A 72,089-nucleotide genomic window follows, 5' to 3' on the forward strand; every position below is an offset into this window, starting at 1 on the left:
TCTGTATCTCTCTCCATTTCTTTCTAACTTTGCCTGCCTTACCCTGACTTTTCTTCTCTCTTCAGAGATCCCATCACCTACATCTGTCCCCAAATTTCCTAGCCTTTCCTTTTTCTCATTCCCTCTTTTGTCATGCAGTAGATTAGTTTTGTGATTCAATCTTTGTTAATGTTGTCTATATGACCAAGCCATCCCAACATACTTCTTTTGTAGGCTATGCCTTTTGTGTTCAATCAGCTACACATTCATTCCTGATACTTAAGTATATTTTTATACTTAAGTTATCCTTTTTAATTACATTCACCTTTTTCTTTTTCCTGACATTCCAAACTCACTTCCATATAAAAACAGGAGAAATGTGTTCATTAGTCCCAAGAAATAACTATGCTATCCTTATATGCCATTTGTAATTTCTTGAAATTATCTTCTACCACAGCATATAAATTCACCTACTTCCTCTTTTTTCCCACCATTTATAAACAACTTGCAATTGTTTAGTAAATTTTAGTAAATCTTTTCAGTATCATGTTGTTTTCTGTAAATATTTGTGTTCTTAACCAACAAATGAATATCAGCTATATATAAATATATAGCTATATATAAAAATACTCATTTGTTGGTTAAGAACACAAATATTTACAGAAAACATTAACATACTGAAAAGATTTACAAAATATATATATTCTAATTCTTAGTCAACAAATCTCTAACATCACAAGCATTTTTAAATATATATCCATTTATATATTAAACAGCATGATGCATATATTTATACTTAGACATACTCTACTTCCATATTAAATTAATCTTGTTATATTAGCAATCAGCTTTCAACACTAATATTTTATCATTAAAGCCTATTTACTTTTCCATATACTTAATTTAAAAATAACCTTTCTTATATTCATTTTCTAGTAACCTGCTAAAGAGCAAAATTCTATTCTGAACCTTCCATGCGGCACTGCACAGCCCAGATTTTGCACATTATTGCTTTTGATCAGTGTTGTGTGTGTTGAACTAATTAATTCCTGTTTAATTTAGTTGACTTTTCATTAGTAGAGATGAATAGTAATGGAGTTTTCCAGTAATTAGATACATATGTGGCCTTCATACACACATTAAACAAGTAACACAAATCACTACATAAAGAGACCAAACATTCTAACATTCCTTTACTAGCAACTTTAGCAGGCTTTGTGGATTTTTCAAATCAACTATTTGGGAATTTTCCAATCTGATTGGAGCTGTGATGGAAAGTTTTATTTTGTTGTTATCCTTTGAATTTATCTGAGTCCATAGAACAGGGACCAGTATGTGTGATCTGTAGAAGTTTCTGAGTAAAACATAAGACCTTTAAGAAGCACGCTCCACATATCTAACTGCTGTTGGAGAAATATTGATTGGAAAGTGAGCTTTGGAAAAAATTGTCCTTGACAATTTTGGACTCATTAGTGAATTGCTGCTGCTGCTGCTGCAGGGGTAATGATTGGTTCTAAGTATCAGATTGCCTGTCTCTCCTTGATGCAACCCCCACAGCCATAATCCTATTTTTGTTTTATTTCAGCTTTGAGTGGTGGTTTTAGTGAGATAAAAAAAAGACACAGGGATTCCTTTACCCATACTTTTTAAGTCAGCCACCTCCCAAATAATATTTCTCCCCATCCAAAATAGACTCCTCCCCCACATAATTCATATTTGCTTATTTGGTAGATTTTATTATTCAAATTGATTTTGGTAGCCGTTCACTTCTGTAGAGTCCATTGTGTTCTTAACCACTCTCTCTTCTCCATAGCTGAAACATCTGAAATTGTTTGGAGGTTTTATTTGCTACAAAATGGACAAAAATCAAATCATTTCAGCATTTGTTTTTGTCAAAGCACAACTGATCTGAAATAGCACAATAGAACTCCCAAGAGGTAAAGTTTTCATTGAATGGAGAAACAAATCTCATTTTTTCATTTTATGTACACTTCTAGTTCATTGCAGTCATTTCAATTTAACTTGTTATATCCCAATTATTTCCATGCAGCTCTCTTAAATAGTCTCCTCATTTCAATTTTATCCCAAACCATATCATCTTAATTCCATTCATTTTGATCAATGGTCCTTTTAACCTACTTCCAAAACAGGTTTTTAATATCCATCAAAATTGTTCTGTGTTTTCCTCTTTTAATCTCAGTTGTTCTGTGTGCCCCTTAATTACCTTTTTGCAAGTGTGTATTAATATTGCTATTAAGTAATATTGTGAGAAATTGTGCGTAGGGTTAGGGTTAGTCCAAATATGCTTTTCAAAAAGCAACTGGGCTTTCATTTATCCAAGAAGTTTCTTCAGTTCTGACTGAATGGTGGGGAGTAGAAGGATTTATATTCTTTTCAGTCATCTGCAGTCATCTGGTCACAAACTCATGGCAAAACATAACATAACAAACCCATCAGGACAAGATTCATCATTTGAAAGACAAAGATCATTTTTTGAAGACAGCAAAGTCCACATTCTGGACAGAAAGGATCATTGGTTTGAAAGTGAGTTCAAAGAGGTCCCCTGTGTTAAAATTGAACTGCCCCTTCTCAACAGAGGGAGAGGGATACAACACCACTTATCTCCTGTCTACAATAGAGTCCTTTCAACAGTCCCACACCAGAGGTGGTATTCAGCAGGTTCTGACTAGTTCTGGAGAACTGGTAGTGTAAATTTTGAGTAGTTCAGAGAACCGGCAAATACTACCTCCGACTGGCCCAGCCCGCATCTATTCTCTGCCTCCTGAGTCCCAGCTGATCGGCTGGGTCTTCTTTTGTTGCCCTGCACAAGAGAACAGAGCTGGAAAGCAGGTTCGTGGGGTGGGGAGGAAATGGAGATTTTGCAGTAACCTTCCCCTGGAGTGGGGCAGGAATGGAGATTTTACAGTATCCTTCCCCTGCCACATCCACCAAGCCACACCACACCCACCAAGCCATGCCCTCAGAACAGGTAGTAATTTTTTTTGAATCCCACTACTGAAATAAAATGCAACTTTCCTCCTTCTTTGGGTTAGGGAGAGGGGGGGAAAACTTCCACTCAGGTGGTTCGTGCCCTGTGGAAGCTCCTCCGTTCGCCACTTGCATGAGTGACTGCCAAGCTATTACATCTGACTCACCTCGTGGAGGGCTATTTTTGCCCGGGTTTCTGTGACTCTGTAGGTATAAAATGCACTTTGCCCATGAACAAAGGGGCTGTTTTTATTTATTCTGAGAGTTTTCTTTCCTGTCAGAGAAACGTGTCCGCGTTTGTCTCTGTGAAAACTAAACCTCCAGCTGCTCCGCACAAATTTTTGTTTGCCAAAACCTCCTCATTGATAAAATGTTCTCCCTCCTTTCCATTAAGCCCTGCAGAAGCCCACTCCAATAATGCTGTTACTAATAACTCAGTTCTATGGAGTGGAACTACCACCCTCCTCATGGCAACCTAATTGCAATGCCGTTATCTCTGCTCTCTTTAAGTACCCATTCCTAATGTGTAGATACCCTGGGGTAAGAAAATAAGCGTGCACAGCAGATATCAAAAAATGCTCCTGGGTCCTTCTCCCTTCCCATTTCTCTTCCAACATATGCACGCCACCCTCCTGGACCTGCCACGGCCGCCGGTTGTGAGGGGAGGAGAAGGGTCACCCAAAGGGACTGGCAGAACAAGGATCACCTGCTGCACTGGAAGCGTCCGTTCAGGCGACCTTTCTCCTCCTCCTGTGTGCATGCCACCCTCCTACACCCGCCATGGCCACCAGTTGCGAGTGGAGGAGGAGAAGGGTCGCCCGAAGGGACTGGCTGAACAAGGATCACCAGCCGCACTGGAAGTGTTCCTTCAGGCAACCTTTCTCCTCCTCCTCCTCGCATGTGCACACCACCCTCCCGGAACCCCCATGGCCACCGGTCACGTGGGAGGGAGGGAGGGAGGGAGGGAGGGAGGAGAACGTGAATGAGATATATGGATGGGTAGATAAATACATGGAAGGAAGGAGGTAGGGAGAGAGAAAGAAAAGGAGAGTAAGGAAGGACACAAACCCTGGCTTCAGAAGACTCTTTGAAGCAGCACAGCAATCTAGGGCTGGCCTGCAAGGAATCTCAGAGGTCATCTAGTCCAACCCCCTCCTCCAGCAGGAGATCCTTACAGGATCATAGAATAGCAGGGTTAGAAGTAAGTGTTGTCTGTCTGTCTGTCTGTGTCAAAACTCCAAAACAGGTCAAGTAGCTCTGGGGAGATCAGTCATAAATTAGAACACTTGCTAAGCAACCAGCCATTAAGCGAGGACAACTTGTATTTGGTTTGCCAGTCACATGGTCACCTGGCCACGCCCACCCAGTCACATGACCACAAACCATGCCCATCTGATCATGTGACCACAAAGCCATGTCCATCTGGTCATGTGACCAAGCCACACCCACACAGTCACATGACCACCAAGCTACACCCACAAATTAAGCCACACCCACAGAACCGGTAGTAAAAAAATTGAATACCACCAGTAAATAAAACCATATGTCTGAAATGATATAGGGTTTCCTGCTTAAGCAGGGGATCATACTAGAAACGTCCCTCCTGATATCTGATTACTGATCTGTCTACTTGATGAACATTAGTTCAGAAAATGATGGTCCAAAATTGTTCTTGATGTTTCTACAATTCTTTATTTGCCACCAAAGCCATACTAAGGATGCTTAACTAAAAAACAAGTAATGTGTGTTTCTTTGATCTTACCCAGCTCTGTAGAACTTGTATTACATATGACAAAAAATATTTCTCTTATCCTCATTTTTCTAATTATTATTTTGTGCATTTTTTTTCATATACAGTATATTTCAGAATTCCACCAGACATTCTTTTTCATAATCTCTACAATTTATCTCTGCATAATTCTGTGATTACTGATTCTAATTTTATGATTACTTGACAACTGGATTCTTTTCACTGTGTTCTGAAAATAGTAAGGTGGTATGTTGCAAAGCAAAGTTCCAGCTTTCAGCATCATGTTTGTTTCCAAGAACACCAAACTCTGGACCCCAAACAGATCCTGCAAATAGAGACCACCTTTAAAAGGTTACATAGTATGCCTGAATGATATACATTATTCATGTTTTTAGGAAAAAGGCTATGAGTGGAAACTGATGGAAAGTACTTTATCTTTTGTCCAGACTTTCACTTCTCCATTCTAATTCCTTTTCTAGATCACTATTCTGTCCACATAATTTTAAATTCTTTAAGAAACATGCAATTATTTATGGAAGCAGATAAATGGATGAGGAAGAGTACTCCTTTGTTATTATTATTTTTTACTTTCCCTAGGCCCTTTTTATAAATGAAAAGTAAGGTTGTGCAAAGATATAAAGTGATGTTTCACACAAAGGACTCCTTTGAAGTTACACACCTTGCTTGAAACAAAAAAGAAAATTGACCTTCCACCTTGCCTTCCTTTCATATTGCTTCTGGAGACTTTTTCAGCATGTCTAGTAGCTAGAAGAGGCTTCTGCTTGCTGGAGGTACACTTGATACTTTTGCAAAGAGTAATTGTATTGTTGCTGTACCTTGACAAGGCACAAAGCCTTATTTCAGAAAAACAGCTGCTCTGACACACCTAATAATCTTAGCAGTAGATACTGGTAATATGTTATCACATAATAGTTTGCTGGCTGGGCAATATGAGACATTGACAATGTTCTATTTGAGAACTTTAGCTTATAGAATACCCCAATTTCTATAAATACTCTCTAGAAAGAGCATCTTGACATTAAAATCAAAGTTCGTGTTGTCTAGCTCAATTTTCTTGGATTCATAACAGCTTCCTTCCCTGATGTGGGCATTAAACTATGAATTTATTCTGGAAAAAAAGTATAGGATTTATTTTGATGAGTTGCCAGGCTGTCATTCAAGCTGTGAGTTTCAAGTTTGCTTAGTAGATGATAGCCTTTTCTCTCTATTCCAGAAATATGTCTGTTTTGTAAGAGTGTCTGTGAACTCTATAACTGTCACTTGGGAAAAACTGGAGACATTTTATTGTCATTATTATTAAGCTGCCTGGATTTCTACTCATGACATAATGAACTATGATATCTATTTCCTTTATACGGTGTTGTCTTGAGTAGCTGATATAGAAGGATACACATTACATTATGCAGTCAGAGGTCCAGGGACTGTGCAGCACAGAAATTCTGGCAATCAACAATAAAATATAAATAAGTCACACATACAGAAAGTAACTTTAAAGCACTAATATGCAATTCAACCGACTTTTTAAATGTTGAATGAATGAGCACAAATGCTCAGGTGTTCAATAAGCATTTTTGGGAATCTTCCCACAATGTGCTCCAAGGAAACATTGGTCCAATTTTGTGGAGCACTCTCCATAGTTTCATCATATAAGCCTGGTGGCCATGAATAAATAGGACACCAACTATTTACTGAAATACGATAAATGATGACTACCGTCTTGAGAACTGTGTAGTTGACTAAAATAAAAATGTCATTTATTGTTTCACTACATAGTAGTATGTTATGTATAAATAGGTGTGCAGGTACTGGTATTTCCTTTTTTTTTTTTTTACAAAAATAAAATTTCTCTAGAACAGTTTTTAAGTAATATAAAGTCTATTCCATATTTATACAACAAAAGATATATTATTTTGGCAATTATGCCCTTAGGAAAGGGATTGCAATATGAAAAGAAAATAGCAACAGGTTATTGCTACTGTTTTTCTTTTCTCTCCCCAGCGAGGGGTGTTTATATATGTTTTTGCATTAGGACAAATATATATTTGTTATCTTTAAAGTGTCACACTATACTTTCCAGATTTCCTGCATTAAACTAGAGCATCTTCCCAACTGGGGAGTTTCTGGAGAAAAGCAATGGGAGAAAGCTGGTGTCATTAATTCAGCATTTGAAAATGCCAAAGACATCTTTGACTGGCTTTAGTTTAATCCTTTAGTTTAATCCAATTTGTGTCATATATAAACTTGGTCTCATATCAGTCCCTATTCTATGGGACAGCAAAAGGAAAGCAAATGACTTGCTGCGGGCTCCTCTGGTTCCAAGAACAACAAAACTTTATCTTTCATACAAAGCATATTGTTAGGGATATACACCCTAGCAGAACGTGCAACGGTAGTCAGGCAGGCAGGCAGATATGTGAGACAAACGGTGTTGTAGTTTACACTCAGTAAAACAGATACACAGTGCTAGTTAAATAGTTTATACCAGTAAGATTGTTAGCATAGTCAAACAGTCCATATATCATACACTAAGTTCAGTCCGTTCGGGGATTATTCATTAGCAAAGTCCAGTGTCAAAAAAGAGGTCAGTAAACTTACAAATAATCAGTCCAGTAATATATCTCTTTTTGCAGTAGAGATATGAAGAAAATCAAACCTCTTTTCTTCGTTCAGCAATAGCAGGGAAAACACGCAGTTATCACCATCAATCCATCATCATCTGTAAGCAATCCAATAAACCAGCAAACAGTGAGCTCTCTTGCTCCCTCTTATGGTGATTTTACAACCGCACCCAAAATACATGGTCTGCATTTAAAGTGACACACACAATCATAGTCTATATATATTATTTTACCCAAACTAAGTTAGGTAACCATGTTATCCCTAACACATATAATGTCAACGTATTTTTTCACACCACCGCTCAAACTCACAATATAAGAAGAAACAATCACATTTAATTTCTAATTATTTTCACCAAAGAAATTCTGGAATTTTAAATGAGATTTATGTAATTTATAGGCACATTCTGGTGTAGAATTCAAATGGGTGCATATTTTATGTAACTCTTTGCAAACACTACTAATGCAACCATGCACAGTCTAACATAGTACAAATCCAGTCAGAACCCCACAATTACTCAAGCCCCTCATTGCTCAGTCCATTTTTAAGGGAATATTGCTTTTAGTTATAAAACTATTGATTAGGTTAAAAAATCACTAGCCAACAAAAATGTTTTGGAAACAGCATTGCAATAATTGCAATACTCTGGTCTGGTCAGAGAAGGAAGGGTAATTTATGTATTTGTAGGGGTTTTTCTTTTTACTCTCTTTTGAATTAGTACCATATTGCACTCTGATGAACACTGGCTTAGGTGATATGTGAATTCATTCAAAGAACTGATGTCTTTATCATTTCAGAATCAAATAGCAACATCATGTGAGTTTCCATTAACCTTTTTCCAGAGCACATTTTTGAATACTGAAAGTCATCTATATCAGCTTTCATATGTTTTTCTGTGTCATTCTGAGGTATATAATTCTAGGTTTTATATGTATATCCTTTTCAACTTTAAAATATATACTGTATATATACTGTTCATTCAGCATTTGAAAAAATCTAAATGTTCTGTTTACCACTAGAGTGTGCTGCAGTTCTAAAAATTGAAACCGATGAAAATTTTTATATACAATATATGTATATGTGCCTGTATTTGTGTGTGCCTGCATGGGCTCCCTCACAAGAAATTCTAAATTATTAATACTTTATTTTCATTTATAGATGTTTTAAAAGAGATATCCTGAAAACAGTTTTAGTAGGAGATGTCAAATAGCATTAGGACCTCATTTCAGTTATATTTCACTTATTTCTGATATGTCATTTAAGTGTTTCATAATAATTGATTAAAGGGCTTTATAAACAAGAGGTCCCCAAGGGAATGGCCCAGTTAAATTTGATGACAATTATCTGAATTGATGAATTTGACTGGAGAATTCCATCATCATCAGAATTGATTCATAGATGCCTGCATAAGTGCAGCTTTCACTAGAGCATAATCCATTTTGCAAAGCAAACAACCCCTTCTTATAAAGAAAATCCAAACTATTATATTAATACATCAGGATTTAGCATTGTCAGCATGTGAAAAACAGAATTGTTATCTGCTTAAAGTCTTGTTGTGTTGCACTATTGCTATGTCTAGATAGGAGCTTTCTTTTGATATTGTATAATCTATGGACTAACAGATATAACTGAACTATATCAGAACATTGGCTTAATGAACTGTGGTGGGTCACAGATCTGGCTTAATATTATGTGGAGGACTAGATTCTTGCTTATATTTATGCAATACTTAACAGTATAAAATAGGCATCCAACAAAATGTGTTGTTATTAGTTAGATTTATATCTTTTTTTGCTTTATATATTTCTTTTTCATTTTTCCTTCTAGCTTGTGAAACTGCCACCTACATTTGAACAATTCCTATTCTTTTTCTATTTAAATCCAACATATTCTCTCTTTATCACTACAAATCTTGATAAGGGACATTTACAGGTGTTTCAAAAAATTCAAGATGGTGTCCATGGTCATTTTGAATAGATCACACTTCTCTCTGGATGCAGCTCTGCCTTCTTAACTTTCAATATATTTGTATTTTAAATCTTAGCCTATCTCCATTTCCTTCTTTGCTCTGTCAGGTGAACACAGTTTTGTACACCTGCATAAGAAACTATTTTTTAAAAAAATGATACATCCAATATAACTGCATTGGGTACAGTGCAGTCAATGACATCATCAAATAGACTTTGCAAATAACCCTTTAATAACAGTTGTCCAACTTTATGCTTCAATCACTGTTGCAGAACAAGAGAAAGTTTGTATGTTTTAGACTAAGTTCAGTCTGAAATCAACAGAACACACAACCTTTCACATTTTCAAACTTGAAAGCCTGATAGCGTATCTCTCTACTCCATTTAATATCAAACAGAATTAAGATGGAGTAATTTTTAATGTACAGTGATACCCTGGTACTTGTCATTAATTGGTCCTGGGAGGCACAAGTACTAAAAATGATGAGATGCAAATAAATCATGTCACTAATGCGTAGCCATTTGTTTTGGCCAGAAAGGATAGAGAGTCACAAGGCAACTGACACCGACAAATTCTAGCTTGTGTGTCGAGTACCAAAGAAATGATAAGTATTAGGGGAGGGGGGAATTCACATAAAAATGCATCAAGTACTAAATTCAATGAATTTCAAAGCAGTCGAATACCGGTATACCCCTGTATTTTCCATGTGTTCCATTTTTCAGGGCTATTTTGTTGTTTCAGTTTCTTAAATGGCTCCTTCATGCCAAAATCATCTCTACCTACCTTTACAGCTCTATTGATTATGCTACTTTGGTAGTTGAAAATGTTAATGATTTGCAAGCTTTAGTAATAAAAGCCAAGGCGCACAGTAAAAAAATGGGACCAAGATTAGATGTAAAGATACTTTCAAACTAATGACAAGTACATCAAACAGTGAAGATATTGAAGTGGTGAATAGCTTGCTTTTACTCTTGACAGTAAAAGTACCAGTGGTCAAGAAATACATCACAGACTAAGTGCTTGATATTGCAGAAATAAAGGCTTTAAAAAGATACTCAGCTACAAAGGTGTCAGATGCTTTCTACAAACATTACAAGCATGCAAGTAATAGTTTTCTTTATTATACTTTTTAAGCAAAAGTTGATAGTGCCATTTTTAAATTTTGGTGTTAAAGAAGACTCGGAAATATAATGAATAGCCAAGAAAATAAACAGAAGGATCACAACACAAATCAATCCAGAGGTTTTACACTAGACACAAGTACCCAGGTTCCAAGTGTCATATTTTGGACACTTTTATATGAAGATCTAGATTTCCTGAGATATTTATATGCTGGGAGTGATAAAAGAAAAAAGAAGAGGAGGATCAGTTTACAGTGGTGATGGAGCACCATTGGAAGATCTGAGGGGCCAGAATGGGGCCAGATCATCTGTCAACATCCAGCTTGAGTATCCAAATAAAAATCCAGTATCATGTCTTTTCTGAAAAGCTTACTGTTTATTGAACACATAGCATGGTAATTATGAGATAAAACGAACTCTGAATTTCTCAGGCAGCAGTTCACAGTATTAAACAATAAAGTTCCCAGCCCAACACCCAGGCATCCCCTGTAGACCATGTAAAAAAGCTCTCTTTGCTATGGAAACCATCTGCCGCCTTCTTCACACCTGTTGATACTTCCTTGAAAAGTTTCCAGACTCTCACAAGTTTCAGTGGAACTGTAGAAGTTTGTTTCCCCAAGTAACCCATTCATAATCAACACCTTCCTCCTTTACTCTAATGACGTTGAAACAAAGAGGCACTTAGCTGCCAATGTTTCCCTCATGACAACATCCTAGAGAAAATCTATCTGTGAGGTCACTAAGAGTCAATATCAACTTAATGGCATATAATCAATTGATTAATCATCAATCAATTGCCTTGATCCTTTTTTTGGCAGTTATTCTCTGGTGCTCATTCTTCTCACACTCTTTCATTTCATCATTTATCAAAGTATCCTTTTTCATATTTCTCATTATCATACCTCCAACTTCTTCTGTGGCAAATTGTTAACATAATTCCTTTCACTTCCAAGAAGCTCCCTAATCCTTTTTCTTTACATCTACTTTTCATTAATTCTGTTACAAGATGAATCTATATTATAATATTTTTCATAGGGGATGTAGTTTCTAATCTCATAGTGATTCTACTGAGGTTTAGTTTTTTTCCTCTTTTTATTCCTATCCATATTTTCCTCAAAATTAACTCTTGACACCACCAAATAATTTTCTGTCCTGGATTAATCACTCAATTTTTAATTGAAAGTCAACAATTCTTTTAGATTCATTCTTTTGTCATTATGTATGAAGTGGTTTAGGCTCAGACCATATATTCAATAAAACCAGCCCCATTTCTAAATAGATATTATTCATTTTTATATCTCTGAATAGTTCAATCATCTTATTTACTTTCATCAATAAATATGATGATGATGTGCAACTATTATCGATTTGAATGTTTACTTTCATATTAGTTTTTAATTTGACACTCATTCATATTTTCTTACATGTTTAGACTTTCACTCACAATCATTTCCATATATACGCTAGGATCTTTAATGTAGAAAGTACTTTGCAAGTCAACATATTATGTAGTAGGATTACATATTCTACTTTAAAATATTTATTATTAGGAAAACATGTATTCTCAGGTATCTATCTATCTATCTATCTACCTATCTATATCCCCTTTTTCCTAAAAATCTTTATTGAAAGAAAATGCAATTATGTGGAAATAAGGCTTTAAAAATTCCATTGGCTATATTCATGCTAAATGCTAAGCCAATTTTTTTTGCAGATATCTTAATGTGTAAACACAGCCAGCCATTCCAAAACTTAATTTTTGTAGGATTCAACATATATGAAGTTCTCTGGGAAGATTATTTATGTTCCAGAGCTAGTCATGTGGTTCAATTAGTTCTTTCATTGAAGGTGATTTGATTAGTTTCTTGTAAACTCAGGAGGCCATTGGATGCTGCAGTTTAAAACTAATATCAGAATGTTCTCTTATATAGAACTAATTGCAATAGTCTTACTTTTCTTTACCTACAAACAATGTTTTTATTGTTGGGTTCTTGTACGTATATTAACCAGCTATCAATCCAATCCTTAGATTTAAAGCTTAGAGTATTGAGGAATACTGAGTAAATATCTTCATCAAGGGATTCTGGAAGTTCAAGAATATATTTGTTTTGTAAATTTGCTAGTTGATAATATTGTACACACAGAGAGAAACATACTGATTTGTTTTGAAAGCTTTTGGCCTGAATCCTGTTCAAAATTGTCCCACAAAGAATATGTAAAAACAGATAAAGGGAAAAATAGCTTTGTAAACTGCAGTTATGTGCTAGCAATTTAATTAAACATAATCAGTAATTGTGAAATACACAGCATTTTAACAACATAGAGGCAGAGGAAAATCAGAATCTGTAAGATGGAGGAAATAGAATTTAATCCCAGTAACATATAGAAGCAATACCTGATTGAAGATATCCTTTTCATTAAACATATTCATGCAAGTTTATTTTTCATAGTGCTTGCTAGAGAAAAATACTATTTTAAAAAGAACTCATTTCAAAACCATATACAGATATAAGTCCTGATTTATATAAGGATATTTAAGGAACACTGTAGCTTATTTGTTTATATATTGGAGAAGGCTTCTTTAAAAGTCACTAAAAGAGGGCCTCTGGAAAAACAAATTTATGTTATAAAGTAGCTTTTTGAGTCTCTTGAGTCTTTCTGACACATTGTTCTCAGACCTTTATGCCTGGGATGCTGCCAAATAGCTCTTTTCCCACAAAACTGTAATAAACTTTGAACAAAAACTGGATTTCAGTCCTGCTTTTCCCAGAAGAAATACTGACCTATTTCACCCTGAGGTGGTAAACCATGTTTGGGCCGTACAATTTCAGACTTTAGGTAGTAGTACTTATGACTGAATGTTCTTTCATATAAGGTTTTATTTTTTTTATTTTTATTTATTTGTCAAGCAAGATAACAGGTATAAGTATAAGCATGGTTATGAATACATGAAATGGATACGAATAAAAAAGAAACATGCCAGTATTGGAGGGAGAATTAAAAAATACAGAATATTTTATGTTTCTTCTTTTCTGCATCATCTATTTTTTTCTTTTTGTTCTTAGTTTGTATTAGTTTTGTACTACTGCATTGTAACATAATAAAATCACTATTAAAAAATAATAGCATAGACTGACCATTATAAAGAGAATTCAATGCTAAACAGAAGCAGTTGTACAGGACATAAGGATTTAAGCTTTTTGTTCAACTATTTTCAAAGGAAGAAACTTCTGTGCAGAGATGCTTTTATGGATTACAGCAGGAAAATGATTCACTGCAGAAAATAAAGTGTGGGCTGATCACTTCTTTTCTTTATCTAGTTAATGGCATGTTGTGCCAAGACAAACTGCAGGCCTGCTACTTCTGGTACCTGTATGGCAGGCTATAAAAAAGGAGGGAGGAAGATTTTGAAAGCGGTGTGTAATAGATCCATTCCTGAGACAGTTTTGTCAGCAAGAACTTGTTCTGTCCCTGCATGAAAGACATCAAGTATTTCTCAAGACTTGAACAAGAACGTTTTACAAGAAAACATAGTCTACAGAGCTTCCTCCCTCATACAGCTTGTTAAAAAAAATAAACACCACAGGAGACCAAATGATCAGAATAGTATCTTGTCTACTTTGACATATATGGTTAAAACTTCACATCATTATGCTGATGGTGCCATCTTCTTTTCATTTCTGCTGTGGACAGAGTTATCCCGCATGGCGAACAAGAAATCAAATCATTTTGATTTTTTGGTCTGTGCAGACATGAACAAATAAAGGAAAGACAGAATATTATGAAGTTTAGAATAAAATGTACCAATGGTTGGATCTGAAGAAAAGGAGTCAGAACAGAAAATATTGACACATTGTAGAATTGATATTGGATGATATTTATATAAATACAATGGAGTATAGTGGATAAAACAGTTGTATAGAGATAGCAAATCATGAGGTTTTATGTTGTAAATACAAATGAATATACAGGAGATGTGAATAGTATAAATTTAACAATGTATGATAAATAGAAAGTTATTTGTTCTATGTTACGTATGGCAAAGAAAATGCCAGAAAAGTCGCACTATGTCCAATATTTTAATATTTACTTCATAAAATTTGTATTTTAAAAAAAGAAATCAAATCATTTTAATCTTCTTTTGAGTACCTCCTCCTCAAAAAATCCTTAATTAGCACAGGTACAGGAAATGGTGGGGGTGATAATGAAGGTGATGATGATTAAAAGTCAAATTCTGCAATATATCCTTACAGAAAGAGTCTACCTTTGGGTTTACAGTGGTTTGGATATACATCAGTTAGCTATGTGCTTTTAATTCAGAAATATGTTTCCAAACCGAAGCAGTATGATTCATAACTTATACTAGTCAAGTTTAGTCCTGGCTCAGTCAGTCCATATGAGCAATCCTGAGTAATGTAATTTGAAATTTAGGAGACTGGTGGATGCAGAGACAAATCTCTTGGGAAAGCTTGTATAAATTTTACCTGTTCCATAGAAGATGGCCTTAGGCCTCCATGACAGAATTGAGGAGTAAACAGTAATAATGCCTGCATCGTCCCAGCATGCTAGAAGCCTTGCACCCAATGATGGGCCATAAGTATGTAAGCATGAGATTTGTCACCATCATGACATCATTGCTCCAATAACTATTACTTAACATGTTTTGCTGTTGTTTCCTATGATGACAGTCAAATTAATTGGATAGCATAGAACAGACATCTCCAAATAGTAAGGTTCCCAGCTAATATAATCAGTGAACCGGGGAGCTGTAACTTTAGCACATTTGGAGTTGGGGGGAGAAACAGACTGTCAGACTATCTGAATGAGAAATTCCCAGGAAAAATTTTCTTGGTTGCAAATTTGTTCTTGGAATTCAGAAAGGTGACATTAAATCAACATAATATTGGTAAGAAAGCATCTATTTAATTCAACAGATAAAGTCTAATTGACAATTTATTTAAAGAGTAATTGTGGATTTAATCAGAGGTTTGATCTGAAATTATGTTATAGCTAAGGACCTTGTGCAGTTTATAAAGACTGACAAAACTGAAAATTACATATGAATCAGCAATTAATTTCAACAGCATAAAAATAATTTGCTGAGAAAAAGCTGAGATCAATGCTTTGTTGAGCATTGTCAACCAACCTATATTTTTAGATCACGATTCTTCCACTGATGTTCTTGCACACTTACATTATATTAACTTTGCATACTTTCTGTTATTTTTCTCATACATCATTTGTATTATTTTTACTTAAAAGCAAGCCAAATGAAACCAGGTACACAATAATAGATCAGGAAGATTAACCTATGCTCAAGTTTGAGAAAAGAATGTATTTGGGACTATGTTGAACCTTGACAATCAGGATGTTCACCAGAAATAAGATCCCAAGATCCTTCACATCCAGCCCATCTTCTAGTCTTTTTTCCCTCAACTCTTCTTTTTGAGTAATCTATTTAGAAACAAGAGAATCTTTGATTTGTTGTTACTGTAAAACAGCTGAGAGTAAGATGTCAGTCCGTCAGATTGACCTTTATATTATAATATTATCATCATAGGTTGGAAAATAGTAAAAGAAAAAAACCTATTTTTAAATGACACTTGATAACTATAATAAGGAAAAATGTTTACTTAGGAGTAACTTAGGAGAATAGTGTTTCTCCCCTTTCCTTTGCATCCAGTTCCATTTGATGTTGGTGGGGAGGAAGTCAGATGCTAGGTCCCTACAATGTGGGATGCCTTGTGGCTTCAATCTTTTGCCTCTTTTTAACATCTATATCAGGCCGGTTAAACTGGCGGCCTATGGGCCAGATGCATCACATGCAGGCCACGCCCATCCTGGCTCCGCAAAGGCAAACAACATCATGATATGTCATGTAATGTGTTTGAGTTTGACACCCGTGATTTATATGAAAACATTTGGGGGTGTCATCCATTGATATGTGTAGTGGTATTGATAATATACTATACATTTCTATCCTTAGCCAGGCAAGTGATGCTGTGGCCAGCTTCAATCCTGGTAAGATAGGAGTAGTTCTGCATTTTTGCCCTTCCCAGGCCCAGAAGATATTTCATCTTTGACTTTGGAGGGGATGGCACTCTGTGTACCAAGCTGGTACACAATTTGGGGTTCTCCTAGGCTCGTGGCTGTTGCATGATGAGTGGCAGTTGTGGCTAGGGGGCCTTTGCACAGATTTGTCTGGTACACCAGTTATCACCTTCCTGGAATGGGAGATCTTACACATGCCTTGGTTACTTCCTGTCTGGACTACTTCAATGTGCTATAGATGGGGCTACTCTTGAAGTTCATCCAGAATTTGCAACTGGTGCAGAATATGGTGGCATACCAGTGATGGATGCTTCTAAATTGGCTCATGTTACATCTCTGTTGCATGAGCTGCATTGACTTCCACTTTCCTCCAGGGTGTAGCTTAAAGTTTTGGTTGTTAACTTTAAAAGTCTATATGGGACCAAGTTATGTATGGGACTTCTCACTATGCTCACCTATTAATCCTACTAGATAAGATAGTGTGGGCACACTCCTGGTCCCATCTCTTAAACAATGACATCCTATGGGATCTAGGAAGTGTGCCTTCTACATGTCAGCTCCTCCCCTACGGAACACCCATCCCCCCCTTAGTCCCCTAGGAGGGAACTAGCTGGCCTTAACAGGTCCCTAACTTAGTCTTCTGTAAAGCACTTAAGATCTGGCTTTTCTGCCAAGTACTGAGATAGGGTGAGACTGATGAGTTTTTGTGTTGGACCGCTTGTTAAATTTTTTTATGGTGCTCAGTTTTTACTATTTGTGGTTTAATAGATATATGTATATATTAATTGTGCAGTTACATTCTTTTAAAACTGTTGGTTTGGAACTGGTCACATATCTCCTGTATAATAGATGGCTATATAAATGTTTTAAATTCACAAGTACTTATAAAATTGTTCCAAAGCACAGATTCCTAAAATATTTGGAAGGGGAACAAAAATACTTTGTGTTTTCAGTTGAGATATCATCTGCTCAAGAAGATCAGGGCTATAAATGCCTCTCATATTATTGCATGTATACATATATGTAATAAGCATGTATATACTTACACACATACACATACACCCATGAAGAAAGATCAGAAATGTGTAAGTTATAAAAATGTTTGTATTCCTAATGTTTTCTGGTTAGAAAGTATGAAAAATAATCACAGCATGCTCTTCTGCTTCATTATAGAGCAATATCAACACATTACATTTTATTTGAAAACAAGAAATATAAACAGAAGGAAACTAAGTATATATCAAAATACATATAGACATTTACATAGACATTTCATATATACAAATATTATCTTCTATGTGAAGATGGGTGTAACTGTTCAGCAAATTGACCTTATTTATGCATAGAATTGTATGTACTTGAAATTATTGAAGATTCAAGACCACATAGTTGTTTTGTGTACTTAAGCAGACATTATAAATTGGCTAACAATATTCTGTAGAACAGTACAGTGTGTGTTGTTCTAAGCAACCCATTTTGCTGGAAAATAAAATGCTGCTCATAAGAACCTCTCTGTAGACATGATAATAATAAAGACGTCATTTGGATTATGACTTATATAGATTCACATTTTACATTTTCCCTATATTTTCTAATTTTGATTTCCCCAGAAGATACTTCAAGCATCATGTATGAATTCAATGAATAAAAGACCTACTTAAGTTACAATTGCTATAGAGGACTTCTGAACATTGAAATAGTTAACAAAAACTGACCACTATGGAGAAAGAATAGCTCAGCATCTAATTTTGAGCATATTAGCTGCAATTCTCAATATTCATTGTCCTTTCCATTAAAGTTAACACAGTGGATTAAATTTATCTATTTAACCAGTTATTCTCATAGAGAGCTCCATTATCTTTAATGACCTAAAATAAAAGCAAGAACAGCACATCAATGTTACAATGCATTAAGACCAATATTCAATATCTGGATCGCTCCTTGGAGCAATAGAATTTTACTGTTCTAAATCTTTTCTCAAAGCTATAGATTATATGATCCTCCTATTCCATCCTGCCCTTGGCTTCCTTTGAGACTTTACCGACTGAGATTTTCCAACACTGGGCATGAATTATCAGAGAAAAGAATAAAGTTAATAAAAGTTTCTTCCTCTAAAATTAGAATCCAATTAGGAGGAACTAGGTATCTTACTGTTCATTAGGCATCCCAGGAAACAAAAGAATTGTTATTTACTTATTTTTAAAAAATCAAGATTCCCTTGAATTGTTTATCTTTAAAGGCCCATATACTATAGGTTGTTTGACAGCAGTATAGAAATTATTTCTTATCTTTTCACAGCCTTGGAATTTCCTAAGATCTCCATTCAACTAACTAGACAGGATCTGCTTAAGATTTCAAGAACAGCCGAAATCAGCTGAGTGCTGTTATTTGCTGAGTTACCTATTTATAACAGGTAACAAAATTTGAATTCACCGAGATTTATCTCAGCTCAGTCCAAATATTATTTTTATGAAGAGTTTTGAAAACTCATTCAGAAGTGTTCTGGACTTTGTGTGAACAAAAGCACCCTTTGCTATTCATTAATACATTCCAGCTATCTCTAGGCATCCATAAGCCTAAAAGCAAGATCTCATGCTGCCTTAAGAAATGGTTCAATACTGCACAACTCTTTAAGAAGCAGAATATGATTCTCAGCTCAAGTTCCTTTCTAAAGGTGAAAACATTTCCTTGATATTTTAATGTAACTTTTTACCAATATGCAAACTGAAACTGGTTGTATGATATGGAAGAGTGCACAAAAATGTCTATATTAGTGGGAATAATGTGCAGAATGCATAGTATTTGGCAACTTGCTTGATAAGACATGTAGTATTACAAATTAAAAACAGTAAGTTTTGTAAATTTATAAATGAATTTTCATATGCATACTTTAAAAAAAACAAAATTATTAATGCAATGAATAATTGGTTAAAAAAATTAAGACTAGAAAACCTAGAAAAAAAGAAAACTCAAAATTAACCTATTTGTTCATCCCTTTAGTGTCCCCTCTAAATAGAAGAATATGTTCAATAGCCTCTTTTGAAAAATTCATTTAGACACCTAAGAGTTTTTTTAATACATATTTACCTAGGCAGGAATTGTGTGTGCTTTTCTTTTAGCGAATGGTTTCTATAAGCACATATAAGTGCGATGTAATTTCTTGTAGAAATCCTTTGTAAAATCTTATTTCTCCAAAATGAACTACAAAGAATGTTTGATTCAGGCCACATGTTGTTCTCCCAACTAATTTCAGCAATCTGTCAAAAGTATGGACAGTTGATCTCCCCATTCCTTGGCAACATGTTGTGGTAGCAAAAGAAATAAAAATGGAACAGAGGAAAAAAGGTATCCAAGCAAAACAGGAAAAAAGGCAGGCAGAGAAAGACCATGGTTTGCATCTTGATTCTGCCCACCATAGAGATTTATTTTTTAGGATTTGTCTGCAACAGAATGCCAGAATTATCAATCTTAAATATATCATTAACAATTGAAAATGTAGCATTCATTTTATGAAATAGAATTTAAAAGTGGCTTTATACACATGCTATTTTTACAATATTAGATAACCAGATCATGTGTGATTTTTTGGGGGGTATGAGAAACTGAAAAAGGTGCATAGAAGGATAACAAGGAAATATAAGTCTTTTGAGAAGAAATGAGAAGATGTGGATATGTTTGACCTTGAAAAATCTGAGGGGAAATTTAAAAGCATTTTTTTCAAATATCTGAATAACTATCACAAATAGAGTGATGGATATGGCATAATGGTCTTAATTTGTCAGAAGATAGATTCCAGTTGAATGTAATAAGAAAGTGAGGACATTTCAACATTGGAATCATTTGCTAGAGACAAATATGTATAGCTATTGAAAAAGATATTTTCACAGAGAACATATATCATTTTGTGTCTGCATATGGTTTATTTAAAATTTGCCTGCTAATACACTGCTCTACCTTTTGGAGCATAAGTTCATGGCCTAAATGTTAAGTCCTGATATATCTGTACCCACAAACCAGTGGTTGGCCAACCCCCCCGCCCAACAAAAAATACATTTCTCATTTGTTACATTACAACATATAAAATACTGCTTAGATCTAATCTAATACATATATTACAGTTATAAAAATGTTTTTGGCTGAACATGCTTCTGAACATGAAATACAGGTAGTCCTTGCTTAATGTCCACTCATTTAACAACTGTTCAAAGTTGCAGCAGTACTGAAAAAAGTAATTTATGATTGGTTCTCACATTTACAATCATCACAACATCTCTGCAGTCACATGATTATGATTGCAGTCAGATCTCTGCGGTCACATGATTACAGTCACATGGTGATTACAGTCACATGATTATATAGTTTATTTAAAATTTGCCTGCTAATACACTGCTCTACCTTTTGGGCATGTTTATGCCATAAATGCTAAGTCCTGATATGATATCTGTACCCACAAACAAGTGGTTGGCAAAACCTAACCCACAAAAAATAATTTTCCAGTACTTGCTAATCATTGCATATTTATGATGGTTACAACATCCTGCAGTCACACGATCACCATTTGCAACTTTCCCAGCAGTTTGTTTCTAACAAAGTCAGCGAAGAAGCCTGAAGGAAGGTCTCAAGCCATAGTCAGGTGATATCTTGCTTGATAACTATGGATAATTATTTTACACTTGACTATGTAAAAATGGTGGTAAAATTGGATGTAGACATGTGATACTTCCCTTTGTGAAAGCAGCACTTAACAAATTTTCCAGTCCCTATTATAGTTGTAAGTTGAGGACTACCTAGTATATAGCTAAAATATTTCCTGACAAAAGAATGTTGATAGTACAGACTAGATACAGGTCCCATGTTTTCACAATTCTTGACATTCAAGAAAATTCATTTAGATTATAAAATTAAAATTATATAACAGAATATGTAACATAACATACAGCTACATATTCTGGCTGAAATCTGTGAACACTTTGACGAGTACCGGTTGATTCCTCTTGTTTCTGCCAAAAATGAATTTCTTTATAAGAAAAAGAACCATTTGGAATCCATTTTGGGACTCACTTATGCACATCTGTTCTTTTTGCTTATCTCTGGAATTATCTGCTAGAGCACAGAGCTTCCAAATAAATAAGTATATTCAATCGTAGATATCATATCTGTTGTCTTTTCCTTAGATTCAGAAACACAATCTTTGCTGGATCTCAATTTAAACTGTCTTTGTGGATGCTCCGTTCTGTATTGTGGTTATTCAGTTCATTAGTTTTCCACTGAATGCTGGTCCCATTCATGGGGACAGAGGACATCTGATTTCCTGTCCGATGACAAATACAGCAGAGGCATGACTGGCAAGAAAAAAATAAATCCAAACATTACTGGTTTGTTTGTTGGTTTATTTTAGGGTCACTTTCAGTGGAGAGCAGAATTCTCCAGACTGTAGAAAGTAGAATTAGGCCTGAGTGAAATTATACTTCAGAAATGGAATGTGTAGTAACAATAAAATACAGGGTAAATTTATTCTTAAATGTACATAATTCCTTGTTAAACTGTGACTAATATGTAATTAAATGTGAACTGATAAGAAAAATGCACTTCTTTTGTTTAACTATTCCATACTTTCAGCTTAATTAGACTGAAAAACTATGAAATTTAGAAAAGGGATTTGAAATTGATATAAAAATATAGCTTCTTTTAACTGGTGCTATTATAAACAAATATGATTTGTATTTCAGCTAATTCTCTCTTCTTTTAAAAGCAAGAAGTGAAGTGGACTAAATTATGAAAGAAGTTTAGTACAATATAACAATTCTTGAGCTTCTATTATTTTGGCACTTTCTGACTAGCTCTGAAGTGATTTCCCTTTCCCCTTCAGGAAACCTTCCACTGATAATTGTCATTTTCATATGAATAATGTGAAGAAAGTTTTTAGTTCTGGGAGTATGTATAATTACTGAAGAATCAGGAATCAGCCTATTTAAGTTTTGTATATACCTGTATCAACATTAGTAATGGTTGAAATAGTCTATATTGCTAGTAAAAATGACACCTCATCTCTTTGTAAAGAGATCTTATCATGAGTCTTCAGCTTGTGACTAAACTGTGTTAAATGGTTATCAAAATAATCTAATGACATCAGACCATAATTATAGCCCTCCTCAATGCTTTCCAAATGTATTAGAAAAAGTTCCAGAATTGTCAGCCACTATGACAAAATCCTGGAAATTCTCAAAGTTCAACATAACTGAAGGAAAGAAAGTTGGAAAAGGCTGCTGTAAAACATCCAGACAAATGTTCCCAAATGTTTGTTTAGGCAGAAAGTGGGTTGTATAATTTAAATATTAATATTTCAAAATATGGGATCAACTTGGAAAAGGATAAATAGTATTCTTTCATATTTACCTTTCACATTTTATTATTCAATATTACTTTTGATAGGTTTAATTTGATCTCTTTGGCTCTTACCTGGAAACAGTTTTTGAACTTCTTGCTCACAAAATAGAGTGCTATAGGATTTATGCAGGAATTGATGGTTGCTAGGTTAAGGCTGACATAATTCATAGTCAACAAAAAGCTAGAATCAAAAACAGAAAATGTTACAATCTTCCAATAGTGGGCAAATATTCCTCAGCCATTATAATTTTGTGAAACTATGATGCCACAGCTGGGTCTCTTTCATAACTCTCCAGCATCTCAGGTAAGAATGAGTTAACAGAATTGCAGGTGCTTAGGAGAATTAGAAAAAGTAGGACTATGAAACATCATTCAAATAACAAAGCATTTATAAATGAACAGAAGCATAATACAAAATGGGTTATAAAAAGTATAATTCTGGAACCATTTAAAATATAATGTGAGTTTGACAGGAAAAATGATGGTATAACAAGAAGTCCTCGAGTTACAATTGAGCCCAGAATTATGACCTAAAGTCATGGTGGTTGTTAAGCAGGTTATTATTATGTGACTTCACCCAATTTTTTGATCTTTTTTGTAGTGGCTGTTAGGTGAACACTACAGGTGCTATGTAAATGTTGCCATCACTAAGCAAATGCTAGAGTCATTAAGCAAACACAGTGATGGGTAAGCAAACCCACAATGGACATTTTTTTGCCAGAAAATAGAAGTAAATGCCAGCTTACAAGGAAAAAAACAACATTGTAAATTGTAGTCATGTGACCACTGAATGCTGCAAAAAGCTGTAAATGCAGGATAGTTGCCAAGCAACCAAAATACAATCACATAATGAGGGGAAGACTTGGACATCAAAATTGGGTTGTAAATATCTGTTGGTTGATTCATTGTTCACTGTTGCTAAGTGCCTGCTCATAAGTAAATACTATCTGTATTTTGTATAATTAAGAAGAAACAGACCTAAAGACTACTATCCTTCTTTCTAATTACTTGAGAGTAGGCTCAATAGAGGTTAATTGTAAGATTGCCTGGATAATTACTGGAATAGCTGGAAGGCAACTGTCTTTTCACCTGCTTCAAAACAGGTAATGTAATATTACAAAGCTAAGGTGTATAACCTTCATCTTAGGTTGACTGTGATGCCCAAATCCTTGGGAACACCACTCTTTAGCTCTTCACCAAATAGCTGCTGAATTTTAATGCTTGAAGAAGGGTTAAGTTGTTAAATATATTGCATTAACATATAATTAAATTATTATAGTTTAATTATATTTATATTTAATTCAAGTTTAACTTTTGTCCTGGCCTTCCTCACCTTTTGGAAAATGATCCCAGTGCATTACTTAAAAATCAAATGGAACTGCAGTCTCCCAAGAAGTTGAACACCCTTATTTAGAAGGTGAAAATAAACTAGAGGAAAGACTGACTAGTCATGTTTATATCTTAATGAATTTGAAAGTTATTAAAGTTATGCAGTTAGTGTTCAGTATATTGTGGATAAAAAAATTAAGCATAAAAAATCCCATCCTACCTTATTTTTAACAATAAGGAAAAGAATTTTGAAGATATTTTTGAGTCTCAGGGCTAAGTATCAAAGTCTCCACTCTTGCTGTTTAAAGATGCAAAAAAAAAAGCAAAGAAAAAAGAAAGAAATCTTGATATATAAAGGTAATTATATCCGTGGCTCCCAATTGAGTTGTACTTTCCTTGAAAAAGATGGTGAACTTGCCTGTGTTTATCCTAGATTCGTGGTTCTGATAAATGCAATCACTAGAGATTGCAGTGTGACCAGAAGAGCCTTTGACCAGGTTGGATGTGTGACCTTTCAGGTACAGAAGTACTGACTACAGTGAGTCACATTCCTATCATTTGCTGACTATTAAACTTTACATGGGATGCCCTCAAGTGTCCAAAACTTATAGCTGGCATTGAGCAAAGATGGCTGCTTGCAGTCCAATGGAAACTGATTCAGTACACTACACCTCTGCTGCTTTCATTGCCTGTAAACTTCTGGGCTCAATTAAAAATGGTGGTCCATATATATAAGGCTCTTTGCTCAATTCTTTGTTGCTTTGGGACCATCTATTCCATGTGGATTCTGCTCATTCTATATGTGTTAGCTAAATAGTAGTTTAGACTATCATTCCTTTAGGAATGGGGTCTTGGAATATGACTTTTCTAGTTGCAGACCATTCACTTAGGAGCTATTTGGTGAAGAGGTGATGACAGCTTTCACCTAGCGCTTAGTAAAGCAATAAAAACAGTGGTTTTTCCGCAGGTCCTTGAGAGAGGGGAACCTTAAATAAGGCAACCAGCAGTATCTTGGATCAGCTGTTAACTGCTAAGGAGCATTGGTTACGTTTTATGTTAATGAAATGGTCATCTTTTTATAATCATAAACAGTACAGAATTGATTAGTAAATAGAATTGTTTAAAACATACATAATAAAATATTATGTAGTCATGTTAATTCACTTATTGTGTTGCTGCATTCATCAAATTATTTAATATCACACATTAAAACAATACCTGAGGAATTCACATCTATTGGGGTCATGTTCGTGATACTTCATTGATTTCAGTAGCTGACTTAGATGCAGAGGAAACCAGCAAAGAGCAAAAATCACAACTAAACAGAAAACTGTTTTAGCAACTTCTCGGCGCTATGGAGGAAAAAAAAGACAATGATCCGCAAACATAAGCCAAGGCAAATGTAGAGCAAGTAAGGAGAAAAATGTGGAAATTGCTCAAATGAACAATAGTCAAGAAAAGGTTCATCTATTTCTAACAACTTGTCAAAATATATTCACTTATGGAACAAAAAAATTACAACTAAAAAATATCAGAGAAAGTATTTATAGTTGAAATATCATGAAGGCAAGCAGAGGTTAGAATGGGACAACTTGGTGCAGCCAACTTGCCACAATGCTGCAGCCAACTCACTGCAGGACAATTCAACAATTCAATTTAAATATTAAAGATAATTTTAAAAATATTTTAATTGTTATCATTCAGATTTCATTTTGTTCCTCCTTTTTCATCCTTTATTCAATTATTCTATTCCATCATTTCTTTGTCCCGCAGCGAGTTAGCCATGATAAGCTGGCTGCACTGAATTGTCCTAAACCCAGCAGAAGTTGTATTTAAATTAGACAACAACCAGTTTCAATATAATTCCAACATCAACATAACTCAACATAAGAAATGTCAAAGTAGTTAGTAATCAGATTATAACCACATGCTTTTAAAAAGTTGTATTATTCAACAAACTTTAAAAATGTGACAAGATACAATACCAAAAGTTGTAAGTTATCAAACTTTGTGGTGCTGTAATCCTCTAATACTTAAAACAGAATTCATCTTTTTCAACAACTTTGATATTCAGGAATTTGATTTAAATAATACAATTAAAGTTAAATTGAAACCCTTGAGAAATGCAGTGCTTTTATATTGATTGAACGATGAACAGAAAAATCAAAATAAAGAATTCTTTTAGAGAAAGATGACATTTCTTGGTAATAAAATATTAGGAAATTTCATCCCTGATGGTTCCTATTCAATTGGCATTTTGAAAAGCTATAAAGACCTGGTTGTTCTTTCAGGCCTTGGACTATTTATTTATTTGTTTTGGTGGTTGGCGCCTGCTTTGTTGGATGTCAATTGTGGGCAGCATGGGTTTTTTGAGGGGGGGGGAGGGGGGTTGCCGGGTTTACCATTTTGCTCTTCTTCCTTTCATTTTTCTCAGTCATCCTATTTTGTTATTGTTTGGTGTACTATTTTTGTATTGTTTTGGTGTATTGTGAATTGCCCAGAGTCGTTTGGCCATTGTCATCGAATAAATGAATGAATAAATGGTTGGCAATTATAGCAGCTGATACCCAATACTTGGAATAGGTATTAGATCAAAGAAAGTTCTTAGTGAATAAAAAATCCATAGAGGAAGTAATTTGAACTCTATAATAGATTACCTCATTAATCGATTGCACTTTAAATTTTCCTAATGTTCTGATTGCCCAACTACACTAAGTCAAAACTCACCTTTCTGTTCTCAGAATGAATATTGTTGAGATCAAAAGTTTACAGGATAAAGCTTTTATGACAGTGACTGGAAATGCATGTCAAAACCATTTTCTCCTTACCTGTTTAAGATGTTCACTGAGAGCAATTCTCAAATTACTCTTCCTCCTGTTCAACATTTCACAGGTCATCAGGGTATAAAAGAATGCCGTGCAAGCAAGTGGCATGCAGAAATAGAAACCAAAGAGCCACCAGTCTTTTATTGTAACGTAAAACTGCAAAGACATCAAATGTGACAGGTTGTGGCTAAGTAACTTGCAGTACCATTCTGTAATTTCCATAGAATATGCAGGCTACATTCTTCACCAGCTTTCACATATAGAAACTTCCAAAACTGTGGATTCAAGGCTCAAGATTTAGAGCAATGGCTATCCTTTTGAAGAATTTTAGAAGCTGATTCTCACTTCTGGAGAGTGCCAAGCTGAGAAATTGTTCTACACCAGAGGTGAGGAACGATGGCCCCTTTATGACTTGTGGACTTCAATTCGCAGAATTCCTGAGCTAGCAGAATTCTGGGACTTGAAGTCCACAAGTCATAAAAGGGGCATCATTTCCCACCTCTATTCTACACAAAAGAGTAATTGGCATAGATACGACTACAAAAATTATGACAATTGAAACTGTTAGGAAAATATTTCTATCTTTGCCGTTGATTAGAAAAGACCATTTCACAACCATCAGGTCTAATTCTGCTTGCTGAAATGCTACATCGTATACCTCCTGTTCCTAAATAAATGAGCCTTGGCCAGTCATATCAGCAGAATTCTCTCACAAAAGTTGTTGAACATTTAGCACCTGGACTATAGGAAGAATACACATGCACTAAACATATATTTTTGCATATTTGAATTTTTCTAATATATTTGTCATAAACAAAGTGGAATAATGAGAATGTGATTTATTTGAAGTAATAATGAAATTAAGTTGCATTATTTACTGGTTCATAATAAACCTCCCTCACATATTTTCAGAACATATTCAGAAAAGAATTGCTAATGATATTTTTTCATAAAAAACAGTCCAACCCAAAACAGTATCTATTCAGAATTAAAGTTATTGAAGCTATTGAATGCATCAAAGCTATTTCTAGATTACTCTTTGTTGCCGTAGAATCTTATAGTCGAAATATTAGAATATCTTTTTTTAAGTCTCACTATATTAGGAAAATATTTGCTCCAAAATATCTATAAATAGGGCTGTAATCAAATCTTTACCCCACTATTCCTTTTTGATAATTGCACAATCCTTAATGTCCCCCCTCACAGACATAACACACACATACACAGTCTATGCATACACACTGAGATAGGCAACCAGATCACTGCATCACCAGAATACGTAATATTGGCCTACATTTTAGTCCAATTACATTTTAGTCTCTGCTTTCCAATAACATACTGATTTTCATGAAAGATTCAGTAACATATTTGATTTGCATGAAAGGTCCAGTGTAATCTAGTGATTACACGAGTTAACACACTAGTGTTAACACACTAGTGTTAGATTTCAACCAGTGTTCTAAATTTAGGTCCCATTAAGTCACTTTTTCTCAGCTCAGCTACATGGTTTTTGTGAAAATAAAGTAAGTGGAAATTCTTCAGATCTGACACCTTCAACTCCCAGAGGAAAAAATGTGGAATACAAATGTAATAATTAAATCATTAACTAAAGAAAGTTCAGCCAGAATAAAAATTCCATACCTACATTAAAATCAAATGATTAATGGCTGTTAAGACTTTAATAAGTAATTTTAAGCAATGTTAACTTAGATAACTTTTCTATTTCATGAGTAAATTCTAGAAACATACAGCACTAATATTAGTGTTATTTCATATGCTATACTGCTCAATAACAAGTCCACTAAAATTTCCTTTTCTCAAGTATTTTTAACCACAATTATTCTTAAAGATGGTAAGACTAAAGATTAAGAGCTAATTGCCTAAAGCTACTATTTCATCAGAAAACTTGTTAGTTTGCAGCAGAAATTCAAGTCCAGAAAACACACAGATGACTGATTCAGCAGGATCATTAACTTCTTTATAAACATAACATGAATAAAGTTTACAATACCATTTGTAGAGTCTTTCAACATTACATAAGCAAAAACAGAAGCAGCAGCAACTCAGAGCAGATATCAGTTTTCAGCAAGCAAGCAAATTAGTTTTACTTTCAGAATTGAGAGCGTGAAGCTAAGCCAACCCAGACTCCTTCCAGCCAGCAATTCAGTTCCCATTGGTTGGTCTGTTGCCATGCTTACTCACTTGCTGACTTTGTTAACCATGTTTCTGCCAGTTAATGAATAGAGTCTGACAAAACTAACTCCGCAGGAAGAATGCTGAATGCAGGTCTTGCAGGCCTGCCTCAGTCTTCCTCTCCCTCCCTCTTGAACTCCAGGGAGTCAGAGGTCTAGTTTAACTCTCTTTATATTTTGCCTATCTGGACATAACATATACTCATTATTTGTCATGTATAAATTATATTATATAATTTGGATTTGTAAGCAAACAACTATGACCTGCGCTATTCCTTAACCCAGGGAACCTATAGCCCTCCAGATGTTGTTGAATTAAAACACTCAGGAGTTTCTACACAGCAGAGCAGATGATTGGATGCAATACAAATTCCTCAACATACCCATTTCTCACCATAAGTATCTTCTCATATAATCAAAAGAAGAAATAAAGACAGAGTATGTACCAGACTGAACTGGCAGGAGATGAATAAGGAAGGTGTTTAATCAGCCTATTAAGTCTCTTGCAAGAGGAAGAAGGTAGGAAGCAAAAAAAATTAAAGAGAATTCTCTTACAGGGAATAAGAATACTTGGATTCTGATCTTTTTGTGTGTGTTGTGCTTATTGGTAGATATCACTTGCAATATCAAAACTGACTTTTAAAATCCCAGTGATTAAATACCTCCTATCTGTGTATTAAAAACAAAGAGCACCAGGAGTCATGTGAATTGCATGTCTAACAGAAAGCCTGGTCTGTTACCTTTTAAGGCTTTTAAGAATGGTTTTGATTCCAAAAGGTCCAGGTTAAGAATGTCTTCTATGTATAAGTGGGCCCTGCTATCAGTAGAAAGATTAACTGTCTTGCTTATGTGTCCAGCAAAAAGAGGCCACTTAACATGTCTTTAGTCTGGAAAATGTGGAGTACAGCCTGCTTTTTCCAGCAACTCTGATTCTCTAGTTGTTTTAAAAACACACACACACACACACACACACACACACACACACACACATACACACGGCGTGGAATGTAACCCTTTGCATGGTATGTTAGGAGAAAGAATCAGTGGTCTGAGTGAATATCAGTCTTGTCTATATGCATTTTCTGTTCATTTCTATATATGAGTAGCAGACACACATACAAAAAAACATAACTTATATGTCAAGTGGAGCAGCTCCTATTCCCAATTGTTTGTTATGAAATTGATTGGTATATAGAGGATGTTTTGTCCTCATCTCCTTTCCATTTAGTTGTTTATTCTGATGCTATTTTACTTGTTTTCATATGAGAATATCATCATGCAAATAGCTAAGGATTATCTTGGGCTCTTTGTAGTCAGAAATCTGCTATTTTGTTTATGCATAACTAAACCAGAAAAGCTAGCTTTGGGATTAGATTAAACCTTTACTGAACGAATATAATCTTAATAAATATTGTTTTACTTTTACAGGCATTGTTTACATGTGAAGTCAGCACACAAAAATAGGATTTCCCTCCCCCCTTTCTTTCCTTACCAGATCTTGCTAGATATATTAAGACTACAGTTTATAAAGTTCCCAATCAACATAGTCTTTCTCACAAGTGATGCTATTAAGAATGTCTGGGAGACAGTTTTAGTTAGTTAAATGTAGCAATGATAGAACTAAAGGCAATTTTTAAAAGACATGCTTCATATTACAAGTAGAAAAAATTAGCATAAATGTGATAAAACTGGGTTCTCCTAGCAAGGCTCTCTGATATAGATTCCACAAATTGATATCATCTGTATGTGAGTTGCACTAATGTAACTCTAGCAGAAAGGGCTGCTCTTGAGTTCCTTCAAGGAACTTCCTTCAAGGTGAGCCCTGCACCAGTGGTGGGATTCAAAAATTTTCACTACTGGTTCTGTGGGTGTGGCTTGGTGGGCATGGCAGGGGAAGGATACTGTAAAATCTCCAGTCAGAAGTGGCATTTGCCAGTTCTCTGAACAACTCAAAATTTCCACTACTGGTTTCCCAGAACTGGTCAGAACCTGCTGAATACCACCTCTGCCCTGCACCCCAGTACATATGTAGATAAGATGCCCTTATGAACAACAAAGCATAATTTCAGCAAGAAATTAATGCGTGTTCTGGAATTTTGGATACTCTTGTACATTTAATATGTCTTCATAACTGGAAATGGCAAGATACACAATCCAAAACTGCATTAGACTGAATCATCATTCATTCATTTAATTGGAGTTCTCTCGCCCTGTACATGCCAGGTTGTTTATTTGATCTCCAGATTAACATATACAGCAAGTGACCAGTGTTGATGGTAGAAATGGCTGCTGGGTCTTTTTCTGCAGACAAACAGCACAATTGTTTCCATGCCTGTCAACTGTTATTTGAATTACTTTTACATACAAAGTTAATACTATTCTGGCCCTTACCTTAAAAGAACACAACCATCAGCTGACTACAGCCCTGCAAAGCACTTACACAAAATATAAGCAAGTTTTACAATAGCTACAATGATGGATCCTTTTCAACTTTTACCCTGTTTCTCCAACAATATGGCCTCCCCCAATAGGAAGTCCTAGCATGTTTTATAGGCATGAAATGAAATTAAGCCCCTCCCCCCAAATTAAGGCCTATATTAAAACATGCGAAATGGGGGAATGGTGGGGGGCTTGCCGTTAGGAAGTACTTTTGTTGCACACCCGGATATGCTGCTGCCTGCGTTGACCCCGATACTAAGTGCCTCACCAACGCCGAGGTCAACATCCAGGCTGTCGCTGCCCGCCCGCCCAAAGATGCAAGGAGGGGGAATTAAGTCACCCCGAAAAGACAGCCTAGCCATTTTTTCGGGGCTCAAAAAAAAATAAGACCCGGCCTTATTATATGAGAAACACGGTAGATGAAGGTGCCTTACTAAGCCAAATGGATCTCTCTTGTCCTTTCCATTCCTAAATTTATGGTGCTCTTTCTAATATAAATTCCAGGAGAATAAGGCTTTTAGATAATTAAATGAATCAATCTGAAGACTCCCAAGATCAAAAATCTGAAGATGTTTACAAACAAAAGGATATATAATTAGTTTTCCCCCCCATCTTGTTTGGATTAAACTCCCTTCCACCAATATTAAGTCACTATGCTAGAGAAAAACGAATGCTAAAAATATGAAAAATACACCTTATTTAGAATTTAATATGTGATATTTTGAAGTTAAGAACTAAACTAAGATTTCTTCAAATGATGAATACAACTGTTAAAGCTTACACAGATTTTGCAACTAATCAGTGTTGTACTTCGATATAAGTGGCACAGTCATCCTTTTGTCTACAGTATATAAGTCCACATGGAACTAGTTTTCTCCAGGAAGTGGGCCTTTTCCCATGTTCCCTAAGGCACTTGGCCTTTTGGGATTTAAATTCTAGGACAAACATTGGAAAGATGGACTTAAAAATAATGAAGTGGTTTTTTTTAAGAAAACACAAAGGAAGTAAACACAAAATAAACTATGAATTATTATTTATATTAACCTGCACAATTTATTCAAAGATTTGCTATAAAATAAATCAAATTTAAGTTGGGAATCATCATTTTAGCCTTAATTCATGTATTAAAAACCTCTTTGACTTGCTTCAGCATTTCTTTTGTTTTGTTTAGACACATCTGTGTGTGTGTGTGTATTTAGTTATCTCCAAATACACAATAAACAGTAATTCCTTGCCTTGGAATCTAGGGCACCTCTTAATGCAGCTTTGAATATGTTTGGAAAGGTAAGAGAACTAGCTATTTTTCCTGGGGCAAAATGAGAAGAATTTAACATATCATAAGCAGTCATAGTTATCTTTTCTGTAGTGCTTTGTTTTGTTAAACTTCCAACAGCTGTAAGAAGAATGCCAGAGGAAGAAACTATTTAACTATTTCTAGCCCTTATGGTCTTGGGATAAGGGAATAGTCAGAAAACTAAAGCTCCCACTAAAACTTGGTATTCTTTCATATAAGCTACCAGAGATTGATGGGAAAAATAGAAAAAGTATCTATCAAAGCAACATGTATGTTTTCATAAGCAGTTACTGATATGTAGCTTGAAAACAGAAGAGATGAAAACTTTGTCCTTTGTTGAGTTAAGGAGCCCCGGTGGTGCAGTACTGCAAGCTACTCCTACTGCAATTTGGCAGATCGAATCCCACCAGGCTCAAGGTTGACTCAGCCTTCCATCCTTCCAAGGTGGGCAAAATGAGGACCAAAATTGTTGGGGGCAACATGCTGACTTTGTAAACTGCTTTAGAGGGCTGTAAAGCACCATAAAGCAGTATATAAGTCTAAGTACTATTGCTATTGCTAATGGCTGTCCTTAAGTTGGCAGAAAACTTGAAGGTTATTGTCCTTGCCAGATGCTGTCCAACAGGTAGTCCTTGACTTACAACCATTCATAAGTGACTGTTACAACAGCACTGAAAAAAGCGACTTACCACTATTTTTCACACTTATGAGCATTGTAGCATCTCCATGGTCATGTGATCAAAATTTGGTTGCTTATCAACTGGCATTATTTATGATAGTTGCACTGTCCAGGAGTCATGTGATTACTATTTGTAACCTTCCCAATCAGCCTCTGACAAGCAAAGTCAATGGAAAAGCCAGATTCACTTCAAGACTGCATGATTTGCTTAACAACTGTGGTTTAAAAAGATCATAAAATAGGGTAAAAGTCATTTAACAAATTTTGTATTCACCTGTGATCATAATTTGAGGACTACCTGTATAACATGTGACCAGCAAGGAAAATGTTTGAGCCTTCCAATTTTACTACCCTCTGTCATTAACACATCCCAAGTTGCAGATTTTTTTTTGCCAACAATCATGATACTGTAACATGTCCAATTGTAGAATTGTACCTGTTTCCTGTATGCTTCTTCCTATTTTTTCTCCTATACTTCATTCTATCATAATCTAAGCAAGATAGTTGGGTGGATAGTTGAATAGATAGATAGATAGATAGATAGATAGATAGATAGATAGATAGATAGATAGATAGATAGATAGATAGAGGCAGGCAGGCAGGCAGGCAGGCAGGCAGGCAGGCAGGCAGATATTATGGAGGTAGATGAGTCACCAACTGCATTTTTTCAATATATAGACAACAAATAAATATTTAATATTTAAAACTCCTACGCATTATTTTTAGAAGGCAAAGAGGTGGGGGTGGGGGTAGAGGTAGCTCCACCATTTTAGTGTTCTGCTATTTCAGCCTGCTTGGCAATTTCATCCCACTGTTTCAGAATACCAGTTCTAGTCCTGTGATACAAGAAATATAGGGCCCAAAAGTTAAAGACCAAATCAAAGCTGCAAACTCAGGAATCTACACTTATTACATAATCCTAATAGATTACTGGACCTTAATATCTAACTCTTGACAGAGTCAGCAGTGAAATTATGGCAAACCAGGAATCAATGTATGGAGACTATGAGTCCAAATCAGCCTGATATAGCCTATAAACACTACAAGGACCCCACACATTTATATACACTTAGCTAATCTGTAATTGCTCTTGGATGTTGTCAGTTCCAGGAGAAAAACTTTAATGCTGGTACAGCTATGAATGATTAAACCTTTTCTGGGTCATGGGCTGAGAAAAGATGTTGTTGAAAACAACAACAACCAGACCATATTCTTCTTACAGTTATGTGTAAATGGGGAAAAGCCAGTGTTCTAATTAGAATCTACTTTAGAAAGGGCAAGTTGAAATAAGTGAAACAAAGCTGAAATTGAACTCCTACATGTAGTTCCCAGATTTCTGCAGTCCTATTTAAGGTGTTGTCCATAATGATCAACCAAATATCTTCAAAACATTCACAAGCACAAGACAGAGGAAACATTCTTTCTTATATGGTTGTTCTTTTGCAAGTAGTATTTGGAGGCATAGCCATCTGCCTAAGTTTGTGCCAGTCACTCACTCTCAGTTATAGAAATAAGGCATGGCTTCTCAAAATCTTACCCCACAAGCTGCAGGGACGACTCCACACAGTTGTCAGTAGTTAGCACTGATGCACTCATATCCATCTGAAACTGATATTTGTGGCATGCCATCTACCAACCCATAGGTAACACTGAACTTTCAAAACTAATAGCCTTTGATAAATTTGTTTATCCACTCTTTCTTAATCCTAATTCTCCAAATTGTCCCATTGTTACTGATTAAAAGACAAACAATCATCACAACAAAATTGTTTTGCATAGCTGATATAATAACATACTTTCAAGAAGCTGCTGTTTGCTACTATCAAACAGACTTTGTACCGATCTTCATCATAAGGATGATCAATAGTGGTGTGACCCATTGCTTCTGGAATAGCCAGGACGAAGGAAAGAACCCAAATACAAAAAATTTCAATGGCAGTAATCAAGGGGACACCAATTCCCTGAACACGACTCCAGGAAGCAACTGCTCGATACCTAAAATAAACAGAGAAATTTACATTGTCAGCTTCAGCTCTTTATAAAAGTTAGAATTTTTGAGACAGGTATAATACAACAGACAATTTCAAGATTCTTCAAATATGTGCCAGTTTAATGAAAAATTGGTGAAAACACATAGTTGAAAAAGTAGTGAAGAACGTGCAGGATAAAATATTGTGGGATATCTGAATACAAACTGATAAAATCTTGGTTCACAGCAGACCAGATTTACTGTGGTTGAAAAGAAGAAAATCTAAATAATTGATGTGGCAATACTTAGAGGAAAGTAGAAAAGAGGACAAAGAATTTGAGAAGAAAGTATCAGATTTGAAAATTAAAGTTGACATAAACCCTGGTAATCTCAGTGTTTATCAGTACACTGGGTGGCATACCATAAAACCATGGACAGCAATTAGAAAATATGTGCATTGACAAAATTTCCATCTGTAAATTGTAAAAGGCCACACTGATTGAATCCACATATATACTATGTTGATACAGTATGATAGCCTAGATTCCTGTAAAGAACTTGATGCATACGAAGGCCAACACCAGTTAAGAAATAGCAGCTGTGATTTTACATTGTAAGGTATATATAATAATAAAAACCTGGAGACAGGAGAATAGAAAGGAAACAACTGGAGAAAATAACAAAATACAAAGACCTGAAAATAGAGATAAAATATCTGTGGCAAAAAAACCCAATCATAATAAACACCTTGATAAGTTAATAAGAAAGACAAAAAAGTTTAGATATTGGATACTACGATACCTGGAGAGAGTAGCAAACAAGAGAAAGAACGAGAAAAATAACACAAAATAGAAAGACTTAAAAATGGAAGTAGAATGACTGTTGCAAAAGAAAGCCAAGGTAGTTCCAAATAGTAATAGGTACCTTGGGCCCAATTTTTGGTTCTGAGACCCTTGGTTCATACTTGAATTATTTACATTTCCACCACCCTTACACTGTGAATCTAACTGTGGATTACCCTCACATAATACACTCCTAAAGTAGTTTCTGATCATCATTTATCACCCCAAAATCCTTTCCAAATATGCACACCATCTCAAAGACAGACATTCCAGTTATAGATAATCTTTCTCAGCCCTGCCCCTGGAAGAACAAGTATGGCCAGGGCCACAGTTCTCACTTCCTTGGCCTTTGTCTATAAAGGATTTGACTGATTATATCAATGATATCGCTGACATGGACACACCTAAAACTATAGACTCTGACATTCTAGAATTGTGTTGATGAACAAAATGGCTGCTTTAGATATACAAAGTCTAGGGTATTCATGGGAAAAACGAGCCAGTTGAAGAAATCATCAATTTTTAAAGAGGCGAAAAGCATTTAAAGTAGGTTGGACCTTCAATTTTCTCCAAAAATAGTTACTTGGGACCCTGGGGGCTTTGGGGGCTGCCCTAGATATGATATGATCAAAATTGTGTCAGAAAATTTCATGGTTCTTTGGTTCACTTTATTAAAAGAATATTTTGGGGTCTTACAATTAATCAATGAAGTATTGTTATACTGAGAAAAATAATATAGTGAAATACAACACAGGTTGAGGGGCTAAATTTGAAAATTAAGCAAGAAGCTATTTATCTAAATAAAGCTTTAAAACTCCAGGTCATCCTATAACATTCAGTTATGGTGTCTCTTGATAATTTTTCATATATGATAAATGTTCACAGAAAAGAATTCTCAACCGCTCTTTAGGTCAAATGCTTGGATCAAGGAAAACAAAAACTTTTCGGTGTTTTGGTAAACAAAAAGCTTTTTAATTTCTTCTTCTGCAAGGACACCAAGAAAACAGTCAAGCAATAAAAATAAAGTCAGCTCTAAACTGAGTTCAACGGAACCCTGTATTTATAGTAATTTCCCCTTATTACTCAGTATTATCTATTATTACTCCTTGTTACCCAATCACGTTCATCATAGTTAATTCCCGTACCTTAATTACTCTACCATTAGCTACATTCACATCAACATTTCCATAACAAAACGACTCCCTCAATACACCCTCCGTGTTTATTATTCAGGATCTTTGCTGGTTAATGGGAATCGCCATCCTTCCGGATCGAGCCATCATCGGAGCATGCTTGTGTTGCGTGGTCGCAACAGGAATATTTCTTACCTGTCTACACTTAGAGCACAGAGATTAAGAACAGTGACTCCCACAGATCCCTTCTGAATAAAAGGAACTAAACGGCAAAGAAATTGTTCAAAAGGTGTCCTCCCATAGGCCATTGGAAACTGGATCTAATAGACAGAAAAAAGAAAAAGAGACAGTTAAAATGTACATATAGAAAACATGAGCACACAATGGAACCAAGGAAGGTTTAAGTTATATACGGTATTCTTTGTACGTTACTATTATGAGTAGTGTGGGTCGAATGATTGGCAGAATAAAATATTTTTACATGTTTTCTAGAAATGTAAAAAAAAACACAATGGATTTTAAGCAATGTAGCATTATTTACCAATAAACATTCTGACAAAGTTTAGATGACAATTCTGCTCAAAGGGTTATCTATCAACTCTACTCCAAGGTTTCATACATTCATTCCGAGAAGCATATAAGTCTCCTATGCTCTGTTTCCCTGAAGTCTCCTCCCTCTGTATTTACCAATTTAAATAGCTTGTGATGTTGAATAGAAAATACACTTAAATTGTAGCGGACTGCAGGCAGGCGGGCAGGCAGGAAGGGAGGGAGGGAGGAAGGAAGGACCTGACTCCTTTCTAAAACTCTTAGGTCAGCTGAAAAGTGTCACCCCAAATATTCAGCACATGGTCTTGGATAAGGCACTTAAGCCCTTTCATAAATCATGATGTCAGAATAAATACCAATCAGGGTGTTAAAAATTCCCCCTGGGAAGGAAAAGTGTTATATTGCTTATCAGGAGCAGCTAATACATTTTGACCAACCAACTGACAAGAGAAGTAGACTTCTATCATTTCCACCAATATATTGCACTCATTGAAACCAGGCCTTTCTGGTTCTCTGACATGACTCTTCCAGACTTTTACTTTCTTCAATTTCCTAATAATTATATTCTAAATTCTGTTTACTAACTTGATTTACCACATTTGTATCAAAAAGTAGCATTCTAGTTATTGAGGTGTACCATACAGAGAAATCTGTGATGTTAACTCTGGCACAAAAGTGCTAAATCAAATACTCTACTGAAGTATCTTCATCCGTTGTAAGGATCCATAGCAAATTGTGAAGCACATCAGAAACCCCAGGAAAGCCTAATTGCAAGAAATTCTTGGGAAAACAGGTGAAATGTGGTTTAATTTTTGTTTTAAAAATTGCTCACTCCCCCCCCCGCCTTCGTCCCAGCTTCCCAGACCAAGTGGCAGAATCAGATACTAGATAAGCACTATTGCAACAGGATTTGGGTTTACAAGTTCTTCCGAGGGACAATAAGGAAGTTTTAGAGGCTTGCTGGCAGCTGCTTCCACAGATACACATGATACATTCAGAATGTCTTCCACTTTAAATGGCCAGTAATGTGGCAACAGTCAGATCAATAACTGTGAAGAAAGGAAAGTCCAGAACAAGTACATATCTTTTCCAAATATACCTGAATTCACATATATATTGCTTTGTTGTCCCCATTTTCTGTTCAGTGGGCTGATGTCAGTGACTCCATGTATATAATATATTCACTAGGAAGATTTTGTTGAACAAGCTTTCAGGACAGAATAGCGACTTACAGTACATCCTCCTCTTTCTTTTCTTCTTACAATACTTTGTTGATGAAATTTAACAAGTTCAATCCAATCTTCTTAACAGACGTACCATTAAATATTATGTATCTTTATTAAAGTTTTGAAACTATGTTTCTCAAAATATATTTTCTGAATAATGTCTTGCATAGTACAATTTTGACCCCAAATTTATAAATGGAAACCAGAAACTTTCAAAAAATTTAAGGGTTTGCTTCTGGAATTCAGGAAAACTGACCAGACAACTACAACTTATTGAGCCCTCCTCCCTCTAACCTTGGTTTTTTTCATTCTGTCAAACAAGACACAAATGCTGAGACATTTCACTTGGATGGATTTTCTAAAAGTAACATTGTTTGCATGTGAACCTCAGAAAAACTTCATGTTAGAAAACAATAGAAAATTTTTACAGTAAGTACTAATTTTAATTTAAGTGAATGCAAATATTCTTCTACTTACACACATTGCGTTGAACTGTAGCAGATTGATCCTATGAACCAGCCTAAACCAGCCTAAACTCTTCACATTAACCCAGTCAAAATATTTTAAATTAACAGAATTAAAAAATCAAGACCAATACACATTTTAAAGACTAAATGAAGATCAAATAAAAAGTCTATAAATGATATAATCACAAATTAACAAAATGATGTGTTACATCATGTGCAGGCCTTCAAGCAAAAGTTGTATAGTTTAGTTCTCAGTTCCTGGGTTGGGCAACAGACAGAACAGATGACAGTTACAAGCAACTCTGATTCAATGTCTGAAGGGCAAGTAGGATATGATAAATTGTCTATGAATTTACTGGAACAATTGCCAGATTGAGGGATATTAAAGAAGTATTCTTGGCTTATGAAAAGAAGATTGCATTAATTAATCCACACTTCTACCTTAAAAAGTATATCTGATTTCTTAGTTGCAATACATAAACTGAACCAGGCAGAGAAACATTATGTAAAGCAACAAAAAATTAAGATAAGGCAAGAGAGATTAGGTTTTACTTTTTGTCTCTAAACAAATCTCTGCAACCAAATAAAAAGAGAGAAAAGAGCTACTCTCAAACAATAGAAATTAAAAGAGAGATGCAATAGAACACATATTATCCAAATAATACTTCAGTTCAGCCTTTTTAATGCTAATTGGAAACTAATTAAACCTTCAGCAGTTCAGTGAAGATTTAGGAGACTTTTTCTCTTACAGAACTGAGGAGCAATAGCCTTTTTCCCTTTTCTCAAAGTGACCCATTTTCAAAATATCTCATCTTCCTGCCACAATGATATTTTAGACTATTTTTTTCAACATCCATAAAGGCTAAAGCCTGTAAGCCAAAAAACGTGCATCAGCGGACTGCAGTTAAACATTTTCTCCTTTCCGTACTGGGGAAAACACAGAGGGGACCATGTTCTATAAAGAAAACAATCTACGTTACAAACAAAGCCTCGCGTGAACAAATGAAACTATAGAAAGGTCATAAAACCAGAAGCCAGTCTTGAGTTTTGAAAGAACTGGGGGAATAATCACAAAATTCCTAATGTGTAAGGACCAAGAAATGGCAGAAAGAAATGGAAAAACTGAGATCAAGTTTACCATTTTGTCTAGTAATAAAAAAATGACTTAAATGCTTCCCAGCACTTCAAGTCATTTTCAGCTAATTTCAGACTTGGACATGAACATGAACACATCATAAACCAGAACTACAACATGCTAGTTCTGATAAGGTGGAAGTGTTACTTTGAAACAAAGATTACCATGTTCTTTACACAAAATAGACTCATCATACCTAAAATAGTTAACAGTTTAATTGGCCATGCAAATGAAAAAAAAAGCCACGAAATGAATATTAGAAACTGAATATGGTTATAATTGTTTATTGATTAGATATCCATTGCTCAAAAAGAAGAGTAAATGAAAATTACAAAACTTTGTACTGTATGAAAATTAGAACACACTATTTACAGTGTGTTTAAAATAAGAAATATATTTGGAAGATTTTGAATTGTGAAGTTTAGTATTTTACTATACAGAGTTTACTATACAATGTATCAATTTTCATACAATACAGTTTTTGCATAGTTGATCTGTGTTTTAACAAAATCAATGTTAAAAATCTCATGAATTATACTGTATCACATAAGTATTAAAGATACTTCTATAGCAACAAACTTTTTATAACATGCAAACATGCTACATTCCACATTAAGCCAATGATTGTGTTAATATATATCTCTTATTTATTAAAAATCATTTGTGAGAACTGTTGATTTGACAAAGTCCATAATAAAAAAGTTGAATCCTTTGCCTCTCCAAGTGATTCTGATTCAATTTAGAATTATATAAATAAAAATGTTCTTCAATATTTATCTCATCTCTAAAATTTGGTCAGAGGCTAAAGTTCCTATTTTAGGAAGTTTACTACTATATACTATTTTTCCACAGGAGAAAGTATTTCTCTCTTGTATTCCCCTGTCCTGTGATATTGTTTCCAACTACAGATCTGATGTGTGGTTTTAAACATGTCTGCTTTCTAAATAGCAACATTTAATTATCCTACAGTAGATTCCTCTATTGAGTATATTTCTACAGTCATAAATATATTCAAAGTTTTTATTTAATTATAAAACTTTAAAGATACAAACAAAAGAAAGAAATCATAAAGAAATTATGAACCCTTAGTTCATTAAATAACAAACTAAATATAAATCCTTAAAAAAATCCAAAGTTCCAAATAATTGTCCTACCCAAATAGTTTCATATTAGATGTCACTAAGCATTTAGACAGGGATACATTATGACTCTAAATGGCAACAAGTCCAAAGCTAAAACTCAACTATTATTGTTGAGAAATAGATCTTAGTTTAAGGTTCTGCGACTTTGAAGATTCCTTATACTGTAGAATGCCATTAGAAAGTGCTATACATATGCAGTGTTTTTCCTTTCTTGTTTTTCGAAGCCCCAAAGACCAAGAAACCATCATATCAGTTGCAACTATGCTTTACTGTCCACCCAACTCTTCAATTGCATGGAAGGAAGGAAGGAAGGAAGGAAGGAAGGAAGGAAGGAAGGAAGGAAGGAAGGAAGGAAGGAAGGAAGGAAAGAAAGAAAGAAAGAAAGAAAGAAAGAAAGAAAGAAAGAAAGAAAGAAAGAAAGAAAGAAAGAAAGAAAGAAAGAAAGAAAGAGCTACTATAGCTGTCTCTTATGGCCTAGAGAAATAAACAACAGAAAGCTAAAGGTCTATGTGCCAGAAGAAAAAATATGGGATATTTGTGGGAAAATAAAGGTGAAAAACTTTTTAAAAATCCAAACCACTAATTGGATTGCATAATTGTAAAGATGCTCCCTCGCTATATTAAATTCTGGTGTATGGAAGCGAATCATCTGACTATCATCCATAGTGATAATCTATATCCCATGAACATTCAGAATTGTTTTGTTTTAAATAGCATGATAGATAAAATTATAAGCTCTATATAACACAATAACAAAAAATCAATGACATTTAACACCATCTTATGAAATTGATTAGCGATACAGAAACAGAATAACTAAATAACTATAACTAATTAGACTGAAATGTACCCAAGACATCAATAACATTAGTCAAATACAGAACTGATCCCTCACCATCTGCTTGTCTTTTCCAAGCTATTTCATTCTGTGCACAACAATAAAGTACTGCATTGTTTGTTTTGTAGTTAAGAAATGATTTGCATACGAAATTTCTTACCATAGAAAATTTTATTCTAAAAAAGACCTGTTACAAGTACTTTCTTAGCTAATAATAATAAAATAATAAATCACTTGAAACACTATTATGTTTCTAGTGAAATGCAAGTAATTTATTTGGCACAGACTAAATGCTAACCATATGCCTACATTCTCCCACATTTAAGTAATTTGTACACTGGGCATCAGTTAACATATAGAAAAAGGGTTATCACATAGGCCACATAAGACTTTTCATTTCCACCCCAACCACAATAAATTTTAAGTTCACTTGTTCATTTGATAAGTGTTTAAAGGTCTGTCTCATATAAAAAGTTTGTTTACATGTAGTTTTCCAATGGCCATAAGAACAGACAATGATGATTTATGTATGCAAAATTATTATACCACATTATTCTGCTGTAAAAATTATACAAAGCATAAGCATTTTTTATACAAAAATGCATAAGCATTAATTATACAAAGCATAAGCATATTACCTTATATATGTGGATAGGAATATCTATGATGATGTAGATGAGATCTCCCAAGGCCAGGCTGGCTATCAATGCATTGGGTCCATTCCTCATACATTTGTTCTGGTAAATTATCCGCAGAAGAGTTGCATTCCCAACAAGCCCAATGATGAATATTGCGCAAGAAATTACTGTAGTGATATGTTTAAAAGTATTACTCATTCTGGGACCCTTTCGACAATCACTTCTGTTATTGTTGGGCTGACTGGCAGGAGTAATTAATATATCTTCCATTTCTTTGGCAGAGGTTCCAGAGTTATTCAGGCTGGAAAAGTCTCTTTCTGAACCTTCACTGATGACAGATCCAGTTACAAAAAGTGCCAAGGTTATCCAAAAATGAAATGTTTTCATTTTTAAATATTCAAAGTCAAGAAAATATGTTTTACTGAAAAGCCTACAAAGAAAAATATTTATGTTGTAGTATTAGCATTGTAATAAAAGCTTCTATTTAATTAAACAAAAAGAGAAGTGTTTTTACTTTTAAAATAGATAATCAGAAAACAAAATATCAAACATGGGAAATCAAGAATCCAGGAAGTTTATATGAATATATAGCTTTATTGCAAGTTTAAGCTTTCTTCAAGAACCTGAATTACAGGTAGTCCTCAACTTACAACAGTTCATTTAGTGATCATTCAAAGTTACAATAGCACTGACTTAAGACCATTTTTCACATGCAGGACCATTGCAGCATCCCCATGGGCACATGATCAAAATTTGGATGCTTGGCAACTGACTCATATTTATGACGGTTGCAGTGTCCTGGGGTCATGTGATCCCTTTTGCAACTCTCTGACAAGCAGAGTCAATGGAGAAGCCAGATTCACTTAACAACTGAGTTACTAACTTATAACTGCAGTGATTTACATAACAACTGTGGCAACAACCTCACCCCTTTCCTAAGAGGTCTGTAGGGGGTGTGAATAAGTGCACCAACATGCCTACCATCCCTGTCCTATTGTTTCTTTTTATTTTTCTTATATGTATCCATTTCATGTATTCATAACTATGTTTATACTTATACCTATTATCTTATAAGTGATTGACAAATCAAATAAATAAACAAACAAACAAACAAACAAACAAGTAAGAATAGTCATAAAATGCGCCAAAATTCATTTAACAATTTTTTTGTTTAGCAACAGAAATTTTGCCTTACTTCAGAAAAATGCCTTACTTTAGTGATATAAGTTCTGTAGAAAGGTGATACAATACATGAAATAACTTTCATGTGACTCTATGTTTTATGTTTGAATGGATCATTTTAGTATATTACTAGCTTTACAATTTATCTTCAGTGCCAATTGTTTGTATCTAAAGAAGCAAGAGTGGAATATTATTTCTGTTTCCTGACATTCGCATACAACAGAAAAAAATTAATATGATCAACTGCCTTCCCTTCACCATTTCCCTCTTCCTAACAATCAATGTTTTCCCTAATATCATCCAATTATTCCTCCTACTTGCCTGATCCATCATAGTATTAGTATCCACAGTTATGGGCTCATATAGGAAGTACTGTTTTTTTACTTATTCGAGCTCTTTAAGTAGTGGGTGTCTATTTAGTTGAACTTTCTAAGAACTGTATTTGAAATATATACATATCTTAAGACAAAACTTTCTTCAACAGGGTGCTGGACTACAAGTTCCATAATCCCAAAACAGTATGTTATTTCTGAAATTCTATTTAAATTCTATACTCCTGCAGTACTACTAACTAAAGAAAACTAATTAGCATTCAGTAAACTCCAGCTTTGGTTTACTTAAGTAATTATAATACAATCCCATTTATGAATACTCAGAACGTATACATTGTGGCATTTGTTTCTAATGCAATGTTTATGCCTGCCATCTTAAACAGATGCAAACGCCATAAGGACTCTTAGGGAGCAACATTTACAATATTGACACCATGCAATTATACACTTGTGACACAGCATCTGATATAATACATAAATCATAGTATTTGTGTTGACACATTCCATCCTTAGTTCCTTTATGCCTATGCCAGCAGGAAAGGAGTTCTATGTACCTTTGCTACCATCTAATAATTAGCTATATCCTTGCAACAATGATCTAATAACCCTAAGTTATTATTTCATAGACTTATACCCCATATTTTCTCAGGAGCATCAGTTATTTACAGTTCATTTTATACTCCAATTGTACACACAACCACCCACTGAGGCAGGTGGGCTGACAGTGACTAAAGGAAATTCCCTCAGTGAGCTTCCATGACTGACAATTTGAACTTACTTCTTAATCAACACATATTTCAATTTGGCTGAATTATCTTGGCTTTAATAAAACTAAAATTACTATCTTAAAGATATTAAATTAAATTCAATAAAGGTTAGTTGACTTGAATCCCACTGAAATAAATGAACTTTCAGACGTGACTATCTTGCCACAGAACACAATACAGCTATATGTGCCTACTTGGAACTTAATTTCTGAATGTTAGTTGTACCATGTAAGGTATACACTGAAAAGTAAATTGATCTTATTCTAGTCTTTCATTAATTTAATCCAATGAAGTATTTTAGCAAAACTAATAATGACAATGGTTGAAAATTGAATGATGTGATATTTACTGCTAAATGAAAGATGTGCAACTTTGACAGCAGTAAATACTCATAACTACCCTTTTAGTAGTGTGTTGATGGCCATACTTCAAAAAGTATGGAACAGAACTAGAGCAAAAACAAAATTCAAATGGATTTCATTTATACTTAAAGCTATTCAAACTGTAATGTAGTTGTTATTATTACTGTCTAGTTGCTAGTTTATGCATTTCTGGATGTTAGCTAAATTTGTATGTGATTTTTGGAGTTGCATTCAAATTAAATAGATTTATTATTTAGAACTAAAATAAGGATTGATGTAAATTCAGGCACATGGGTTTTTTTATTTGACTAAGCAATATATTTATTTATTTTTAACTTTCTATAGACTCCAGAATGCAAACATATTTTGACATAAAGTTTTTTCTAAATAAATATTTTAAAACACATTATTATACAGAAATTCATTGAACTCAAAGACATTCACAGATCACATATTTTTTGTCCTGTTCCAACTTAGAGACAAATGCCTAAGAGAAAAGAGCAGGCATTAGAATCACTTTTTTTTTTAACTTTTAAGAAACTATGGTTTATTTCGCAGAAAAACACAACCCTGCCCTCCCGCCCATTTAACTCACGAGTAAAAGAAAGAGCTTTCCAATTCGAAGGGAACCGAGATTGTTTTGCTCGAGAACTTCAATACTTCAAGGCAAAAAGTTAACTGCGTGTCGGTTTCCGGATGCACTGTACTGCAACTCCCATTCTGCTGGCTGACAGAGATGGGATTTGTAGTACAATACTCCTGAAGGGCTCCAAGTTGGGGGACGGCTCATTCAGTTCAATATTACATTGTCCCTGGTGGACGTTGGATCTCAGTGGTAATAAGTCGTTGGGATCCAAGGGAAGGACCGTCCGACATGCCTGCATCCTCGCAGGTGGCCAATTTAAGGTGTTGGGGAGGAGGGAGAAGCGGTGAAAAGGCAGCGGCAGGAGAGCGGGCGGGGGGGGGAGATAAGATAGCCTTTCTTCGGTTGTTCTGCCCCCCACCACCACCGCTCCATACCAGCCCCTCTCGGCTCCTTAACACAATTCAAGCCAACAAGCTCTTCTCGAAGGTCGAATCTGGCCAGAAATCAGAAATGCCTATTCTCCTAATTGCAGACAAAACCAAGACTTGAGGCCGGTTTGAGGTGGGCGTAAGAGCCGCCTGCCTCTTTTGCAGCTAAACCGACTCCAAGCAAGCAAGATTTCAATTCGGAGGCTTCGGCTAAGCCGCTGCCAGAAGAGCTTATTTGCTTCCCTATCTTTCCACAACATTATAATAATAGGGAAAGAAAAAGAAAAAAAAAAAGACGGGGGCGGGGGGCGGACGGAGACGGCAGCCTCGCTTTAGGCGCTGCTTCTCCTCCGCCTTCCCACCTCGCGCCTCTCCCGGACTGGCAAAAAACAAACTAAAGCGCCGAACCCTGGGCTCCAAGGGACGGCCGCTCTCCTCCCAATACACCCACCGTTTGGTGCGCACCCCCGAAAGAGAAGCGCTCCTGCCGCGCGGGGTCCGAGGCGGCGCGGGGAAAGTTCGGGGCTCGAGGCGCGCAAGTTGGCAGGAAGTGGCTTCTGGCGGCGTTTCCTCCAAAAAAGACTTTGTAAAATTCTCCCGTCTGGCTGGCTGGCTGGCTGGCTTTGGGACTCTCCACCTCCACTGCTGGAAGGAGAGCGAGTGAGGGAGCGGTTGGACCAACCCCCTCCTCTTCCCCTCTCTAAATTTGGAAGCTGGGGGTGGGGTGGGGGGGTGCGGGGTGGGGGGTAGGGGAGGGAATTCCAGTTAAAACCGAGTTGCTGCCAGAACTATAACCAAGCGACCGCATTCTGTTTCTACGTGCTGTGTGAACCCAGTTATGGTGGCCAATGGCCAACTTTTGTTATTATTATCATTTTTGTTACCCCGGGCTATATGATGCGACCAGTCATAAATTGCTATTAAATATCATTGCAACGACCCATTTTGTTTCACCATTAAGATGCCAATCACAGTTTTTTTTTTCCTGAGTTCTCACTACATAATCATCAATGGTCTCATACTATTACTGTAATCAAAAATAATTTTCAATTTTTCTTGCATGTATAAAGACAGCCATTGTAGATTTTGGTTTTTCAAATAGATCTTCAGCACTTGTAGAAAGGCTGACAGGATTGGGGCCATCCCAGTCTCCAGAGATATGCTCTCCCATAGGGCGGGTGCTGTGGCATCTCCAGAGTCCCAACAAGATGGCATTGTTTAACAGAAAGGATGTGGAAAACACCTTCTCCGTCTTTCCACAAAATAATAATAATAGAATTTTGTAAAATAAAATAATGAAATCTCAGGAGAGATGAGAAGAAACAATAGGACAAAAGTAGTCCGGGAGTTAGCCTGGCTCTATGCCAGGGGTGTCAAATTTGTTTTCATTGAGGGCCGCATCTGGATTGTGTTTGACCTGGTGGGCATGGCCAGGATGGGCGTGGCCAGCTTGATGTCACTGTTGTCGGGGACGTCACTGTGGTCGGGGGCACCTGTGGTGGCCTGAACACTCTGCCAGCGAAAATGGGCTCCCATGCTCCGTTTTCAGCTGAGATGGCCTCTTGTAACCCTCTTCCAGTGAAAACACGGCCCTCCCGAGCTCCATTTTTGCTGGCAGAGGCACCACGGGTCAGTCCTTCACTGTTTGCAGGGTGGCCCCATGGGCCAGATCTAAGTCTCCCATAGGCCGGATCCAGCCCATGGGCCTTGAGTTTGACACCCCTTCCCTATGTCATGGAGGCTGTATATAGGTCATAACGGGCACCTTCAATTACATTTAGAAGCCTCTTGTGGATCAGTGCAGCTCATGGAGAAATGGTGTTACATGAGCATAATGAGAAACACAAAAAATGTGTAATGCTACATTCTGGACCAGCTTCAGCTTCCAAGGGCAGCCCCATGAAGATCACATTACAGTAATCAAACATGAGGTAACTCACGTATAAGTCATCATGAGCAAGAATCAAAAATGGGTGAGGGCCACAAATTCCAGTGTCTCACCCCCTTTGTGAAACTTTAAAAAATATTATAAAGTTATTAAACATTATTTAAAAGGATGGTTAGCCTCTGCACAAAATTATCCTGTACCTGTGTTATAACTTGATTTTCTATTTGTGTGGTTGTTTGTTTGGTTATGTGCCATCAAGTCAGTGTCAACTATTATTGTCCATAATGCAGAGATAGATTCCCCCACCCCCACAACAATGTATCTTTCCAGTTTTCCAATGGTAAAACCATCGACACTGTAACTGAGTCCATATTTACTTGGAATTAAATCTCCATGAAGTCAGTAAAGTTTATTCTCAAGCAAAGTATTATAGGTTAAAGTCTGTAGGCTTATTCTGTTACAGTGCTGGTTTCATTAAAGCTGTTTAATGTGGCACAGGTTCAATAATCCTAGATCTGAACATATATAGGTTTTGATGGATTGTTTTATATTGGCTATTCTGCTGTCTTAAATGAAAACATCTGGAAAAACACATTCAAGTTTCTTATAATAATGCAGCGTTCTTATTTAATCCATCACTAAAAGACAATGAATTTTAAATACGACATGTACAAATGTATAATGTGGAAAATTAATGGTCCTGCTAGTCAGCTTGGTCAGGTTATTTAACTAATGAATTAAATTATAAAGAATAAACATATTCCTCCTTTTCATTATAAAATTTGAACCCTCCTTATTTCCCCCCAAGAAAATACGTTTTCCCTTCTGAGTCACTAGGTAAAAAGTTCATTTTGTACAATGCCAGCTAACCATATCAAAAGAAAAAACAGGAAAAGTTTACAGTATCTGCATATAAAATCAAATTATTATGGCTGCAATATTATCTTTTTTTCTTCTAGCTTCAACTCTTCCAGAAACATTTATATCACATTCATATGAAGCTTTGCAGCAGCTCAGAATTGAGCCACAGCTGCTTAATCTCTAGTCACTTCAGATAGTCATGTTAATAACAAGAAAGGAGATAGACTTTGGCCTTACAGTATGATTGTTAATTTTTTTGTAGTGAATCTCTATGAATTTACGTCTAATCTGCAAGTCTCCATCTGACAAATGTATGATTATTCATGAAGTTTTCCTACAGCAAACATCCATTTCTTAAACATACAGACTGCCACTTCACTAAGAGAAGAGAGGATGGGAAGAGTGGCTCACTACTCTTCAAGGATTAAATATAATAAAAAGCCATGGTGGCACAGGGTTTAGAAAGCAGTACTGCAGGCTAACTCACTGGTCACCCCAGTTCGATTCTGGGCAGCTCAAGGTTGACTCAGCCTTCCATCTGAGGTCAGTAACATGAGGATAGTTTGGGACAATATAAAGTGGTATATAAGCCTAAATCCTATTGCTATATTTCTGAATAGGGGCATCACAGAGTTAATTAGAGATTCCTTAGCTATCACGTCTGCCATTGTAAATGCTTCAACCTGCTTCCCTTCGCTAGCATCCTGCCATAATATGACCTCATTCTTTGATCTCAAAGTATTGCTCTCCTTTGATTAAGATAGGAATTGGAGGTGATTTAGTTACAGGGCACAAAGGTAAAGTGATTGCTGGCTTTAACAAGCTACAATGGAAAACTGGGTACATGCTTTTAGGCCAGTCTACAGTAATTGTACTGTTACTGGATTGATGATTTTAAGTACAGCAAAGGGTCCAGTGTACTTAGGTCCAAGTTTCTTCAAGGGTTGTCTGGACTGAAGGTATTTGGTGGACAAATAGACGTTGTTCCTGATGTTAAAGTCCTTTGGCTTAAGGGTGTTTTTTGTCAGCTTGTTTCTTGTACATTTCATGTGCTTCTTCCAGAGCTTTGCAAACCACTAGCCAACTGCTTTGTAGTTGAGCAAGCCAGTCTGCCAGGGACATGTTCTGGGGTGGTGGTGTCTGTGGCAGTTCTGGAATGGCTACAAAGTCTTGGCCCATTGCCACTCAGAACCGTGCAAATTCAGTGCTGCTATGGACTGCATGGTTATAAGCTACTTTGGTGAGGTCATCACAATTGTCCTGGAAAGGGCAGCTCACTACTCTTCACGTATTGGATAAAATATATTCATGGATGGGGGCATCACAGAGTTATTTAGAATTCCTTAACTTTGTTCTCTGGCTAATTGAGTCTGACAGTTTTTAAAGAAAATATTTTGTTGGAGCCTCTATTGTTATTTTGTCCTATTGCAGAGATGAGACACAAACCACAGAAAAATTATTCTGGACTTACCCTTAGGAATTTAATCATGGCTGTAATCAAACCATTTCAGTCAACAAAAAATGAAAAGGGCAGCCAGATTTTATTCTTTGTTGCACCAATAAGGGAGGATATTTGTAGTCCAGGGTTGAAATGAGGGGTCCTTGGTGCTCTTTGAACTTGGTTGTTTTCTTGCATATGTTTCATTATCCAAACTAGATAAAACAACAACAAACTAGGTAAAACAACAACATCTAGTTCATTTTTCATTGTTTTCATGCAGTGGTAATTGGGGATGAGGGATGGGGGCAAGGAAAATTGAGCAAAATTGATTAAGGGGCCTTATTTATTATCTGCATATCTTTGAATTTCATAATATAGCAGCAGCAGGTGATTCTATGCATCTATTGCTAGATCAGGATATTGACTACCTGTAATATCTTTGACTACCATAATTTTTGTTGTAATTGTGCAGTTTCAATATTAATAACTGTCACAGATATTGCAGATCTCAGCAACTTATAGCAACCAGATTCATTCTTCTTCCAACTCCCTCTTCACAGCCTGAAAACCACCTGTATTATCAAAAATTGGTGGCATGGTTTCCTAGCACTTTTCAGAGGGGGAAACTCATGAGCACTATAATCCTAAAATAGTTTAACACAGTGTCAAAAAAAATGAATAATTCAGTAGCAAAAATAAAGAAAAGGCTATGACTGACTATTACGTATGTATTATGTGAAGTTTTCAGCTCTGCCCCCCCTCAAATATTTGGTGTGGTCATTGGCCACAAACAAGGTGGACCAAGTTTGACTTCACAATTTTAAAAAAATATTTTAATGAAGGTACGCTATCACTAGACTTGACTGAGATGACAAACAGATTTGGTGAAATATAGCATCTTTAATTATATCAAAAGAAATAAAGCCAGAAAAGAAGAACCTTTGGGTAGATTTCAGTGCTTGTGTTGTATCCACAAATTTTTTTGGGGGGAGAGGCAGATTATCATTTATGTTTTGACTTGAATTTAAAATAGTCTCCTTGTGGTGACATAGTTTAAAAAAACTGTTGAATAGTCCAAATACAACCACCAACATTTGAGAATATTATTGTGTCTTGTGAAAGTGGATTACATAGGAAATAACATTTCTTTATCGGAATAAATGAATTTATGAATTAAAAAGATGTTGAGACCTAGAGAGAGTGCAGAGAAGAGCATCAAAGATGATAAGGGGTCTGAAGGCTGAAACATACGATGAACAGTTGAAGGAACTGAGTACGTCTAATCTAAAAAAGAGAACTAGTGTTAATATGAAAGCAGTCTTCCAGTACTTGAGGGCAGTGGTGGTATGCTACTGGTTCAGCCCAGTTCAGCTGAACCGGTAGTAAAAAAAATAGCCTCCGACGATCAGCTGAGAGGAGGAAAAAAAGCCTCAATCAGCTAAGAGGAGAAAGAAGAGAAAAGTGCAAGATCAGCCTTCCAACCTGTCCCTGTGCTTTTCTCTTCTTTATCCTCTCAGCTGATTGGCGCTGCAGGCCTCAGTTGATGTGTGGAAAGCTGCGCACGTGCGATCGCCGAACCAGTAGTGGAACAGGTAGGATCCCACTGTTGCTTGAGGGGCTGTTACCAAAATAAGGGTTGACCTGAAGGCAGGACAGGAAGTAATGAGTGGAAGGTCATTAAAGAAAGATCCAACCTAGAATTCAGGAAACATTGCCTGCCAGAATAATTAATCAGTGGAATGATTTACCTCAGGAATTTGGGTACTCCATCACTGGAGGTTTTCAAGAAGAGGCTGGACAGCCATTTTCCAGAATCATCTAGATCCTCCTGCTTGAGCAGAATATTGGCCTAGAAGACCTTCCCAACTCTTTTATTTCCTGTTCTATGTTCTATGAATACATGTCAAGAACTCATTCTCCTAATGGGGAATTACCTCAACAATCTTGATATTTTCCTTCAGTTCATGCCAGAATCCACTTGTAGAAAATAGCCTAATAATAGTAATAGTTAGGCTGTTGCTTTTGTTCATTGGCATTATCCATTTCTGAGAAAACATTTGCTTAAACTTATAAGTTAATTTACATTAAAATCAACTTATATTTATGTAATTTAATAGTTCTGTATTTTTGCAATATACTATTATTTATACAAATCTTTGCCATAAACTGTAACAATGCTTATAAGAAGAAAAAAAGTGGAGACCATAGAAGAAGAGTTGGCAAGAAGCGATGTACTAAGAATCATCATAAGATTCTTTACTTTTGGAAATTGATGAAGGGGGAAAAACACTTCCTGCTTTCTAGCATTTTAGAATTAATAGAGTAACTTCAGTTTGCTTTTCTGCTCTTTTCTCTTTATTACAGCTGAAAAGCAAAATCATCTCTGGAGCTCACTTTTGGGAGTAAGGTAGGGCTTGTTTCCTCTTTTTCCCAACAAGATAGCCTGGTTCACTTCCCAAGCTTTCCATTATATTTAGTTTTCTTTTATTTATATAATTATTCTCTTTTCTCTTTGTAAACTGTACAGATGACACTCTTATGTTTTAGCCTGTGGTGCCTTATGACCATTTCACAGGTCCATATGTTTTAAAAAGAAAAATCTTTTTAATGTTTGGGGTTTTTAAAAGCAAAACAATGATCAGCACTAATTAATGTTATCCTTCATGATATTATTTCATTTATCAGAAGTTCAGCATGGAAGGACCAGTAATTATTACATTCACTAACATCTCTATTCAATATTGACTTTCATATAGATAAATTGTTGCGAGCTGTGAATATTGAGACAAATTTCTAAAACTGACTGATGTTTCAAAGACCTTGACTGTGCTATATAGTTTGGTGCTCTTGTTGTATTTCTTTAAACAGCCAAATACAAAAACAACAGAAAACAATAACACAAATTTTCCATAGTCCATGCTGAACTGGCATTGATTCTGACAAAATATGGTCAAAATTATATATTCATATTCAATAATGGCAAAAATGTATGGAGGGAATGTGATCAAACTCCAGGTTCACTTTGTCCTATAAGTGGTCTTGTAAGTATGATAAATCATATTAGATAAATATAATAATGATAATGCTATAAATATTTAAAATACAAATAGTAATGAAACCCTTTCTTCTAGGTATTATGGACAAATAGACAGAAAAACAGTCTGGGATGTTGTTTCTCTGCATGATGACTGCTATGATAATTGTTTAAGCTAAGCATTGGAAGTAAAAATATTGAAGAGTGGACTTTAAAATTGATTCAACTAGCAGAGATAGCAAATGCTTTGATTAGAGTTTATAATATATATAATAATAATATATATATAAGTTTATAAGAGACTGGAAGCCGTTTGTGGATTTTCTTTGTGTTAAATACAATAACAGATGGTTGAGAGGGCTTCGAAAATTAGTTTTACCTTGGAGTTGTCTCTTTTATGATGTATGTATGTATGTCTCATACATACATACATGCATACCGTATATACGTGTGTATGTGTGTGTATGTATATACATGTGTGTGTGTGTGTGTTTTATATATATATATATATATATATATATATATATATATATATATATATTCTTTTATTTATATGTATGGTATTCAGCTTTGTTGGTATTTTCCCACGTCATCATAGTTGCTACAACTTTAAAAGCACAACTGTGATGACGTGGGAAAATACCTAAACAAAGCTGAAATGTGTGTGTGTGTGTGTGCGTGTGTGTGTGCGTGTGTGTGTCAGAGGTTGGGTTGATTGGCTTACTACATTAATATATTTCCACATCAGGGACATTTTTAAATGTAACATAGTATTTATATCAAAGATAGATGGGAAGGTTTGTAACTATTTGGAGACCTGTTATGTAAGTCAGTGGTCCCCAACCTTTTTTATGCCGCGGCCCGGTACTGGCATCAGCTGGGCGCCGCCATCTTGTTTTGATGAAAAAGTGCTTCCGGTGAGCTCACCGGAAGCACTTTTTCATCAAACAAGATGGCGGCGCCTAGCAAACCAGCTGCCCGGTAGGATTTGTTCCACGGACGGTGCCGGTCCGCGGACCGTGGTTGGGGACCCTGATGTAAGGGGAGGATAACGCATCAGATACTTTTGATATATTTGCCAGCATTCAGCCAGGGTAGACTTTTTATGTTTAATGTCAGACTGTGAATGATATATTTGATATTTTGTTTTGTTTATATTTTTTAATTTTTATTATTAGTGTCCTGTGGTTGTTAATTTGTTTCTTCTTCTTTTTCTTTATTTTGAATTTTAACTTTGGGAGAAATAATAAATTTAAGAAAAGAAAAAAAAATTAGCTTTCTTCAAGTGAACTTTTTTTCTTCCTTTGATTCTATCATTGCATCCCATCAAATCTGTGGAACACAGGTTTAGAAAACCCTGCTCTGTGTGATCAGAACTTTTAAGAAGCAGCTGTTGTAGAAACTGCATTAGGATATTAATGACTAAGCTTGTCAGTGAAATTGAATATTAATAAATCACCTTGATATCTTCAGATAGTGGTTGGAGTCACATATAAATTTAGCAGCTTGTCAAAAGCCAGCCTGGAATATAAGGGAATCAGTATGGATTCAATAGCCAGAGCATTTCTCCAACTCTTTTTCCCCAGGCAGTTGTAATCTCCCTTTGTCCTCTTTGGGACAAAGCCAGACTGTTTTCTGCTGAAATTTTCATCAGAACATGATGTATTTATTAATCATTATCATAAAGAGAAGGAGGAGGAGTCTTTGTTCAGGTCACAGCAATCTGGATGACCTTCTAAGATAAATCCAGATTGTTCTTCCAACTTTTTTGAAAGTGGCCTCAAGGGGGAGGGATAATCACTGAGTGCAAGTGAGGATTTGTGTTATTATTATTATTATTATTATTATTCCAAAATTCTTTCAAGATTTCTGGCAAGCAAATCATGTTAGTCTTTTTGTTATGGGCACCACTCAGCCTACTAATGCTACAGAATAGATAAAGGATGCTGGATCCAATACTTTATTGTGAGTTTGCTGGCAAGCGAACAACAACATTAGTAGGAGAGGGGAAATCTATCTCCAAACCTGATATGCTTGATTTTGTCCTTTTAGAGTGGATTACACCAAGAGAAAGAAAGATACATCTTGGATTATATTTCCTTAACCAAATATTATCATTGACATGGCTAATTAATGTTAACTAATATACATGATAGACAGAAGGTAATGGGAGCTGAAGTCTTAAATATCTGGAAGATTAAAGATTGGAAAGGGTTAGTTTATAATATCTGTGTTTTACAAAATTTTATAAAGGCTGAGTTATTCCATTTTGGGATATCTCCCTATTGCTTATATTAAAAATGCAGCATGAAAAGAAGTATTTGCATGTTTTTTGCCATAACTTTTCTTCAGGTATGGTACTTGCCAGAGAAATGGTTTCATTTCTCAGAATATCAGCTAGCAAATTCTATCAACTGAAACTCCACACATTTGTACGGTTTTAAATTATTCCACTTCATTAATCATGTTAGCCAAGGTTCCTTGAGCTGCTCTGGTCACACTGCAAAGTAAAAATTATTTCAGTTTCACGGACAATGTTGCAAGTCTTCATTAACTGAAATTCTCTCAGTCCTCTAATCAATGTACAGGACAAATATCTATTTTAGATAATCTTCTCTGTCTCCCTTACTCCCAAATCTCCCTTTGTCTAATTTGCAGTAACAAAATCATTTTTCTCACTGCTATTTTTGTTTTTTTCAGCAGAAAATCAAGCAAAATAACTTCATCATCAACATGCCCCTCAGAGTAATCTAGAGACTAATCATGAGTGGTGAATAAATTCACTGTGTTGGCCATAATGATTTTCCATTTCACACAATAAATTGCATTCTGATCTGCATTCAGTCAGATTTCACTTTATGGTTTTCAAATAGGTAATACATATTTTAGGGAATATAGTTGTTTTGTTTATATATTCACAAGAATACTTCAAGTAAAAGAATTTAATGCCAAATTCTGTAGGATTAAAGAACAGTTGGGGCATTTATATTTCTGTAGGATTAAAGAACAGTTGGGGCATTTATATTTCTGTAGGATTAAAGAACAGTTGGGGCATTTATATTTCTGTAGGATTAAAGAACAGTTGGGGCATCATTCATAACAAAAGCATAAAGCAAAATGGAAGCTTTGTAACATGGAATTTACAAAATGAAAGACCATTGGTGGAGAAGGAGCTTTCTGGGGTACATTGTACTGACAGTATGAGTGGTCCAAGAGTCCTCATGTGAACTTTTATAACTGATGGTGAGGGTTTCTACTTTAACCACTACCATGAATCAACTGAAACCATATTAAGACAACTAGGTTTTAGTCCATGGTACAAAGCCAGTCAAAACAGACTGTTTATATTCTAACATATAACATTATTTGGGGGAAAAAGTTGTTTTGTATTTATGCTTTATTGGATATGTTTTATGTTTTAATTTTTCTATCTAAGCCACCAAGAGTTATTTTCATTGCAATAGCAATGAATTTAAAAAAAATTCCCTATCATTGCAATGAAGGAATCTATATTAACAAATAGTGAAAGTTCCTTCAAAAAATGAACAAGGCCAGGAAATACAAACAAATTAATTATGGCAGAAATCTCAGAATACATACATAGTATATCACCTGAAGAACTAAATAGGGTACAAAGAAGACCCCACATCTTTCAGCAGTTAATTTTGACTCAATATACAATGATAATGGTAATTCTGCTGATGGTAAGAAGTCCTTTAAACAGGTTGGGTGTCTCAGGGGAGGGATAATCTGATGAAGTGGCTCTATTGTTTGTAATATGTGATGGTCCCTGATAGCCTTTTAAAAATAATATTAATTTTTGTATTTGTTGAATGTGTTTTTAAAATTGTTTTTAATGGTGGTATGTACATAACCCAAAGTCATGAGACAGGCAGCCATAGAAATATAATAAATACCAGTAAAACAAATGACACTTGGTACAACCAAATATTTAAGTACTGTACATACACAATGCTGACATTTTATAGACAAAGGATAGTTATTTGGGAGATGTAAACGCTGTTTTGGTTCTCTCTCACACACACGTATCACCTCTTACAAACACATATAACATTATAATTCTCACTCTCCTTTACCTTTGTGTATAATTTTATTCTTAGACTGCTTCTAGATTCTTCCAAATGATTATTTTTATAAAAGATAGATAATTAGGTTCATATTTAGACTAGATACTGGCAGTATAATTTGTATAAGCATAAAAATGGTTAGGATCCATGTATTCTAACCTAAAAGGAGGTGAGGTAGTAAAGAAATGCATATGAACATTATTCTTTCTTACTTTGTACTATTCTCCACTGATTTTTCTAAAGCAAAATGAGAGATTATCTCATATCAATCAGATTTCCTTTAATGTACTACATAGTGGTTGGATGTATCTTCTTTACGCATCATAAAATTATAATGTTTTTATAATCCCTTAATACTAACATAAAAGAAAACAAAAACACAAATAACCTTAATTGCAAAGTCAGTTCTAGAAAAATAGAAACTAATGGGAAACATCTGATATACATGAAAAATATGAGTAATTTCCTCAGGTCAAACTGTCTGAAAGTCTGACTTAAACATGGGAACAAAAATATCTATCATTTTTTTAAAAAAACATCCAAATTTTTAATAGAATTCTTTCAACATTCAAAAGAAAATTATATCTGTGATTACTGAATGAGATAAACTAGTACATATTCATTAACTAAATCACAAGAAATTTTTGTTTCATATAATTATATTTTATCATTTTAAAGACTTATTTAAAGCAAAGCTACATGAACCTTGAGATGGAGTTTCCCCTACCTTAAAGTTTCAGCTACTATTGTTGCAAATGTTACCATTACTACTATTGCTATTACATTAAATCTATAATTTTTATAGAGTTGGCTGTTGCTTCATTATACTTACTATGATAATGAATCCGGTCTGGACCAAAAAATAGTTTTAAAAGGATCTTCCTGATCTGGTGCCTTTATAGAAGTATTGGGACTATAACTCAGAATTTATAAACTTCCCTGAGAGAAATTTGCACTCCATTCTTGAGTTAGTGATTTCTGGTCAGAGGTATAGATTTATACTGACCCTTGGATTTCAAGAATTTTCACGATAATTTTAACTGTAATTCATTAGAATTCATTATAATGTTGAATACTTTTGTAATTGTAACTATGTTCTATGAATCACCTTTTAAGCTTAGTTGAACTCAAACGTTGGCAGAAGTGAACAAGATCTTTAAGTGAATTGATTTGATCATTCTATAGATGTAAAAAGGAAAACAATAAGTAAGCCAGTTCAAAATAGTTTGGTTTATTCTCCAATCCAATCATCCTATGGAAATTGTCCACCATTCATCCCAGGCTACTAAGTTCTCAGAACCATTTCTTTTAATCTCTGTTTATACAGCTGGTCTATTGATGGCAGCAGCATCAACAGTGAAAGTGGAAACAGCTGCAGTTTACACAGGGCTCTTCATCCATGCTATTAGAAGTATCAGGAAACTGCCAATAATTGCCTGATAAATTAAGAATAAATTAAAAGGAAGAAGAGAACCTGATGGCTAGAATTTGTGTGGTTTGGTGACTAAAAGCAAGAAATACTCTCAATCAGTATCTTAATCTGAGCTGAACAAGAATCCAGACTCCTTGCTACAGCCATTCTGAATCAAATGATTGAAAGCTAATGTTCCTCCTCCTCCCTCTCCCCCTCCCCCTCCTCCTCCTCCTCATGATTTACTATAGATATCTCACTCCAAAACTCTCTTGTTGGCTTATAGCATACAGTTAAAAATAATAAAAAACATAACCACACAGCATAAGTGCCCCAAAACAGCCCTAACAATAAACAGAGAAAAAACAAACAAATAACAGGGGCTCCATTAATATACGTATAAAAGCTAGGCTTGGGAGCATCGTTCCAAGTCCCTGGAACTAGAGGAGGTTATTCAGATTCTCGTCGTTTTAATAGTCTGAATCAGTGGTGGCCAGAGGAAACAAAAATGATAGCATTGTGTTATTGCAATTCAAGCTCTGCCCCCTTTGTACACGAGACATGATGTCACGCACCCATGCTTAGAGGACTGAACTTGCAAGTTGTACTCATTTTGTCAAAATCTAGTTTCTGTGGATGTCTCTGCCATGACAGACATTTTTCATACTTTAGAAACATTCACCCTAAGGAGAGACATGCACATCATTTATATATACACTGGATAGTGCATAAGTGAGGCGAGAAGGGCTGATGATATTACCTTTTCTATCATGGTCAGCTAACTAGAGTTATTGACTCCAGATATTCCCAGTTTCAAGTAACTTAACTTTACCTCTTCTTATATAGAACTTCTTCGTTTGGAGAGAGGAGGACAATATTTATAGTATGGAATGAAACATCTGCAGTTTTAGTTTATGCATGCATTTCCATACCAGGTCATCTAATTGAGCTATATTAGGCTTCTGCATTTCTTTTGATGGATTGTTAAGGAGATTATGTCCAGTGTGCTATATATACTGGCACAAGAATAATATTTTTAAAAGTATATATATATGTGTGTATATTTGCCATCTTGATGGTAAAAAATAAGCATTGATAGGCAGAAAACATTAGTCTTACATAGGTATAGTGACTCTATATAGCAATAGCACTTAAGACTTATATACCGCTTTATTGTGCTTTACAGCCCTCTCTAACTGGTTTACAGAGTCAGCATATTGCCACCAACAATCTGGGTCCTCATTTTACCCAGTTCGGAAGGATGGAAGGCTGAGTCAACCTCGAACCTGGTGAGATTTGAACTGCCAAGCTGATAGTCTGCAGAAGTGGCCTCCAGTATAGTACTCTAACCACTGCCTCACTGAGACTCTTAATATTAATTTAAAAATATTTTTCATGGCATTTGTGAAGACATTTTACTTTGTGCAATATACTGTACATTACTGAAATGCTGCAGTCCATTCAGATTTTGTTGTATCACTGAGGGAACACTGCATGGTGAAAACATTGTCATGGAAAGCTTAGATAACCTTCCCAGGATGAGCATTCAGTGCAGTTGCTATGTGGTTGTGCAAGGATGTGATCTCCCGTTGGTTTGTGTATTTGTGCAATTAGAAATGGACTACCATTTTTTCCTGTCATGTTGACATTATTTCTGAACCTAATTGTTTAAAGATACTTTTACTTATTTGGGTTTGTGGGTATCTTTGTTTTGCAAGTATAACACAGGTTAGTACAGACAGCATAAGAAAAAAAAAACCAATTGGAGCTGTAGTCTAATTCTCCCAGCTAATATCATATTTATTTTTCTTTTTACTTTTATTTCTTTACTTATGTATAAACATGTTGACAGGACTTCATTAGAGTCCCAATAATCTCATTGGGAGTACAAAATAGGATTAGCAGCCATAGATTATAACACTTTTGTAACAACTTCTCAAAATAATCATAAAAATTATAGCTTTTTTTTGAGCCACGGTGGTGAAGTGGTTAGAGTACGGTACTGTAGGCTACTTTTGTTGACTTCCGGCTACCTGCAATTTGGAAGTTCAAATCTCACCAGGCTCAAGATTGACTCAGCCTTCCATCCTTCCAAGATGGGTAAAATGAGGATCCAGATTGTTGGGGGCAATAGGCTGACTCTGTAAAACCACTTAGAGAAGACCGTAAAGCACTGTAAAGCAGTATATAAGTCTAAGTACTGTTGCTATAGCATTTTTTTAAAACCAGGACAACAAGAACAGCAAGGACTGAGGAGGAGAAAAATTAATCGAAGACTTGCAAAGGTCAGGGGTTTAATTCTCCAGTCAGGAGATCTGAGTTAAGAATGAGTGCTTTCAGATTGCGGCCTCACAATTTCCTGGCAAACGCAATACTGTAGCGCACTTGAAAATTTTTTTTATGTCCTTTGAATTGACCATAGGCATTTTTTTTACCGGCCTCCTGTGGAATGATGAGAAGCTGGGCTGTTTCCTTTTTTATTTTTTCTCCAAAGATGGTAGTTGGAAGAGTGAAAAGATAAACTGTTTTTTCTTTGTTTTTAACCAGGTGAAATTGACGAGAGCTCTGTGGCTTTTCTCTTTTAACTCAAATGACAGTAGACAGTGAACTATCATGTTTCCTTTTTCTTTTTTACTAGTCCAAGGAGGTAAAAGAAAAGAAAACAAGGGCATGTGGCAATCAGGGGTAAACATGGTCTAAGGAAACATCAGTGAATAAGCAGAGAAGGGATTGAATCCAGATTTCATTTTCAGCTGGTTTACACATGAGAGATAAACAGCTCAAGTTTGCAGTGAGGAAAAGTTCTCAGAGCCAGAAATAAACATGCACATCAGGGAACAGCAGCCTCCAATTGCAGCATCAACTGCAATATCCTTTTTCCAATTTAGCCTTCTGTGGATGTATTGGAATCTTAAATTGGAATCTTTCAGAGCTGAAGAAGCTTCTTGGATGAGAAGCAAAATGTCTTCAAAGAAAAACCCAGAAAGTCCAGTTGCCTCTTGAAAAAAAAAAAGCAGTTTTAATACAAACCATGACCTGGACAACTGTGAATCTCCATAGACCACAGGTGTCAAACTCGCAATGTCATGTTGCATCACATGCCATTTTGTGACATTTTCCCCATTCACGGAGCTGGGGTGGGCTTGGCCTGTGCGTGATGCAACTGGCCTGCGGGCCACCAGTTTGACACCCCTGCCATAGACATTTACGCATTGGAGTACTTCTTAAGGAATAAAAGCAACAGTATTTTGCTTTGTAGCATGGTAGGAGATTTTAAAGTGAAAGAGAATGAAAAAAAGTCTCTGCAGTTTGCCAAATTTGCTACCAAGAATTGAACTTCATCCTGGAATCTATTTGGATAAATGCAGGGCAATGGGGCGATCAGTGGGAGGCAGAATAGAGCAAACTCGGGGTGCAGGGGAATAGATTGTGGAAATTTGGCAAAGATTGTGGTGTGAGGGAGCTGCTGCTGGAAGAGATGTAGAGTTTCCTAAAAGGCCATGGGAAGAGGCTGTGAGATGTCTGTGGGTCTGCCAGGTTGACTTTTAGGACAACAGGAGTAGGCTGGAGTAGACCAAGGGACTGTCAAAGAATTATGGGACAACTGGTAGGCAGAAGAAAAGTCTATGAGACAACTTTGTAAAAGCTGCAGAAGACACTGAGTGCTGGGTGGACAACCAAGAGAGGCATGTTTGATGGATACAGAGGAGCATGATTGTATGTCTGTGAATGGATAGTTGAATTGAAATGCATATGTATCAGAGAGATAGTGGAAGACTGTAGTTCTTACATGCTCATAGAAAGAATTGAAGCTTTTTTTATATAGCTGATAGTGATCCTATTAATGGGGGGGGGATGTGGTGAAATAATGTTAGAGATAATTTGAGTCCTTAACACGTGGTCCACTAGATTCAAAGAAATGGATGTGTATTTGAAGGTCAGAACCAATTTCTACTTTGTACTCTTTTTTTTTTTTTGCTGTCTTTCCTCTAGCTTATCTCTCTGTGAAATTGTTGTGTGCCTGGACAACTCCAAAATGTTTTCTCAAAATACTAAATTTGTACTCTAAGGTCTCCAATGTCAGGGTTTTCTAGATCAGAATGTCATGTGAATTTAGTTCATTTGTAAGATATAAGATATTCAAACAACTGAGGACTGATAACCAATTTACAAACTCTGCCAAACACAAAAGCGTGGGGAATAAATTATTTCTTGTACAAACATGATATGAAGAATCACTGTCTGGTCTGTGTCCCTAATTGCAAAAAGACAAAGCAAACAGCTTTTATGCTGCAACAGGCTGTGTATGCACAGAACACTGCATGTATTCCATTAAAGTTAGCATCATCATCATTATTATTATTATTATTATTATTATTATTATTATTATTATTATTATTATTATTATTATATGTGCTTCAAGTTGGTCTTTGTACAAGTCCCTACAGAGATTTCAAAAGTGGCTTTCAAGATTTCAAAAGTGGCTTTCATTGCATTCTTTCTAGGGCTAAGAGAGGGTGACTGGCCCAAGGTCACCCTGCTGGCTTCATGCCTAAGATGGAACTACAATTCCTGGTCTCCTGGTCTCTAGCTGGATGCTTTACTATATCACCAGTAGTTCCATCATACTTTAAATTTTGTAGAAGCTATAATCTTTTAAAAGTGGTTATTCATTTAAAAGTGGTTATTCTAGTGTGCCTTCATTGACTTTTTAAATACTTTCTGTGTTCTCTTCTGGAGGTACTGTGGTACTGTTCTCTTCTGGAGGTACTGTGGCTAAACTAAAAGAGAAATAACTTCCACTAAATAGGGCAGAATATCAAAATACTGCAGGATCAGCTAAGGAGGTTATGTAGATCTTTAGAAGAACTGCCCAGTAAACTAGATACCAAGTTTTGGCTATGCAAAGTGAGATAGGATTCTTTTAAAGATATTGCACCATAATCATAAGCAGTTCAAACAGTTGCTTTTTGTTGGTTCTTTGATGTACTCTACATACAGGAATTGTTACCTCTTCTCAAATGCTCCAGATGAAGTTTTGACTATCAATTAGGTGTTGTGTTGTGAGATATAGTTTTGATCCCATTGAAAGGGAGATCACGGAACTCAAGTAGTCATCTATATGAATGAAGAATATGCAGTTTTCAGCTATGACAGTCTCTTAAAGTGAGGTACCACTGTGTATATGGTTTTCACACTTTCTGAAGGATGATTCAATAGGCAGAGGTCTCCAACCTTGGCAACTTTAAGATTTGTGGACTTCAACTCCCAGAATCCTCAGCCAGCTATAGAGAACTCCATTTACAATAAGACTAACTCCTATTAAGATATGGTATTAGGTTCTCAAGGTATCTATGCTTGTATTCAGTAGTTTTGGGCATGTGACATTCAGAAAGCCATTGAGGAGCATAGCTGATTCCTTGTATCTCTTTTTCCTAGAATCAATTCTCACAAATTCAAATAGGAAAGAGTCTTCTATTGCACAAGGCTCCTTCCAATTTCAAAATTACTATTATTTTTATCAAGATATTAATAGATTTTGTTTTTTCATTGCTTTAACTAATTGATTTTTTGAATTTAGTTTTAAAAAATATCTCTCAGATTTTGAGTTTGTAAGACGAATCATGATAGAACTGCAGCAAAGAAAAGATTGGTAAAAAGCGTTGGGTTTTTTTTAAAACTGGTGTAACCTGACACACTACTTGTTGTAGTCGGGGCATATTTAAGATCCCTAAATAAAAATTCTACTGCAATGTGGGAAATGGCATATTTAAATTTTTCCCCATTCACTGACTTTCAGTTTTCCAGCTGGCACATAACTATGAGAATCTACTTATGACTGACATTTTCTAATACAAATAAACTACTTAAATCAACAAAGGATGTTTGAACTTTTCCGATATTTCTCTCAAGGGGCCAATGATGTATAATAATACTTAACTTCACTGTGGCTCTTTTTTTTTGGCTTTACTATATAAGCATCTCAACTGCAAGGATAATTGCATATTTATAACCACTATTGAAGGTACCAGAATGATGCACTGATTTTCATGTTCCAAATATTTTAAACTTTGTATAAACTAAGAATTGTTCATCTATCAAACAACTGATAAAGTGATGTTATGACATTCTCATTCATTCCAGCTATTAATTTAAATCAGAAAAGTTGCAGTGGATTGCTTTGTAACTCACATATAGGCTTTTACAAACAGTTTAAGGAACTGGGTTTCATTAGTATAAAATTTTACGGCCTTTGTTTTCTACAAAATAATTGATTCACTGTACAATAACATTTTTTTCAGTCCTCTGATATTGTGGATGTAATTCTGATTTACTTTCTGACAGGAAATGCTACAAGATTATTACTTTGCTTCTTAAATTCCTGTGTAGAAGTTCAGCCCCACACAATTAAAAACACATGTGGGAAAGGCAGGAGACCAGCCCGTTGGTTCTACATCCTCATTTTTCCCTTTTCAGTTCTGCCATTCTCCATGAATTGGGAATGAGCATGTATAGTAGAAAGCTGTTTTTATTTCTATTGGCTTTTCATTGTTAATTAAAACTGGAAAAATGAAGTTGAAATTTGTCAAGGAACTTTGCTCATGGATCCTTGCCACTGGACAAGATTCCTACTACAACTTTTAATAGTAGTGCAATCATGAAGTTATGCTTTGAGGGTCTTGTTTAATATGTATGGATATTCATATTTACAGCAATAGAGTTAGCATTTGTAGCATTATTTTAATATGTAACTGCATACCATTGCAACTAATACTATGATGTACGTTATGTGCATATGCCTATGTACTGTTTGTGTGTATGCAAAGAGAGTAAGATCACAAAATCTTGAGTTTAATGCTGTTTTGTATTTTATTATTCCTAGGCAATAATCCCAAAAGTATTTATAAGGGTGTATGTGATTTAATGTAACCTGAACATGTGCAACTCTCTTGAATAACTTTTTTCCATGAATCGAGCTTAACTTTTGGGGTCTTCATAGACATATTATTAGGAATAACAGAATAACAGAGTTAGAAGGGACCTTGGAAGTCTTCCAGTCCAACTCCCTGCTCAAAGAGGAAACCCTATGCCAAATCAGACAAATGGTTGTCCAAACTGTTCTTAAATCTCTAACAGTGAGAAAATTTCTCCTTAGTTCTAGATGTCTATGGAGATTCTCAGTCATCCAGGTCATTGTTGTCCTAAAGCAGGGGTGGGATTCTACCAGTTCGCACCTATTCGCTAACACCTAACCGGTTGTTAACATTCTAAGCAGTTCGGAGAACTGGTTGATAGAAGAAATTACTGGCCTAATCCTGTAAGGAAGGCAGGAAGGAAACATTCTGGTGTTGCTTACAGAAACTGCCTCTCCATTAACCCTTATTACATTCTTGGCAGGACTAGACTTCCTGTCTCAGGAACGTCTCTGGAGTTTTTTTCCTTTGCTGGTACTTTGCTTGTGTGGAGTGATCATTCAAAGTTACAATGGCACTGAAAAAAGTAACTTATGACCCTTTTTCACACTTACGACTGTTGCAGCATCCCCAAAGTCACAAGAGGCCAGGTGAGGAGACGCATGCCTTGATATGAGTGATATTGAGTTGGCCATGCCCAGCCAATAACATGACCACCAAGCCATGCCCACAGAACCAGTTGTTAAAAAATTTGAGTCCCATCCCTGTCCTAAAGGTTCTTTTTCAAGAGGCATCTGGACTTTCTGTTTTTCTTTGAAGATGTTTCGTTTCTCATCCAAGAAGCTGCTTCAACTCTGGAAGAAGTGAAACGGTTTCAAAGAAAAACCAGAAAGTCAGTTGCCTTTGCGATGTCCTTAATTCTAAATTGCTTGTCTCCTTGGTTAGTTTCCATCCATTGCTCTTTGTCTTCCTTCAGGTGCTTTGGAGAATAGGTTGACTCCCTCCTCTATAGGGCAACTCCTTAGATATGCAATAGATAAAATAATATGCAATAAATTCTGAATGATTTTTCAACTTTCCAGTCTAATCTGATATCTCCCGTACAAGTATTTACCGAGCCCAATCCTATTTAGCTTCCAAGTCCAGACAATGTCCAGACTTACCACTTACTACAGAATAGTATTAATAGTATTAATATTCATTTTCCCAATTTTTTTTTGAGAATAGATGTATATAACTTAAAAGGCTTGAATTAGTTGTCAGTACACTAAGGCATAAAGATATAAGTTGTTCTCAACATTTACTTCTTTAAAAAAGTTTACTGTGAAACAAGACTGTGCATCCTACTTATACTCAGTTACAGAAATATTTCAATTGAATAAGAATTTTTGTTTTACAGATGAGAAATTGCATTTGAACTGGATTTGTGTAGCAATGATCAGAATGTCATTGCAAAGATCTGTAGATTTTTATTGATAATGACTATGCAAGGTGAAAATGTTAAAGACTGTATGATTAAGTGGGCAAAAATTTGATATAATGTAATGCTAGATCAGTGGGAGAACATATGGACTAAGGAATTGAAGTTCACTTTGAGCTATAATTTGAAAGAGAATTTTACAAGATGATTTATCATTGGTATTTAACACCTGATAAATTGTCAGAGATGTATAATTGTGTGTCAAACATATGTTAAAAATGTAATCATTCTTTTATTATATTTGTTAAGAAGGCTAAGAGTTATTGGGATCAAGTATTTCAGAGAATTGTGAAAACAGATGTACAATTGAAACCAAAAGGTTTTTTTAAGTTTGATGGAACTTTGTTTTTATATATGATAATTGCAATGAAACCTTTGTATGCACAGAGATGGAAAGACTTACAGATTCTCACAATAGAAGAATGGATGGCAAAGTTAATGGAACTGGCTAAAATAGAGGAAGTAATTTTCTTGATTAAAAAATATACTTGTCTAACTTTATTTTTATGTGCAAATCACTTTGGGTCTTTTTTTTGCTAGAAACTCAAAGAAATGCTTATATTAATTTTGGGATTAGAAATGTTTATGATTATAACAACACTGGATCAGTGGTGGGATTCAATTTTTTTTACTACCGGTTCTGTGGGCGTGGCTTGATGGGTGTGGCAGGGGAAGGATACTGTAAAATCTCCAGTCAGTGGTAGTATTTGCCGGTTCTCCAAACTACTCAAAATTTCCGCTACTGGTTCTCCAGAACTGGTCAAAACCTGCTGAATACCACCTCTGCACTGGATATTATTGAATTTTAGATCAAAAAGTTAATGTATTTTATATTTGTAACTTTGTCAAAGGAAGTTGGAAGTTATTCTTTCTTTTCATTTGTCTTTATTCCCTTGAATCTTCCATTTCCCTGTCTTCTTTTTTTCTCAAAAAATTCTGCTTGTTTTTTGTATTTTATCTTATATAGAATTTTAATAAAGAAATCTGTCTTCTTCATAGCAAAAAAAAAAACAAAAAACTTTGCTCCTCCTATTTTTGATTAAAGCAACTCAATTTTTTTTCCAGGCATCTGTGCAGGTCTGAAAAACAGTTCTGGCTGCTTTAAGAAGACAACTTATTAAAATTAATGCAATCCTTAAAGCAATTGCTATGCTTTTTTCAGGGATGGTATATTCTCTGATGGAAAGGGGTCTATAAATTTCTCTACATAGTGGTTTTTGTCTCTAGTATCAGAGTTGTCCTTTCTTGCTCCTGACCTTACAAATTTACAAGCTTTTAAAAATGCTGCTAACACAGGTCACCAATAGTTTTAAAGTCATAATGGATTTTTCATAAGTCTCTCTTTATCCGTCTCCTTATTTTTATGGCATATTTCTGCAAAAACCAGGGACTCCAAGAACATGAATCCAGGAACTGACAAAGAAGAGAAATTAAGGAAAACCATAATATTAATGGATCCAGCCATGACAATGCTGAAGCCGATAGAAATCTCAGACTATGTTCTTTAGTTCATGTTCATAAATCTGTCCTTTTGGCTTGAAGAGAGCCTTTTCTCCCTCCGTTCAATGATCTGAAATTATGACTCTCCCTTTATTGCCAGAACAACTGTGCTTTCTATCTGCTGTTCACTTTGTTCACATTTAACTTAGATATATACAGCTTGGCTGTCAGACTTCAGTGTCACCCGAGGTCCTGGGAACATACCACCCTCATTTTGATCTTTCCTTGGGAGTTTCCTGCCTAATCTCCCTTCAGACTTCAACTCTGGGAGATTAATCACTGAAAGTTAACAATCTTCTTCTGTGTAGCTACACTATGATTTTATTTGGCAAACTAACTGTAAAAAAAATGAAATTACTATACTTCTGTGATGGCAAACTTTTTGTTGTGGTGTGCCGAAAGTGCGTGTGTGTGTGTGATAGCATGTGCACGCGCATCCCGGCACCCACAATGCAATGTGCCCCGCCCCCTTGTGCATGCGCGCACAACACTCACCCCTGACACCTCCTTACTTGCACTGCTCATGCACACACCTCCCAGCTGATTTTCGGCCTGTTTGAGGCCTTTTTTGGCCTCCCAGAAAAAAAACAGGCCTGTTTTTCATCCTCCAAATACCAAAAGTGACAAAACTAGAAGTACTGGAACTGACAAAATGGGCCCGTTTTTCGCCCTCCAAAGGCTGCAGAGGCTTCCCTTGAGCCTCTGGGAGGCCAAGAAAGGTCTCAAACAGGTTGAAAACCAGATGGGAGACGCGCACATGCTCAGTGCAGGCAAGTTTGGCTGGGGCTCGCATGCCCCCACAAATGGCTCGGTGTGCCACCTGTGTTCGCCATCATGGCTATAGATAATTGTCTCATGGGCAGAGAAAGCAGAAATGCACAAAGTTTATTAAATAGATTCAGAGCATATTTCTGATTAATTTTTATTGCTTAATTTTTTTTTTATAAAAGTGGAAAATGGCTTGATTTTTAAAGAACCTCCAAGATTCGTTATCAAATATCAACTCTTTCAGATCCATAGTTTTCAAACTATTTTCTATGACTTTAGGTGACCCTAACAAAAAAAGTGTGAGAGGCTTTGTTCTGTTGCATGATTGCATCTATTTGTTTAAATGCTCCAGAAATGTCAAACTTCAGTTTACTGTAGCTCTCCCTCCACTTTTTACTCTGGAGATCACTCATGGTCATATTTAGCTAGACTCTTGCCAAATCTAGGTTTGGTCTAGCCAATGCTTACCCTAGAAGTTGTCCATTTTCTGCCCTTTCTCAAAGAGTTTACTATTTACCCACATTCAGTAGAATTCATAGTATTACAATTCAAACTGATGCTGATCAAATTTCCAGGGGAATCACAAATACAGTATGTTAGGATTTTACACAGAAATATTTCTCTTTGTCTACTTTCTGTTCTTTGAGGTAAAATAGACAATGCCTAATTGGGGCTTTTCCAAATTTCTGTTTTTAGTTGCTTATAAGCCTGATGAACTTATGAATGCTATATCACAAGGTGGAAAGCTAATTATTTATTTATAACATTAGATTCCCATACAGGAAAAAATGCAGGTTCTATTGCATTAAAAAAAACCAAACAGGAACTCCCCCCACTCACTGCTGCATCCCATTCAGGAAATGTGATGATGTACTGCTAATATTTTTTTTATAAAGAAGTGGACTAGGCAAAAACGCTTACACTTCCTATCTGTGTTTCACTCTGATGCTGATCAGGCCACCAAGAGCTTGCAATGAAAAGACAGTATAATAATAGTAAAACACATCTAATTGGGTTCTTAAATATGTAGTGGTTGCATTTAATAATGTTAAGCTTGGTAAATTTTAACTCTGATTAGATTTTTGGTGGCTTTGTGCAAACTCATAAAATGAGTTAATCTAATAAACAAGCTGAAAGTGTTGTGTAAGCTCAGACAGCATGTATCATCTAATTTATCTTTCATTTCCACCCATGCACACCACCCACTCCGTTCTCTTCTATAGTAGAAAAAGGAAAGATGAGTCATCTCTCTGCTTCTCATCAGCCATTCTGAGTCCTATTGAAAATCCTGATCAAAATGTCATTATGCATCAGCTATCTTTTATGAGGTTTTAAAATATATTGCCTTAGGATACCTACAGATTCCACAACTCATTTGGAGAAGTTCTTGTAGAAAAGGAGCAGATACAGTAGTTGGTTATAACTGGGACCTTTACTTGTTGTGTTTCAGGGAATTTTGGAGAAAA

At 35.5% G+C, this 72,089-nt stretch overlaps 1 protein-coding gene across 1 annotated transcript; it reads right to left on the minus strand.

Moving 5' to 3' along the window:
- Positions 1 to 17,649: 17,649 nt before the first annotated feature.
- EDNRA (endothelin receptor type A) lies at positions 17,650 to 47,938 on the minus strand. Its single transcript, XM_026668775.2, has 8 exons — positions 47,690 to 47,938; positions 43,582 to 44,011; positions 37,782 to 37,906; positions 35,439 to 35,637; positions 27,042 to 27,194; positions 25,432 to 25,565; positions 22,957 to 23,065; positions 17,650 to 21,839 (listed from the first exon to the last, which is right to left on the minus strand). The coding sequence occupies exons 2-8, from the start codon at positions 43,966 to 43,968 to the stop codon at positions 21,699 to 21,701; spliced, it is 1,248 nt and encodes a 415-aa protein (XP_026524560.1). The 5' UTR covers positions 43,969 to 44,011; positions 47,690 to 47,938; the 3' UTR covers positions 17,650 to 21,698.
- Between the last annotated feature and the right edge of the window lie 24,151 nt (positions 47,939 to 72,089).

The sequence above is a fragment of the Notechis scutatus genome, chromosome 4 (assembly GCF_049901735.1).
Source record: "Notechis scutatus isolate UNSWTSFEM ecotype Mainland chromosome 4, rNotScu1.2, whole genome shotgun sequence".
Lineage (NCBI taxonomy): Eukaryota > Metazoa > Chordata > Lepidosauria > Squamata > Elapidae > Notechis > Notechis scutatus.

Bases quoted from the DNA above. Each gene is read 5' to 3' on its own strand.
- EDNRA (XM_026668775.2), bottom strand. From the start codon at position 43,968: ATGAAAACATTTCATTTTTGGATAACCTTGGCACTTTTTGTAACTGGA. The intron at 37,907-43,581 runs GTAATATGCTTA...TCTGTCTATTAG, and splicing joins TTCCTATCCACATATATAAG to ATCCAGTTTCCAATGGCCTA. The intron at 27,195-35,438 runs GTATGTTATTAT...ATGTCTTTGCAG, and splicing joins CAAACAGCAGCTTCTTGAAA to TTTTACGTTACAATAAAAGA.